We start from the raw sequence: 72089 nt of genomic DNA on the forward strand, positions 1-72089 counted from the left end.
CACACACACACACACACACACACATACACACACACACACACACACACACACACACACACACACACACACACACACACACACACACACACACACGCACACACAAATACATTGTGCACAACATCACCCGTCAGGACTTCAGCAGACCATTATTGAAAACTCGTCCCCCGGGTTTGGAGCGTCTCCTGCTCCCAAGAGGCTCAGCAGGAAGCACAACAGCCCGAGTCTCCCTCCTCCTGCAGGAGCTCGCCGCCTCCCCTTGTCGCTCATGCTCTTTCACTCGAGGGAGCTCTGCTACATCGATAATGCAGAAATGTGTTTAATCATGATGCTTGATTATTATGTAAGAGGAGCTTTCATTTAAAACTCTGCTCATCGCAGACATCAGCCAGAAGCTTTCATTGTTTGTGTCTTTCTATTGACGCTCATTAAACTTTGTGAAAAGCATCAAAATTTTACAGATAAGTCTTTCTTTTGGCTCTAAGTGCCTTAAATAAAGTGGAACTAAAGGAGGATGAATCAAAATATGGAAAAAAAATAAGGAGTTTAAAGTCATTTGGAGTCTCGTCCTGATTCTGTGCATGTCTGCAAACCTGTTTTCTGCACAACACAACAACAGACATGTTGATCGTCAGCTTGTTTTTCATCTCTCTCTCTCTCTCTCTCTCTCTCTCTCTCTCTCTCTCTCTCTCTCTCTCTGTCCTGCAGCGATGATCGGCCTGCTCTACCCGTGCATCGACAGCTGTCTGGGTGAACCACACAAGTTCAAGCGGGAGTGGTCGAGCGTAATGCGATGCGTTGCCGTGTTCGTGGGGATCAACCACGCCAGCGCTGTATCCTTAAAGCTCTGGAGCTCATGCAGCAGTCATCGTACCTTCCAGTATTTAAATATCTGTTAGAAAGACTTTGATCGGTTGCAGTGTTTTGCTTTCACTCCTTGACCTTTGACCTCTATCAGAAAGTGGACTTTGCCAACAACGTCCAGCTGTCTCTGACTCTGGCGGCGCTCTCCATCGGCCTGTGGTGGACGTTCGATCGCTCCCGCAGCGGCTTCGGCCTCGGCGTCACCATCGCCCTGCTGGCAACGCTGGCGACGCAGCTCCTGGTTTATAACGGAGTGTTTCAGTAAGTCATCGCACAGTCAGAGAAACGAGGACAGTGGATCCTGTGTGTTAGTTTTACGTCAGGTGTCTTCTTCTCTACACAGGTATACATCTCCAGACTTCCTCTACATCCGCTCCTGGTTGCCTTGCATCTTCTTCGCCGGGGTGATAACGATGGGAAACATCGGGCGGCAGCTTGCCTTGGTAGGAAGATGAGACTCACTTTAAAACATTTAAATCATTGCTATAGCTTTCACCCTGTGCGCTGACGTCATCCCTCCTGTTTGTTTCTGCAGTACGAGTATAAGTTCAATCAAGAGAAGACCCATCAGGACTAAGAGAACTCCGTCAGGACTCTTCTCATTAAGACTTTGCACCAACCTGAAGCAGGTAATCACAGGTAACTAAGCGGGACCTGCTGGCCCTGATGAGCGTGCAGGAGGTGGACCCATCTCCTGACTGACTGACTGACTGATTGATTGATTGGTGCTTTCTGCTGGAGGACAGTATTTTTGATCGCTTCGAGAGCGACGGTGAGCGACAGGAGCCGAGTTTGTGGTGTTTTCCTCTCGGCTGGGGTTTATCTCCGCTCACCTGGAGGGAAGGGATTAACGGCGGAGCGTCTATCGTTCTGCACATCAGCTCAAATGTTTGAAACCTTTGGCTCCTTTGTGCCAAACACAGACACACGCGGGATCAGTCTGAACGTCTGCTCTTATCTCCGGATTCTTTCACGTATCAGTGGAGAACACACACAGACACACAGGAACTTATACCTCCACAGATATGCATCCATATACCAGACTCTATGTATGTTATTAGCTCCTGTATCTAGAGTTGGATGTTCTTGATAAAGGAATGATGATGTGGCTGTTCACCTGTCTGTTTCCGGCTGCGAGGACTCAGTGTTCACCTGCAGTAAGTGTCTGCTCACAGGTACAGTATCATCGGATCCAAAGAGAGCTGTAGTTTGGATTTTAAAGGTGCAGTTTAAAGTTTGGGTATAGTATTTAAACATCCTGACAAAGTGCTCAAAGAGGAGTCCCAGGAGTCACACTCAGCATTGTTGCACCTCTCTAGCTCCACAAAAGCATCACCACAAAGACACGACACCTCTTCTGTGCTAAAAAAAAGCCATGCATCTTATACAAAAATTGTTTCATGCATGCAAAGGTTAACCCTGCAGACATGTTCTCACTCTCAGCTCTTCAGATCCAGCAACTTTGCATCAAATCTAATGATCCAGGTACACGTGAGTCATCACCAGCAGGATGCAGAGCTGCAGCTGGAGACACAAACGTCAAATCTCTGTTTTTATTTCCAGATATTTGCAGAGATTTTGTATCTTTCATGATACTCAGCTGCAAGAAGTAAATACTGACTGTAGTTTGAACATAAACAGGTGTAAGTTTGAGCCTTACATCATCATGCATCAGAGATTCATACACTTCTTATTAAGTCACTTTGTTTTAAAAGACACCAAATATCCCCTGTAAGTTGATGAATCCATCTGAACATGTATTAATGCATCAAATATTGAAGCATAGTCTTCAGAAATCCATAAACGCATCTTTATCCTTTGTCACAAGGAGAGTCAGTGAGCCCCCTGACTGAACACAAACTGCTCCTGTGTTTTCATTTGAGTATAGATAAAGTTTAAAATACTTTCCACCTTTTTCAAACATTATTTTTCAGTGTTTTGGTGAAAAATGGTCAAAAAGAACATTTTCTTTTCCTCAAACATCCCAGATTCAAAGTTAAGTGAAGTTAATAAGTTGAGTCTACATATTTAAGACTGCATCACATGAAATTAAAGCTGTGTTAGCTCAACACATATAAACATCTAACCGACTGATTTTCCCTGTGTTATAAAATACTAACCGTGTTTGAGAGTGAGGTGTCGTCTGGATCTAGCTTGTGTCTTTTGGCGAGTTTTTACAAAAATGAAAATACTCTTAAGGCTGATATTTATATTCCTAAAACAGAGATGTTCCTGCAAACATATTCAAAATAAAATCACACACCTGCAGTGTTTAACGTGTTGAGGATCCTCTCTGTGTGTTTGCGGAGAGGATGGATTTAAGACTCTCCTGTAGAAACTAGAAGATAAAACATGGAGAGTAGAAACAGGGAGTGTGTTCATACTCCACTGGGACTGTTTTTATGATCATTTGTGGTAAACTTTGTAATTAGAGTAAAAGGTGTTTTGGTTGGAGTCATTGACTTCTGCTGAAAAATGTGAAAACAAATGAAGGAGACATTTTTAATCTGTTCCTGAGGCTGGCATGTTTTCTAAGAGCTCTGTAGAAATTTTTTCAAACATGAGAAACTGTCAGTTTCGGATGAACTGTATCAAAACAGAGATTATTACAAATAAAAACTCCATGTTATGATAAATATTACAGCCTGCTGGTATCTGTGTTCTCCTGACGGGTCACTCATGATCACATGGTCAGCTTTGTACAACTTCCACAGAGGCTTCAATCTGACTTCCTTCAGCGGTATGAACCTGAAACAGAAACTGATGTTTTTGTAATTAACGGGTCTTAAGTTTGCTGAAATAACAACATCATGATGCAGATTAGTCAAAAGTCAAAAGTCAAGCTTTGTCAGGTCTGTCCTCAAGAGGAGAAGAAAACTACTTTTACAATGTTTGTTTGTTGAATGGAGGTCTATGAAAGAGGATTAGAAATGCTTTTTTTTTTAGCTCTGACCTTCTTCACGGAATGTTCCATTTGTTCTCAGAATTCTAGAACACCTGATGTTGCTCTCCACACAGACTGATACCTAATTGGCGGATACTACTCAGACTACAGACAGAGACCAGAACCCTTCTCAGACTAGAATCCAGACCTTGAGATCCAGATTCAACATGTTTCTGAATCAGAATCTGTAATTACAGGTTAGTTGTAGCTGAAAGTAAAAAGGTTTGTCCTCAAGAGGACAGACCTGACAATCATTTCTGATGCTGCGTTCCAGGAAGTCAGGAAATCTAAACGCTGGTTGTCTTTAGTGACACAGCATCAAGCAGATTTGTGTCTCAGTGTAAATGTTTGATCTAGAACAGATTGTTAGCTGCTCTTCATGCAGATATCTGTTTATAGAGAGAAAGAAATCCTCCAGATTAACAACCAAGGGAGCCGGGATTACGCTGGGTTGTGTTCCTCCTGCTTTTGCTCTCCATATAGAATGTTTTTCCTACAGACACCGTGTGTAAAAGAGTATGTTTTAAAGCTATAACTATCAACAACATAAAGTTTTGTAATGCGACTAGTAAATAAGAGCACATGAGTTTGAAGTGTGCATTAGAAACAGAATGATGAATGTGACGGGTCAGTTTATGTTCATGCTGTTTGTGGTTTTGGCATCATATACACACAGTAGATGTAAAGCCGGAGATGCAGCACACAGTTAGCTGTCTGCGATGCATAAAATAAAAGGTCTTAAATCTATTAAAAGCTGCCGCTAATTAAGTGGAGAGACAACATATCTGGCACAAACACTGAAACACAAGCTGCAGAACTGCACACATCATCCGGTACAGTGTTCAGTGCTAATGTGGATTAATGTGTGCTGTCTGTCTGCAGCTCCCACAGACACACACTCCTATAGACAAAAGTAATTAAGATGAATAATCAGGACTTAAAGAGCCTTTGTTTGCATTCTTGCTAAACTCCAGGATAAGGACGCCGTTTCTCCGAGCTTTACGCCGCCGTGTGAGCCAATTTGCTGTGTGAATGTTATTGTTCAAGGCTAACTAGCTAGTAAAACAATAGGCGTGATGTGTCATAGCAGTAAGTGCTGCTCCGAAGAGCTAAACTCCCCACCACTAATGAATTCATTAATCTCTCTATTTATTCCTGACAAGCAATTATCTCCTGCTGCAGAATGAGGGTCAGGAGGCAAGGTTGAAAGCTCTCACACACCCACCGAGGAGGAAACATTAAACACTGCTGTCCTCACACACCTGCTGCCAAAAGTTATTTTTATTTCCCCTTAAAAAATCTGGTGTTTCTCTGGAGGTCCAACTCTTACTGTAACAGGATGAAATCAGTGAAGGTCTGGACCCGCAAGAATTAATAAACCAATGATAGGTCATTATTTTAAGAGTCATATAAATGAGATTAAAGTTTGTATCTTGAGAAACATGCCAGATACATGAGACATAATCCTGATTATTAAATACAAAGCAATGAGAGTATGAGATTTATGAGATAATATCATCTTGTAAATTTGAATTTTCTCTGAATTTCAACTTTAATTCCATGATCATGAGTTTATATCATATAATTTTGCCTTTTTGTGTTGTGTTTATGACAATCTTTTTATTTTGACCTTATATGACATAGTTATTACACTTGGACCCTCATAATTTCAACTTTGATGATTTTAGCTCATGACTTTGGATATTATCTCAGTATTAAGACATTTAATGTCCTAATTATGACTTTTGATCCTATTATTTTCAAAATTTCATGTATATTTTTGACTTTTTTATATCACAATTATGAATCTTTATTCCATACAAATAAAACAGTTTTTTTTTGTACCAATGCCAAGTCTCAATCATTTTATTTTTATTCACATATATTTTTTATTTTGTTTAATTTGATTTAATTTAATTCATTTTTTTAAATTTCTTCTATTTATTTCTAGGTGTTGGGTTTCAAGTCAATTTAATTTTTATGTATTTAATTAATGAATGAATTGATTAATTTACTGATCCAGGTGTTAGTTTTCAGTTTTAATCTGCTTGAAGGTTTAAGCTTGAGATAATGTCATTGGTTGCATCATATTTTATTTTATCTCATTAAAGGGATATTCTCTTATAGTCATAATTATTGAATCCACTAGCATCTGGGCCTCTTAATGAGGTGGTCAAAATAAAATAATATTTAAAAAACAAAAAAAATGCAAGTGAAGACAACTTTATCCTCACCCACCTTCACTGTGACACTTCAACAAATGAGACTTATGTTGGGTGTTCGCCCAACATTCAGTGTCTGTTATATCTCTACCTCTCCTGGTTTCAGTGTCTTTGTAGAGATCAGCAGTTTAGAGATGCTCTCTCCAGCTCTGGATCACAGGACATGATGTTGCTCCACCTTTCCCTCTCAGAGATGGTTGGGGTCCAGTAGCTCCTCAGGCTGCTCTCACATCTGTGCCCGCTAACTGTCATTATTACACCAAGACCAGCCTGAGACCACACTAACGCTTTTACCAGTGTCAACAGACAGAGGGTGATCAGGTCGTCCCTGATGTCTCTTCAGCATTCTAGAATTTATCAGTGTTCTATTTGGCTTCGATACATCTGAACATTCCATTCTATTGACCTCTGATGTGTTCCGTTCCATTCTTTTCTCTTTTCTGTAGATTGATTTGATTGGACGTGTGTGATCAGGTTGTTCCTATCATCGCTTTTAATATTGACAACTGATCCCTGTTATGTGATTTTGACCAATCAGAATTAAGTATTTAACAGCCTGACGATAAGCTCTTTAGAAGTGTGTTTCCTGTAACCTTGCAGACTAACTATGCTTTTCTAATCTGCCACATGTAGTTAGAGATTTCAGCCCTTTTTTACTAGTTACAATGAAACTGAGACTCAGTGGAGATGCATAAAACAGAACACTCAGAGTTGAATTAACAACAGCTCTGGTTGTAGGAGGTAGGGAGGTGAGATTGCGGTCCCATGATGCATTTTCCCGCTGTAGGCCGTAGATTTCCTGTGGTGGTTCAGACTTTGTTATAATCGAATAAAAGCAGCATTCAGAGGCGTTAACATGAATAATACACCTTCCTGCTTTACACCCTACACTCATTAATCATCAACCTCTACAATAAAACTGAATTCTAACCAGCTTCAGGTGCAGCTTCTCTTCAGCTGCATGTGGAACCGATCACAGCAGATTCATTTTAACGCTCTGATTTACATTTTTACAAGCTAATCTCCAAGACCTCCTGCCACATCTCTGACCCTCTGTGTTAAACTTACCCCATCCTGCACTGGAGCTAGAACTCATAAAGTTTGACCTTGCACCCACTTATGTGTTTTTCACACATAGCAGAGCACAAAACCTATAAAAGGCGTGCAGTAATGGCAGAGGACAGGCTGAACACGATGAAATAGGTGTTAGCGGGGAACCACGGCGCTCCATCTCGCGCTCGTCTCTGAGGGATGACCGTCTAAACTGGAATAAAACCCTGTTAAACGGTGTCACAACATGAATCACTGCCCCGGGGGACATCCATCACTGCTTAAAAGGTGACCACAAATGATCTGTGAGCCAGTAGATATTGATTACTCATGTGCTGCAGGTGTCAGGTTTAATGTTGCAGCGGCTTGATAGCGTCGCCTCTGACAGCCACTGCCCTAACTCTCCTCTGATAGATTTTAATGGTGAAATATTGATTTCTTTCTGGCCAAGGTCTGCCAGCAAGGGCCAGATCATTTGTTGGGGTAATGCAGGACACTCTGAGCCCTGGTCCCAATCAATCATTCTGACAGGGAGCACCAAAGAGAGGAAAAAGGCTGGTGAAGCTGCAGCACATTCATCCAGAATCAGGAGTCACAGAAAGCCGAGAAACAGAGGAGTGTGTGCAGTTAATATGAATACTAATGATGTGTTTATTGAGTGGGAATGCTCAGCAAATCACAGCTGACGGGATAACAGTCAGAGAGGCTCGAGCAGGGAATGAGGATCTCGGAGAGAGGGTCTATATTTTATTTAAGCGTCTCTTTAAGCGGGGCCAGGGAGAGAGACTCAGGTAATGTGTTGTGTTACAACTCAGTGCTCGTTCCCCCCAGCCGGAGCGATAACACACCCGCTAATGGGAAGCCATCAATCACAATCAGCCTCCTATTCCACCAGTGTCTGCGCTCTCCTCGGCTCTGTGAGAGGGAGCTGGAATCGAGGTAATAATGGAGTTTTGTGGCTTAGCAGCAGATCCAGGAGTCATATTTCCAGCAGAGCTTTGCCGTGTCAGCACGTCGTTTAATAAGAGAGCCACAAAAACGGCCGTGAGGAGCAGTTAGAGCCCGGACGAGGCCTTCACAGAGGGGAGGGCAGATTTAATGCACAGCGGGTCTCAGGTGGGACGAGTGTGTTGGATGTTTGGTGCCAAAAGCAGCTAATTGGTTTTTCATTACACTGTGTTCAGTCTGCTGTTACATACACACAGAGAGCGGCGAGCAGACAAAGGCCGAGAGAAAGAACCGAGGAAAGAACAAGCAAGAGAGAAATCACAAAGATACATGCGTCAAAGAAACAAGAGATTTAGACGTTTCACAAACTTATGAAGAAACCTGAGATATAACCAGTGGTGTCTGCGTTTAGTTCTCTAAATGAATAAACATTGTCACTCTCGCTCGTCCGCACCACAACTAATAGTCAGTTTAACAAATTATCAACATTTCTGTCTATTGTAGGGCTTAAATGTCATCACGTCATGTCTAAGCAGCTCTACTACCTAGATGTAAAGGAGCACAGGTGATGATGTCATCTGGCAGTGGGCGTGGTTTGTCAGTATGTTGATCTAGTAAATGGAGATAAAGTTGTATGTAGGCTGTGTCTGGTTAAACTGACATGTAACCACTCCACCAGCGCAATGAGGAACCAGCACAGGCATGGGGACGCTAACCTCAAAGCTGGTGGTGCTAGCTCTGCTAGGGTTAGCCATACTATGTAAACCAATTTGACCTTGTTTACCTGCAGACTATGATCCTGTGTTTAATTTATTGCGCTTAATTTTATTTTCTGATTTGTTTAGAAAACCTCTAAGACATTAGTTGCGTTAGGATCTGCATTATGGCTCAATTAGCTTTATGTTTCTTTTGCAACTGTTTTCTGCATTTGTGACTTTGCATTTTTTTTTGTCTTTTTGCATGCATGTTCTTTACACTTCTGTTTCATTCATTTTGAACTTTTGCATGCATTTTTGACTCTACATAATTTATAAATCTGCAGCATGTTTCTCCTAATCAGTATTATTTGAGTCTTTAAAGTACAGTCACCTTGTCTGCCGTGATACAAACATGTCAACATAAGCAGGCTAAGAAAAACAAACGAAGTAATAGCTAGTTAGTTAACCAATTACCCTGCAGGCGCCCTCAGCAAGGCCTGTGTTTATGTTTACATATTCTTACCATGTGTAACACTGCACAAGTCAGCTCTCAGAAATGCAATAACATACCAGAAAATATCGCTAAAACAGGCAAATATACCATGCAGATATCTTTCAACAAGCTCCACCAAAAGATAAATACAAAACAGTTTCCCTAAATACTGAAAAACACAACTAAATACTATACAACAAATGACTGCACACTCAAATCAGCCCTGCTCACCACCAGACTCCATGTTTTATCTCTACCTACAAATAAAGACACAAAGAAAACAGTCATATGTTTTCATCTTAAAAAAAGAAGAAACATGAAACTGCTGCCAACGTTCACTACCCGTCAAAAGTTTGGACACACTTTCTCATTCAAGGGTTTGTATTTATTTTAATTATTTTCCACATTGTAGATTAATACTGAAGACATCAAAACTATGAAATAATCTGGTTTTGCCATAATATACAACAGTAGTCAAATAGGGCTATCCATTGTGTACTAACCCTACCTCTGAACAACACAACTGATGGTCTCAAACAGATTAAGAAGGCAAGTCATTCTACAAATGAACTCTTGACAAGGCTCATGTTAATTAGAAACCATTCCAGGAGACCACTTCATGAAGCAGACTGAGAGAATAGCAAGAGTGTGCAAAGCTGTCATGAAGGAAAAAGGGGGCTACTTTACAGAACCTAAAATATAAAACATATTCTGCTTTGTTTAACACTATTTTGTTCAATCAATAATTCCATATATGTTCTTTCATAGTTTTGATGTCTTTGGTATTAATCTACAGTGTTTCAAATAATTACAATAAATACAAAGCCATGAATGAGAAGTTGTTTCCAAACTTTTGACTGGTAGTGTACGTCAAAAGTAGTGTGTGCCTTTCGCCAGGTCGTCACTGGAAATAAGAATTTGTTCTTAATGACTTACCTGGTTAAATAAAGGTTAAATAAAAAAAAACAAATGTATATTGCCTTTGTTTCAAAATTTTAAGATACCATTTTTTCAGTTTATGGAAACTTAAGAACACCTTTTCTCAAAATTTGAGGGACCTTTTCCTTCAAAATTGCATATTTACACAAAATTCACATGTGAGACTTTTTTAGATAAACATGTTAATGAAGATAAATTAAACATTTTATAAACATGTAAACAGACTGAATAAAAGAAGCAGTAATCACAATGTAAACTGATTTTCTGTCCCACATGTATGCATGTAGAAATGTTACATGGATGACCAGAAGGGGGCGCACTACTACACATCTCAACCAGCCTCACTGATTTGTGAACACATCAACACAACAAGAGCCTGACTGCAGGGTGAAGAGACACTGCTGAACAGTTATAATATGGTCCAGGTAGAAAAAACTGTGAAATCTGACAGTTACAGTGTTTACGAACTGATTTAAACTTTGCCTTTCTCTTACAATAATATCCCAAACTGGAACATTATGTGTTTGTATTAAAATATAAAACAACATTATACCCTCAGCTGCTCATGGTCCCCCTTAAATGACAATCTGCTGTTAAATAAGTCAATACGGAAGCAAGCAAAAGTGCAGTTCCTCAAGTGTCCACTCTGTTACATGATACAACTGTAGTATGAGGAAGAACCACAAGACTGGTACTTTTAACGGGACGAATGGGATCGTCTCTCTCACACACACACACACACACACACACACACACACACACACACACACACACACACACACACACACACACACACACAGCTCAGGAGGTTAAAGATTTGTAAGCAGACTAATGGCCGACTTCCTCCTCGTATTGTTCGCCGGTCGTCTTCGGGCTGTCTGCCTGATACGTGTCTGTCAATCACAGGGGGGTCTGCATGTGGCTCCATGTTACCATCGCAACCTGGTAGCTTCACAGCAAATGTCAGGGCCCCGACTGAGCGACCCACACACCCCTGACACCCAAATACAGCAGGGGCCCCCGGAAAGGTGTCTTCCTTCATAACACAGGGACCTCACCAGAAAAACTCACACCCTAACTTTCCTTTATGTATTTTATTTAACAGTTTGTCGTGATTTTGTATTTTATCGTATTATACAGACTTAAATACCAAATAATCTGTAACCTGACGCTGCTGTGGTGTGACTTAGACAAAGTTTGGCTTCACTTTTGCAGGATTGTAGTTAATATCCACAGTCGGCAGGAGTCACACACATCAAAGTGAGGACTTTGTGTTTGGAGGAACAATGGACGGTCACACATGAAGGGCCCTGCTTTGTGCCGAATGTTCAAGTCCCTGAATCTCCAAAGACGTCCAGCCGGTGGGGATCCAACGGGCTGGGGCGCCGCTGCACAGACGGGTCAAGACCAATGTCAACAGACTGGGAGTAAAGTCAGACTGATGAAAACCTACAAGATTGGTCCCAAATTTACAGATGCAACAGCTTGATCTGAGGCCCTGAGCTTAAAAATAACAATCACTTAATTTTTATGAATACCAATTTGTGTTGAGTCTCAGTTTCACTGTAATCAGTTCTACAGAGGCTTCACTCTGGCTTCCTTCAGTGGTATGAACCTGAAACAGAAAACTGATGTTCTTGTGATGTTCCTGTGATGTTCTTGTAAATAACGGGTCTTAAGTTTGGTGAAATAACAACATCATGATGCAGATTAGTCAAAAGTCAAAAGTCAAGCTTTGTCAGGTCTGTCCTCAAGAGGAGAAGAAAACTACTTTTACAATGTTTGTTTGTTAAATGGAGGTCTATGAAAGAGGATTAGAGATGCTTTTTTTTAGCTGATTGGTGGATACTACAAATTGAAACCATGATACTTTGAGTTCAGTCTCTTGAGCACAGATTCTGGATGTAGAATCTAAAAGTAGAGATCACAAAAGTTGCCGTTAGCTTTTTCCGACACCATGAACTCGACCGCGGTCTGCTGGATGAAAGCTCGATCTTTGTTTGAACCGTCCGTCGTTCTCGACTTTTCTTTTCCTTCCTTTACATCACCTAACTTCTACACCACATCAGACATTAACACAGACAATGTCTGGAAAGTACAGAGTCATATTTGATGAGTAAAGCCTCTGACTAAGCTGCTGCGTTTGTTGATGTGGGAGTGACAATGGGATGCAAAACCATCCATAAAATCTTGACAATAATATTTGATGTGATAAAATATCTGCAGGATGAAAAAGCTGCGACAGAAACTCCCAGGACAACCGAGAAAGACGACAGATCTAAATCATGTCTTAGAGATTTCCAAAAGGTGTCGGGGGAGCAGTGAAGGTCTTTCATCAGGACGCTCATCACCACTGCAGCCACGAAAAAACCCCTCCTCCCAGCCGAACAAAGAGCGACTGTACTCGTCCTCTCACACACACCACACACACGAACACACACACAGTCAGTTTGTGTCTAATCACACATGGCGTTGTCATCATACAGTGATTTCCTGCCCTGACACAAACTCCACAGTCACTCGGTCATGGAGGTCAAACCGAATTTTCTCAGAGAGGGTCTAAAGACACAAAGGCACTGTCACGGTCCCCGCTGTGATTTGGACTCCACTGGGAGGTACGGAGACAAATATCGAGCAGAGATGAAGTTTGTCACTGTTGGGATGGAAACAAAGAAAGAGTTTGAGAAGTTGCTGTCGGGAGAAAAGGTCAACATTTTGGGAGAATGAACACCCAGGATAAAACAAATACTCTGTCTCATGATTACTTTTTTGTTTTGGTGTCTGTGGTTCTCGTTTATTTACACTGACACGGATTTGGGGCGGATGTTTATGTCTAATTGTGTTAAATAGTGTTTCTATCCCAGAATAAACCAACATCTAAACGTCAAAGTTAACTAATTAAAAAGTAGATGAAAAGTCACGTTTCTTTATGCCAAGGGAAGACCAAAGGCTTCTACTGCACCTTTAAATACTACACACTGTACCTTTAAATACCACGAACTGTACCTTTAAATACAATACACTGCACCTTAAATAATACACAATATACCTTTAAATACCACACACTGCACCTTTAAATAATACACACTGTACATTTAAATACTACGCAATGTACCCTTAAATAAAAAAACACTGTACCTTTGATTACTACACACTGCACCTTTAAATACTACACACTGTACCTTTTAATACTCACGGTACTGGGATTAGCTACTGAAGTTCTTTCGATACAGCAGGCATTTTTTCTGCACCAGAATTCACCAAAACAGTTTTTTTTATCTGAACATTTTAGCATAAAAACATTCAGTTTTTGATTTAAGCGTTTACAAATTGACAATGCTTTAAAGAAATTGTGTCTCACTAAGAAACCACTAAGAGGGCAACATGGCGGCTTGGCATCAGGCCACAAAAGATGCCGGTGTTTCTCTTCACGTGGAAATCTGAAACCTGAAGTACAAACTCAGTCTTCTCCCTCTCATCGATGCTGTTTCATCCTCTAACTTTCCCTCTCCTTCAGTCCTCTCTTCTACTCCGTCCCAACCTGTTAGCTTGAACGCTGACAGACACATGTGACATGCTAAATCACTGACGCCATTGGACATGCTCGCTGACCAAACGGATGACATGCTCGGCTCCTAATCCTCAGTTTGAATCGCACTGCGCGCCGTGACTAAATGCTTTTGGTCAAACACAAATCATCAGTGTGTAATCCACTTAGCTTTATGTGTGTGTGTGTGTGTGTGTGTGTGTGTGTGTGTGTGTGTGTGTGAGTGAGAGAGAGAGAGAAAGAGAAAGAAAGAAAAGTGTGTGTGTGTGTGGTCCAAAACAAACTGTAACATAGCTGCTTTTAAGTTGAACATGTCCTGTAGGTCATGAAGGAGCCAACAGCTAACAGATGCAGCTAACTGTTGACAGATTAGCTAAATGCTAAAGATACTGTCCTGTACATGTTATGTGATGTTTTCCTGACTAATAACACATCTACCTGTATATTAAAGAGTCATGTCTGTTTTAATTCAGTGATTTCCACTAGTGTCTGTTTTTAATGCAGTGATTTCCACTACAGAGTCATGTCTGTTTTTAATGCAGGGATTTCCACTACAGAGTCATGTCTGTTTTTAATGCAGTGACTTCCACTACAGAGTCATGTCTGTTATTAATGCAGTGACTTCCACTACAGAGTCATGTCTGTTTTTAATGCAGTGATTTCCACTACAGAGTGTCTGTTTTTAATGCAGTGATTTCCACTACAGAGTCATGTCTGTTTTTAATGCAGTGATTTCCACTCCAGAGTCATGTCTGTTATTAATGCAGTGACTTCCACTACAGAGTCACGTCTGTTTTTAATGCAGTGACTTCCACTACAGAGTCATGTCTGTTATTAATGCAGTGACTTCCACTACAGAGTCATGTCTGTTTTTAATGCAGTGATTTCCACTACAGAGTGTCTGTTTTTAATGCAGTGACTTCCACTACAGAGTCACGTCTGTTTTTAATGCAGTGACTTCCACTACAGAGTCATGTCTGTTTTTAATGCAGTGATTTCCACTCCAGAGCCATGTCTGTTTTTTAATGCAGAGCAACCTAACCGTGTTCTCCTGTGTTGGTTTATTCCTTAAAAACATAAACGTGTGAGTGTTTGTGAGCATGTTCTCGTCCTCAGAGCGTCGGTCTGCGCTGTGTGACCATCCTTCATGAATATCAGGTATTCAGGGGCACTTAAAGGCTTTAACACTGTGCTTAATCCCTGCTACAAGTCCCCAGAAAAACCAATTTAGGTTCCATAAAGGGTCGGCGTCTCCTCCTCGGCTCTGCTGCTCTTCCTCTCTCCCAGTGATGGAGATTAGGCTTATTAAGAGGGCTTATTGTCTGCGGAGTCATGGATACCCAGTGATTACACACTCTGTGGCTGCTCCTCCTCTGTTCGCCCTCAAACCTCGCAGGGATTCGCTGCCTCCAAAGTCAAATCAATTATTCCCTCCACCTCCAGCCCCCCTCCACATTCACCTCTGATATCGTGCCAGACAGACTGCACACTTCATTGTCAACAAGCAGAGACGCTGAGGCGGAGGGAATAACTGAAAAGAGGCTGTGATTGGGATTACAAAGTGTGAGTTTCACAACCAGGATCATCCTCATCTTTAAAGACAGAAATCTTAACCGCTGCTGATTCATTCACAACTAGATTCACACCTGTCTCCACTGATACATGACCCACGTTACCTGTCAAAGAAATACATCTGTACGTTTCTTACATATGAAGTAAAACAGATACAAAGAGCCCACAGATACAAGGGAAGGAAATTGTCCAACAGCAGCCACACTTTGAATATGGTCAAATGCTTCGTATCACTGAAATCTGTTCAACCTTTACTTAACTTACTTTAAGTCTTTGATGGACTTTATATATATATATATATATATATATATATATATATATATATATATATATATATATATATATATATATATATATATATATTCTTGTTGAAATTCTTGTACTGTACACCTTTTTGTTTGCTGCTGTAACTCCATGAATTTCCCCATTGTGGGAGGAATAAAGGAGTATCTTATCTTATCTTACCCGTCATGTAAGTTAATCATTTGTAATAATTTATCAAAGTATTTAAGTTTTATAAATTAATAAAATAAAAAATCTGATTTGTTTTTCATCAGATTTTGCTTAACCACCGCAAAACTAAATTCAAGAAATTGATTCAAAGTTATTTCTACACATTAGAATAAATATATTTTTTTCCAACTCATCTTTAATTCTGAACATTTTTTAAATTTTTCAGATTTTTAACTTTTATTCGCAGTGTGCAGGCTTGTTTAAAGTTTAATCATGTAAAGCAATATACAGCATATATTGGTATTTTTTGAAAATTGTGATGGCGTCTCTTGGAGAATTTTAAAATGCTCTCTGTGATTTAAATTTAAAATCAAATAATGCAGACGATGCAATATAATTTGAAACAATACAGAACACTATGTTAAAATACATTACGATACAACAGGATATAAAACAGTACAATTTAACCAAGTATAATAAGATATGACACCAGACGACACGAAACGATAGGAAACAACACAACATGGAACAATACAAAACGGCACATAACAAAACAACACAACGCGACACGAAACAATAAAGAAAGACATGAACAATATGAACCGACACAAACAATACGAAACAACACAAACTAATACGACACGAAAGGATACGACACGACACAAAACAACAAGACATGACACAAAACAACATGAAACGATACAAAACGACACAACACGACATGAAACAATATGACATGACATAAAACGAAACAATACGAAACAACATGACACAAAACAATACGAAACAACACAAAACGATAGCAAGGTAAGAAAAGATACTTTGCAAAACAGCACAGTATATGACTACATATTTATCTTGGGCTCTCATCCTGCACAAGTTGTGTTGCCTCTACAGCAGCAGTAACAATAAAATGATAACAACCCATAAGTTAACAGAGAAGCACGCAACAATGGCAACCACAAACCATACGCTGTGAACTTTACCCACGTTACATAACTTCACCGACAAACTGCGCTCATAAAAATATGTGCTGTAAAATGAAAGTGTCGTCAACCCACAAACAACTTTCAGTACAAAAAGATGCAACACTTAGTTTTCTGTTACGAAAATGAAGAAGAATATCAAAATTTTCAGATTTATTTAATGAGCATTGTTTTAATTTTGAAACCATATTTAACCTGAAATAAGGTGGTCAGAAAAAAAACATACAAAGTGCTGACGTGAAAGAAGAGAGTCTTCCCTTCATAATGCACAAACAATCAATGCACCTGCTGTAACAAATAACCCATGAGGTGACTCGAACATATCAAGAATTTGCTTCCTGTTGCTGAAAGATTAAACGCTCCAGCTCTTTACCGAACACCAATTTTAACAGGATAATGTAAAATATCATTTTGCAGCTTTCTGTTTTATTTATTTATTCAAGTTTATTAAGAAAGGATAGGAGGGCAGATAAAGGAGGAAATCAGGAGAAAGAATGGGGAGCGACGTGTAGGAAAGGGGGCCACAGGTTGGAGTCAAACCCGGGGAAGCTAGCTTGAGGACCAATGACCTCTATACATGGGGCACAACTTAATCACAAGGCCAAACTGGAGCCTGGGCTTTCTAGTTTTTGTAACTCCATCATCATCAAAGCAGTAACATAACGACACATTAGATATTCTGTGGAAAAAGAATGAACTCTGATTTGTATTTAGATCCATTTTAACAGGATCGTGAACAAGTTGAGTGGATGTTTTGTTGTTTCTCATCTCTTTCTTTGAAATGAATAACAAATATCTCCTTGCTGAATCGGAAGAGATTTGACCTCTGACCTTGTAGTTGCCACCACGGTGCCGGGACAATGATTTGTGTTTTGCAGGAACCCCCTGCTGCTGCTGTGTGCTCTCAGACTGGATGTTAAGCTCCCAGGAGGTGTATGCGTGTATGTTTATGTGTGTGTTTGTAAAAGGGCAGTCAGGGGCCTACGTTGAGCCCCGGTGGACCCAGGCTAAAGGAGGGTGAAGGGGTGACGGGTTTAAATGTTCCCCTGCTGCTGAGGCACTTGACCCCGGCTGCCCCCTGACACCCTCGCTCATGTCTGATGTCATCCGGCTTTCCTCCGAGTGTTTCCACAAGGTTTTTTCAGAACACTTGGGTTAACTCCACCTGAACACAAATCATAGGAAACAGACCCTCAGGCTAAAATAAGGACTTTATAAATACCTGTTTGTTAGGTACAACAGCTGGTGATAATAACCATCCTGACGCCGGACTAAAGCTGGACCTGAGTCAGAACTCTAATCCGACCTGAGCTACAGTTAGACACCAGAGATGCTTTATTTGTGAACAAGACAGCACAAAGAGCTGGCTCCTTAACTCCCCCGTTAATCAATACAAGACCGTACACCAGGTTGATCCTTTAAGTACTTGTACGACCAGATCAACAAATGTTTTGTTTTAGTACAAACAGGAAGACCCAAGCACAATGAAACGTCCCTTCTTTCTGTGAACTCACATTTAAACTGCTTGGAAAAATACATTAAACGAATACTGCAATTTCAAACCAAAGCAGCCGCAGCAGAAGAAGACGACTCAATAACAAGCTAGCCAGCAAGTGTTTACATCAGTGTGTGGTTTCTACCGAAGCGCAAATACCTTCATAGGAGATGTCAGATGAAAGCCAGGTACTCTGCCCACACCCGACAAAACTTTCAGCACCAGTTTGTACATTTCTTGGAGTGTTTTCTTAAAAGACGGGTGTTTATGGACGACGTTTAACGCAGAATCACTCTCAGAAAAAGATGATGAGTTTTGGTTTAGTTAGACATTTCTGTCAAGAGGCTAGGGACATCGATAAAACATAACTTTGAGCATAATTAGAGATGGATGATGACGTCTTACCAAGCCAGTTGCATTTGTGAGTAGAGTTCATGAAATTATTTGTCATCCGCTTGTCTTGCCTTTCCTCAATTTTACTGAAAGCATTGTTTATCTTTCGTTATCATGAAATTGTTTGGCCACGATAATAATAAAAGATATTTTTTAAGTCACAACAAAATGAGGGTCAAGTTCAAATTGCTTTGGTTGAAATAGTAAAAATGCATTCATGGTAAAGTTGTCAGCTTAAGCCCTGCAGACCTGAGGGGTAGCAGCTTGGGATGCTTGGAGCCAAACCTCCATCTTTGGTCCCCAATTAGCCTCACAGCTAGCTAGCCAGTACAATCAGCTGACTCTGCCCGATGTCAGGTTGAGAACACAGGCATGTTAACTACAAAGCTACGTTAGCTGTGGAGTAACTACTAGCTCCAGGTACCTCCGAGCGGCCTCACTCCTCTCCAATTACCACCAATGTCTTCGCCATTAGAGGTGTCAGAGTCCAAGTCAGACCGTCCTTAAGTCTCTGAGCTACAGCATCAAACTAGCCTCCTTCTCATCGAAAGATTAAAATAAGCGTCTTCTCTTCTTCTCTGTCTTCTATGGTTATTATTGGTTCCTTGGATTCTAAACAAACAATTTCAAATTTCTAGGCTTGACCTTCTTAAATAAAAATATCGACAATTTGATTGAAACAAACCTTATAATTTTTACATGCTGTTGATTGTGTACAACACCTTGGATTGAACTGTTAGAAGTTTTTCGTGGATTAGGGTTTAAAACATCTCTCTGACCTTGCACTGTGACCCCTCTGCACGGTCTCGTTTGGACACAAGAGGAGGAGCGCTGCGGTTAAACAGAGAGGTGAACAGGTGAGGGAGACAGAGACAAGAAAAACCATTGAATGTATAATTGAGCGTGTGCAGGAGCGGGTTATCTCTCGTCACTAAACCCTGAACACAAAGGTCTCTGCTTTTTGTGTGAGGGAACAGAGGGAGGCTTGGCCCATGTGGGACTGAGGTGTGTGTGTGTGTGTGTGTGTGTGTGTGTGTGTGTGTGTGTGTGTGTGAGTGTGTGTGACCAGACAGCAGAAAGGTCTGGCTCACAGGAGACCCTGGTCACTGATAGGCACTCATGGAGCCTCTTCAGCAGGTTAGCGCCGACATAATTAAAAAGATAAACCTTATGAGCGGGGCACAGAGATAAGGAGTGTAATGAGAGCGAGCAGGGAAATCAGCCAATCAGAGGACAACAGGGGGGTTAGGGGGCGGTCCCAGGGGAAATAAACCCCGACCTGTCAATCATCTGACAGAGATAAGTGCGGATATGGAGCCCCGGAGCAGATCTAGGAGAGCATGATTTGTAGCTTAATGTAGTCAGGAGTCTCCTCCAATCAGAGTTTATCACCTGGAAGCACTTAGAACACAAACCTGGAGTCACTGAACACCTGTGTCATCTGTTACAGAGGTTGTTCCTCTGATTCAAGGTGTAGAAGTCTCATTTATATTAAAGCTTTATGTGCACGTATCCTCCAGATAATCTGAGCGTTCACTGCTTAATGCAAAGATTCCTGTGTACATGGTTAAATGAGTTAACATTCATCTGGTCCCTCTCTCAGTGCAGACCACAGACGCTTTATAAGAAGCAGCACTGACTGTAAATAGATGGACGACATGTCTTTACCTCCGCCTGTTGTCCAAAGGGGAAGGCCAAGTATCCCAGGACAGGTGCCGACTTCTTCCTCTTACCAAAACAAACATTAAACGTAATGATGAAACCTCAGAGTGTTGTCGGTTTGAAGCAAACAGGATTAAAGTCAAAGTAAAAAGAAAGTAGTATTTCATAATTTTGACTAAATCCCATTTTTTTAAACTTATTTATCAAATAATTACTTTTTAATCCCCTGAATACGACTAAGCATCACATTATTACAACTTTATTTCATTATTGTGTCATTATATCTGGGTTTAGCCTTGTTTTAATCTCAAAATTAGGATTAACTTTCTCATGACCGTGATTTATACTCCTAATGTGACTTTTTATCTTTTAGTTTCACCATTTTTAACATATCCATGATTTTTATCAGATTATTTCGACCATTTCACATATAATTCTGACTTTGTATCCTATTTTTGTCTCTTTTAATCTTAATTTGGATTTTTCCTCACGTAATTTAGATTTAATCTCAGAACTATGATTTGAAATCTCATTATATTGACTTCTAATCCGCATAATTATGATTTAGCAGAATGATTTTGACCTCATATCTAATCATTTCTATCTTTTCATCTCTTTATATGACCTACTGTTTGAAAATGTGGTCGTTTTATTTATTATTTATGACTTTTTAATCCAAAATTTTACTTTTTATCTCATTATCATGAGTTATATCATTATCTTTAGTGTGATTATGACCTCTTATTGTTCTCATAAAAATAGCTTAACATTTGGGTATTCATTTCAATCTCTTGTACTATTTACTGGTGGAAACAGGTGTCCATTCAACACACTACTTCTTACATATTTAAATTCTTTTTAATTCTCTGAGTGTTCCTAATATTTTGCACAGAACAAATATGACGCCTCACTTCTCTATTTTCCCCCACTTCCTGTTTTATTAAGACCTAAATGAACTCCAGTCTGTGGCATCTTTAAAGGGTCACCTCCACCCAAGCAGAGCGGCAGTGATCCGGCTCTGCAGAAGCCAGGATGTGTGTTATTGCCCAGAAAGAGCGGGCGCCTTCACGGCCCACAGTTCTGCAGCTCGACTCTCCCAGCTGCCTAAATAACAGACATGTATTCGTACAGCGAATAATTCCCAGCCTTCAAAACACACATATAACAATCTGTTCCAGTTGCAGACTTACGACTCTCTCCCACTCGGGTGTGTAAACGATGTGGGAGCACATTGTCTCTTCCTGCTACAGCCGAGCATGTGAGTGCTGCACAGGCGGCTGCCTCGTGATTGACAGTTAGCTCGTCTGTGCGACACTCGGCTGCTCATATGTAGAGTTCAGAGCCGTGAATGCAGGCGTCTCCTGTGAAATGCTCCCCTCTCTCCCTCCCCCTCCTCCTCTTCTTCTCTCCCTCCTCTGTCTTTGACACCCCCGATTAGAAGGGAAACCTGCGTGGAGAGAATGCATCTCTAACAGGAACAACGTGTGGTGCTGTGAGCTGGAAAGTGAGCTCTCTTGTTACCGGGCCTGCAGTCGAGGTTGTTTACATGAGCACCTGAGGAGGAACAGGGTGTACAGCCTGACAGCCGCTGCTGCTTCATCTCTAAGGAAGGCCCCCTGTGAAAGAGGAGCAGAGGAGACGGCCATGATGCCTCCCCCACGCCGTCCTGAGCCCTGCACCTGCAAACTCAGGAACAGGAGGGGTGTGTGTTTGCCATGAGAAACATCATCTCCAAACGTTACATCTGTGACACCCTGACACGTCAGAGGAGATAAAAACACACTGGTTTTAGAGGTTATAACAGGAATAATAATCACTTCTCCAATACCGCTACTGTCAGCTTCAGCTGGCTTCACCTTTCTTTATGCCGCCTTCAATGAAGACGATAAAGACTTTAAATTAAGTCTAAACATTCAACTGAGGCTGGGAGGCATCATTTTCTTAATGCACGGCAAATAACTCAAATCTTAGCATGTGTAGATGTAAAATATAAACCCAAATATCTCATTACGCTTCATATAAGCTACATTAAAATCGAATTTCAGGATATCACGAGCCTAAAATGAGGCCTGGGTTGGTTCAATAAACACCTGCCGATACAGGAAGCACGCATTTCTAGAAATGAGATATTATTTAAGCTGTTAATGTCTTTCAATAAGATGTTTTATTTGAGCTGGTCGATTGAATGTGGCGTTTATTAATGTTGAGGTCAGACTACGTAATCTTTTTGTCTGTTATTACACAAACCACTGACACGTTCTTCCATATTTAAAGCCTTTTGCGGTCACCATCTTGGTTTTGGAGCCAGACATGATCACATACATGTATCTGTGGCAGTGACCTGTCAGGTAGCTCCGCCCTGACTCCGCCCTCTCTCCCTGCTCTCTGTGACTCTAAATAGGACCATCATTTACTACACAACACTTGACCCTGCTGGTCATTTGAAAGAGTGCAGGCTAGCGGTAGTCCTCTCGAACACAGTCTATGATAAAGTCAGCGCCAGAACCACAATTTAAGGACTGCTGTAAGAGATCAATCATAAAAAAATTAAAGGTTTGCGTATACATTTTAACAATATGTGATAATATTTAAAGAACAGGTGGTAATGTAGATTAGAACCCCGACAGAGTGAGCAAGAATCGGCTTATTATGCAGCCACCAACTCGAGACATAAACAAATTGCAACCATTGGTCTACTTCAAACCTGATCCTCTTATTTGTCATAATCCACCTAAAAGTGAACATTTCCATTGAAGGTAACGTTGGACGAGGTGAACTGGACTTCTGCAGGAATATCTCTGTTGACATTTCTGTCCTCATTCAGCTATTCTTCTCTTGGACGTTGACTCATCTTTAAACAGAAATGAGTCAAATGTTATCTCTACCTCTCCTGGTTTCAGTGTCTTTGTAGAGATCAGCAGCTTAGAGATGCTCTCTCCAGCTCTGGATCACAGGACAGGATGTTGCTCCACTTTTCCCTCAGAGATGGTTGGGGCCCAGTAGCTCCTCAGGCTGCTCTCACATCTGTGCCTGCTAACTGTCATTATTTCCCCATGACCAAGACCAGCCTGAGACCACACTAACGTCTTTACCACAGTGTCAACAGGCAGGGGAAAGAGATGGACTACTTTCTGTGGAGTGATCTGATATGATGCGTGATCAGGTTGTTCCTGGTGTCTCTTTTGTTGTTCAGAACGAATCAGTGTTCAATTTGGCTTTGATCAACTGACAGCATTCCATTCTATTCTCCTTTGATGTGTTCCATTCCATTCTATTCTCCTTTATGCAGATAGATTTATGATGTGTGTGATCAGGTTATTCCTGGTGTTGCTTTGGGTTATGAGAATTAATCACTGTTGTCATGCAGTTTGGACCAATCAGAATCAAGTATTTAACAATGCTGGGAAGTAATGAAAAACATAAAAAATATTGTCCAGGTTTTTTCTTTTTAACGAATTCTAATTTATATTTTTACCTAGATTTTATACTTAAAACCCAAAACTATTATTTTCTTTCATTTGTTATAAGTTAAAACTGAGTTTTATAATTGACCTTATATTTAATTATTTAAACATATACTGTATATAATTACTGGTTTCGCCCCCTGCTGTTTATTAAATGAAATACAGGTCTAAGGTCATTTTGCAGAGTGCTTTCTGGAATATTTTATTTTAAATGTAAATGACAATAAATGCAGTAAAGTTTCAAATTAAATAGATAATAGATTTTTGGGAGAATAGCTGCTCAGTTTATGTGTATGAAACACACACTCTTGCATGCACGCACGCACGCACGCACACACACACACACACACACACACACACACACAGAAATGAATTTCAACCCTGATGGATTTTTGTGTATGATTAAGCTAATTGTGGAGTGAGATATAATGAAGTATCTTTGTGTGCAGTAAAGACCGTCCCTGTGCTCTCAGCGGGTACGATCACACTGACGTAATGGAGACAGTATTTAGCCAACAAGCTGCAGCTCCTGACAGATAATTAGCTTTGTTCATCAGGATAAAGAAGCCATAAAGATGTAGAAGAATCTCTCATCCTAATGAAACATGAGTCCTCTCTTAATCTACTGCTTCTTTATTCTCATTAGCATCATAAATAATCCTGGATACTTTCTCTCTTTGGTAAAATGACTGAACGAGGAAACATCAGGGCCTGTTTTCCCCGATCAACTGATCACTCTGTCAGGATTGAGAAGATGACATTGATGCTTTATTGATCAGCTCTGATTGATTTGTTGCAGTGGTATAAGGTTATCTGACACGGCCGTGTTAATGAGCTTTTGACTGAGCAGACGTAGCATTGAGAGCTAACACAGGTCCACGTTTCTGAAAACTCGTCTATCAGAGAAAAACCCTCAGCTCACTCAGTTGAACTCTTCGTCCTCTGGGAGCGAAGTTCATCGTCGCTGTCTGTTAGTGTTTACTTCACTGTTGCTCTCTGAATTACAAACACTTTTATTCCAGATCTAAATTTACAGCAGACAGGCCGCCATGTTGAATCCGTCATTTCTGGGAACTCGGAAGGATCTTCATTATCTTGTTTATTGTGGTTTGGCTTTTCTCTCCACGGGGCACCAACAGTTCAACGTGCAGGCTCGACTGGAGTCGATTCACGATGCATGGAAACAGAGAAAGGATTAAAAAGAGGAGAAACTTTAGGAATTTAAGATCCCACATTAAAAAATACTTTATTGAGACATTAACATATCAAAGTTGACTCTCTGAACTTTATCTGAGCTCCTTTGTATTTAAAATTAAACTGAATCAGGCAGAGAGAAGAGACAAAATATAAAGATGTTTTTCACAATTAAACCATGAAAATATTTTAATCCTTGATTTTAAACTGCCCACATTTTTTACCTACACCGTAACTTTTGTCAACTTTGACTTTGTTATTAGACAACATTTTCTGCTCAAATAACTTTCTGTCAGTTAAATATAAAATCTACATTTACATGAAATCATAGAAACTTTATTTGCACTCTGCCCAAACACAGCTTAGTAAAAAGTTTTACGTTCAGGATGACATTAAGCTAGGTTTAAAAGTACAGGCGAGGATTAAGGACAGTTTTTAAAAAAAAAAATCTTTTTTTTCGGTCTGATAGCTTTTTCAGAACTCTGAGACTAAATTCAGAATTCTCAAATCATAAATTTCACAATTCAATTAAAAAAAACAAACAAACAATAAAATAATCAAATTCGAATAATTCAATTTTTTTTCCCACTTGCCGTCATCCAAGAGGAAAAATATGCTAATAATTTAATTCAAAATAGAATTCTGACTTTAATCTCAGATATCTTTAAAGAAGATAAGTTGTTTTTTTAAGCACACTTAAAAAAAATAAAAGTCTTGCCTGCTTTTCAAAACTGCCACCTTTCTTCAGAATTACGAGTATAGTCAGAACTCTGAGATTAGAGTTGGAAATATGAGAGTTAAGTCAGATTAATAAAGGTTAGGCAAAAACAGAGATTAGAGAATTCTAAGGAAAAAAGAATAAAGTCAGACTTTAATCTAACAAGTCAGAACTCTGAAAAAGTTAAAATGTAATGCCTATTCTCAATTTTATTTATTGATGTTGGTGTAATCCAAGAGAAACACTGTCACTGATTTTTTATTTCCAATTCTGATAATTATGTATAAACTCCACTTTGAAAAGATGCTACAAAACTCAAAATTAACAAAAATACGACTCAACATGAAATCACTCTTACAAAAAAGAAAACATTTATCCATGAGTAAGTCTTCACCTCATGGAAATAATAATAAATAAAGCGTTTGTCAGAATCGCTGACATAAATGTTTCGTCTGTGACACGAAAATTATGCACATTCAAAACGTACATATAGCCAACACGGTTAAACCGCAACCCTACATGAGTAAGAGATTTCTAAATGATTCCAAAACTATTTTTCAGCTGATTGCAAAAAGATTTTATGCTGTCGCTGTTGTCATTGTTTTATATTTTTGTGTATCACAAAAGTTTTTTGACGGAAAAGTTTCATTATTTTGATGCTCAAAATGTATGTGTACAGAAAATTTCCGCAGTTTAGAAATATGTCAGAAAATAATATTAAATTAAAACCAGCATGAAAGCAGTCCAAAACAAACACAATATGTGAATATTAGTTTAAAGGTTTAGAAATACAGTATCAGCCACTGTAAAAAAGAAACCTGTTTATTATTTGTATTAAACAAATATTTGCAGATAAACAGATGAGTAAAACCAAAATAACCCTGCTGAAATTTTGTCCAAGTCAACAATTTTTTCCTCACAGTTTCAGCCACGGATGTTTTGCATCGTGTAATTTAACAGTGTTCAGATAATTACCAACAATGCAAAATATATTCTTACACTTCTTATTAACCACATTCTCCAAACATGTCCAGAATAACATCTTACTTCAAAAGATAAGAGCCAAAAATAACACTTCATTGGCTTCACTGAATAAAATGTCTGCAAAAGCAGAAAATACAATTTTCTTGACTTGATTCTTGAAATAAGACAAACACACATGTTGAGCTAAGAGTTTCTGCAGTGTATTTATATATTTTACACACAGCTACATGCAGTATAATATCATACCCCTCATCATAAAGTCCCTGTTCCTAACTCTGAGACCGACGTGGCTCTATCCCCGGAGCAGCAGACTGATCCTGTCACCACCTGCATGTCGCTTACGTACGAATCGTCTGAACCAGACAAGCTCACAGGCTGAGAGCTGAGGACGACACAGCTGCTCCTCTATGTGGCCTCTCACCGAGCTAAAGGCACCAGAACGACTGTGGGATTGATAATTTATCTTCTCTCTGCACCTCCTCACAGAGCGGAGGGGCGCACGGAGTGATGCATTATGGAGCCAGATCGATGTGAGAGATACTCCACACCGTCGCCACGTTAAAAGCAGAGGAGGGCGAGTTTGACGGAGCATGTTTGGGCTCTTGTGCATGTTAGCTAGCATCTACAATTACAGCCAAACTCCACATCAGTCTGTCTGATTTTATTGTGCACAATTATTCTTTAAAGGTAAATATGAAATATGCATCAATATTAAAACTGCTCTTAAAAGCAGTCGCTCTGCAGCCACGCCTTTAAGACGTATGCACATTTGGCTGTTATTGCACAGGCCCAATCCTAATTCTAACAGTCTGCAAACAGAAGCAGAAAGATAATCCACTGCGTGTGTTTGGGGTTACACCTTTAAGGCTGGTTTGAGTTGAATAAAGCAAAATTATTGAACGCTGTGCCTCGATCATTCCCGTCATACAGCCCTCATTTCTTCCCCTCCACCATATCTGAAATATTTCTTAGCAGAGTTGTTGTTGATGGACTCTCCAACACCTAACGTAGTTAACGCAGCTGCTTTACCTGCTTTGTTATGAGACAACAGACGTCAAACTGTGCAGAGATTAGTTTTGCATTAATTCAAATTCACCTCTCTGATATTGTGTTTTCGTTGGGTTAGGGTAACATTTAGATATTCAACGTGACTTGTGCAATTAATTCTTCTCCCTTTGTTAAAGCATCAGCAGCGTTTCACCACGCCTTGAAGAGTCATGCAAATTTAACCGCAATTGCACATCATATTTTTCTCCCCATCCAGCATCCAATAAAGTTTAATCTGCAACAGAGAGGATGTTGATGAAAACAAACAACATCCACTCAGTTTGTTTGAGGTCATACGTAGAAGGTTGTTGCATTAAGCATTAAAGAAAATGCTGGAGGCTATTTTACATAGTAAATAGTATAGTCGTATTTTTGTTGAAAGAATAAAAATATTTCGGCGTAAGGTAGTCATCGATAATCTCTCAAACACCCAGAAGAAGACGGTGTGATGGATTTATTTACTCTGGTTTTAAGACAGCAGTCCTCAAACTGTGCAGTTGAGCTCATGAGAAGCCGTGCAGAAGAATCAAAAGTTAGGTTTTGAATTTAAGAGGAAATTCGCCTCTTTGTTTCTGGGTTTTTGTTCAGCAAAAAATTAGCTTTAAACAGAATCACTGATTGAAAATACTTCTAACCTTACCAAGCTACGAGCACCAGTGTCACAAGCAAGGTAAAGCTTTCCAAAGGTTCAAGGGAGAGGTACAATGACAGGCTACGAACAACCTCAGCTGTCACATCATCACGCCTGAGTCAGGATCTCTTATCTTACCGCAGACATCTATTAAACAAACGGATTCAGAGTCTCTGTGCAGAAACAAATAATACTAAATAATCATAAATCTGTGTTTTCATGAAATATCTGACTATCTTTATGCAGTTACTGCAATAACCTGGTGTCTTCCTTTGACGTTAGCGTTACAGTTTTTTCTCATCAGGAAGGTCTTCGTGTGTTTATTGGTTTGTTGTGAAATGTTAATTTTAATACATTCAAAGACGAAAGTCAGACAAATTTCCACCTTTTGTATGCAAAACGTATGAAAAAATATTCAATTTTATCTTATTAATGATTATGTTTAACTATTTACTACAAATGATGCATATATTATCTTAAACCAGTCATAAAAACAGTGATACTGCAGATAGTTTTGGTTTGCACTAAGCCTAAAGGAGTTATGTATGTTGAATAATACTCAGGGTTGTGATGTTGCTTAACAAGACCCTCAACTTTGGTATTAAACATACATTTTACTATTGCAAGACTGATTTCAAGCAAAATACTGATAGAGGGATGACAAAATCCATCCATCAGATAATGTTGATTTTGTGCAGAATTGTTGATGTGGAGCGCCTCAATTTTAAAAAACAACACTCAAAGACTATAAAATGGAAAAGCTGTGTTCTGTCCTGTGCATAAATCAGCGTTTGAGGCCTCCTGGTTAGATTTCCTCGTCATAATCTCGCCAGAATAATTACCTCAGAGTCCTCCGAGGCGCTCTACTTTCTGGGGACGGCCTGTTTGTTTTGAAATCCAGCAGCAGAGGAGTGAGCGTCTCAGCTTGCTAGTCCTCCGTCGTGCCACTAGAAAGTGCTCTTCAGCAGCTTATCATTCATCTTACACCCTCCCTCCTCCTCCTCTGCCATCTCTCAGTCTTTCACATCCCCATCTGTCTCCCTCTCCTCTCCTGCTCCTCAGACAAAAGTTCTGCTTCTCATTTTGCAGCGAGCAGGCAGAGAGAATGTGATTTAAAGGTGTGAAGAAGACGACTACAGCCTGCACCGCCGGGCCTGCATACGGTCCCTGGAGTCTGCTTCTCCGTGTGGTCGACGAACACACAGGAAGAGGAGAAATGTGTCCGCTGGGAGCCTCTACAAGCTTCTTCTTCCAGTTGTATTCAGATCATGTGTGAGGGAGTCTGGCAGCAGGCTCAGAGGTCTTCAGCAGGTACAAGAGGGTGTACACGGGATCTTTCACTGCAGGAGTTCACAGAGCTCTTAAAGTCCAAAACAAAAGAGTCCAGTCCAGCATCTGCTACCCAGTAGCAGCTTTCAAAGAGGCTCCCAGAGATCTGAGTCTAAATCACAGAGAGCGGCCGTGTCAGAGGGGAAGACGGAGCTCTTCTACCGACCAAACACCTTGAACTGTTCATTCCTGCTTGTTGGACCATAAAGACGCCTGGGACGCATTAGCTGCCAATGTGAGAGCTGCGGACTACTTCTTTAATACAAACAGAAAATTAAAACATAAAAAAATACATCTCACAGTTCTATTCACCTGAAACTTTCTGACACAACTGTTTAGTGTGTGTGTGTTTTTAAAATAATAAAAACGGGTCTACAACTGCCTGGCTACTGCGCCGTAGAGGAAGTTGTTTAAGCCACGAGCGCCACGTTGTTCACACATTTCCTGTTCCTCCCTTTTGGCTTTTGCAGCCACCTCCAAGACTGTGTCGAGATGCAGTGCCATTTCCTCAACTGTTGATTTGTTAACAGTTGTGGCAATCCTTCGCCCAGCACGCACCCCCATCTCATAAATGCCAGCAATGGCAAGGTTCGCCGTGGTCAGCAACTGCGCCGCTTGTGGGCTGATTTCTGATGCAACTCACCTCATAAACTCTACCAGCCGCAAACAGTGGAGCCTCAGGAAGTTCAAGGAACTAGACGTATGGACCAAAGTCACCTAGGTCTGCGTGTGCAAAGCATGCCTCCTTGTATCGCCCCAGGTCACTTGTGAATACGTTTATTCATCATAATTAGGTCTCCAAGCAAGACGTATATGGCGATGCCGGCGTCCTGCAAGTAATGTGCAAAGTGTCCGATTACCTGCATCCAGGATTCTGAATGAGAGCGTTGGATGCTCAATGCCAGACACACCACTGTCCACCGTACGATCATTGATCGTCTGATAAGTCGAGCGATGACCTCCATAAGCTCCACACTAAACTGGAGCTCTGGTGGGATCATCGCTGATGCCCCCTGCAGCAAGTGGTGGACACGCGTCAGTGCATTTGTGATTGTCGCAACCTGACAAGACACAGCTTTCTGCGCGATTTGTATACGCACATATCCGTGTCAGTACATGTTCCTGTTTTATCAGGGTCATGTGGTACAGGTCAGGGCTACGTAAGGCTCTGGCTCTATGGTTTCCCAGGGCATGATCTGCCGCCATGGATTGCTGCACAAGTGGTGCCTCCAAAGGGTCAACATGATCACAGACCAGAAGCAGCCCCTGCACCATTTGCAGAGGGACCGGCTCTGATGGGCAGCGCATTGCATTACTCACTCGCTTAAGGAATTTGTTATCAACCTGTACATCTGCTGTAAGGGTGCAACATAGGATTGCCTCGCCAAGCTTATCAATGGGACCATCCTCGGGCAATTGCGCCAGGACCTCTAATCCTACTACCAGAGCATGTGGGAACCTCACATTAGTGTAGCAGTTCCAGTCGAATGACAGAAAGGTTCTCAACTTGACAACACCAGAGAACTCCCCGTCTGGTACCGACCGCCAATTTAAAGCGGAGACTTTGATTAACTCTCTCAGCGGTGTCATTGGATTAATCTTTGTGCGCTGTAAGACTAGTACCTATATTCTTATAAAAATGATCTGTTAGTGCTTGACACATCTGGTTTTAACGATAATGTAAATGGTACCTGACAAATACAAACAACATTTACAGAACACAACAAGCACACAAGCTAAAGCTATATAATGAGAAAATGTTCAGAAAAACTTGACAGCCTGAAATGTATGTTTCATGCATCTTCAATTTAATGTTCATGCTTTCATATAATTTGATGCAGTCAGAAGAAGCTAAGCTAGCTGCCAGCCAACCTCAGACTAAGCAGTCTTAATTTTGAAAGTGCTTCCTGATTTATTTTGTATTTCGGAGGGACAAATTGGAAATGAGATGTTGTCTCAAACATAAGAAACAGCAAATACAGAATATGTGACTTAATGCTAACATCTCTTTAATTCTTGTTCACACTTCCTCACATCGTTATCGTATATACACATATTTCTCTCGTACTGTGCTGACCTATTCAAAACTCTAACCCAGTGTAGTCTGCATCAGAGGAGTACGTTGTAGCTGCGTAACCTGTTTTGCTATTAGGCAACGTCTTTATTATATTCGCCTTCTGGGAATCATTCAAGGATTTCTCATAATTTCAGGCTGCCACGTCTCAGAGACAGGAGCAGATTTATGGACTCAATGTAGGAAACCAAGATTTCACTGAAAGACAGATTACTGAGGAAGAATGTGAACAACAGCAAAGCATGATTATATAAACAGCTGATAGTTCTCGGTTGTTTCAAATGAGTCTCTCTTTGGAAATGACCATAAGTAGAAATCAGAATCAGAAATACTTCATGTATCCCGTGGGGGAAATTCAGTCATTACAGTTACCATTTGTACGCTAGATGTCAGAAACTTTAAGATATATTAATAAAACTCAACACATGAATAACAAGATTCACATCACATGTCCGATCACGTAAAGACGATAACTGTCAGAAGCTATCATTATGAATTAGCGCCGGATAAATGCAGGCTGTCAGAAGAGTTTCAATAAAGGAAGTTTGGTTGATGTGCCAGAGCCTGGAGTGATAACTGTATTTACTGATCAGTGTGTGGAGGTGTGTATGAGTGTGTGTGTTAAAGCACTGACGTCATACAAAGATGGACAAAGCTGAAATGTCTGGTTGGCATAGCTGTTATATTGACACCCTGCCCTGTTAGCTCCTCCAACCAAAACACATATTTAGCTTTCTGATCACATTAAAAACAGGTTATCTTTTTCTCTTTTTTAAAAGAAAATCACACGACAACAAAGAAAGGTGGCTAAAATGTGTGATCTGTGTGTCACGTCAAACACTGTAGAAAAACGTGTGCATGTATGTTGAGTGTCTTTGTGAAAATTGTGTTGATGTGGAGGATTAAAAACTATTGTATTATGATGAAGGGACAACAAGGTTTCTAAACATGTAAATAAACCAAACAGTACCAAGTAAATGTAAACAAACATGTAGTACACCATCTTGCAGACACGGCCGTGTGTGGATCACATTAAACAACAATTACCATGCGCAAGAACATCAGGTCATTTTCAGCTAACTAAAACATTTACGTAGACAAAAGGCCAAAGTGTTGAGAAAAATAATATTTTTATAAATATCCACATGGACATGATTCAAGTTTGGAAACTGCACTTGAATGCATGCTCAAGTCGGAACAACATCTCGGAAACTTGGGCAAGAATTTGCTGCCACACTTGCTGCCATATTCGTCAACAGTAATGTGAAGAAACTTGTATTAGTTTGCGTATCGCACATCAACTTTATGCTCAAATGTAATTTGTAATGTGGTATCACCATTAGTTGTTATCCATATGGAGTGACCTAGACTTGTAAGAAAAGTTATTTATTATCATTAATATGATATTTAACCCTAAATAATAAGTCAGTTACGTTAGCTACAGAAATATTTTAATATTTATTTATGAGCATCCTACCTCCATTAAACAGTCAAATATAAACCAGAATTCAAGTTAAGATACCAAAGTCAGAGAACGATTTCTTAACTCTGAAGCACATAAATGCACTACAAGTCAACAATGGCATTTTTTTCCATGCCTCCATTTGTCTTTTCTTATTTTTAATAAAATATTGTATAAATAACGCTAAATTGTTATCAAGGTATTATTATCGCATCCTGACATTTTGATATATTTTCATCCCTTCAAATGATGAGATATATTTCAACGAAAATGAGTAACTTTTGTATATGTGTTATGGAAGACTTTTACCGTGTTTTATGTAATACATTTGACCTAAGGATAACAAAAGAAAACACCTCTATCCATGAAAACTCTGCACAACAAGTTTCTGTAAATTAAAAAGCATGACTAAAATGCCCCTAAAGATGGTCACTGTTTGTTGTCTCATCTACTCTATAATGAGGGACCAAAAATAGTCTGCAGTAATTTTATACAAATCATATAAACTGAGAAATGTACCTTTAAGTTATTGAGAGAAAATTCATTCACAAAAATTCATAGAAAATCAGGATTAAAGGTTTGCGGTGTAACATGAGGCAATATATCATTCAGCCTTTTAGACCCAGATGTAGGAGGTCCTACACCCATATTGATACATGCTGCCATGCCCTCTATCTCCTCCACAGTAATAAATGTTAATGGCACATCAAGGGGACATTATGGAGTCATGCTACAGCGAGTCTTCATTGAGAGCCTCGTACGAGCCGAACTAAAGGCCAACTGTTTCAGCCGCCCTGCCTGCTGACCTGTAAGGCCCAATCCAGGCTGATTAATTGGATCTTTTAACGAGGACCCTCTGACAATTGCGTGAGCTCCAGAGGGAGAGCTGCAGGATGTTAGGGTGGGTCCCCTGTGGAGTGCTGCTTCACTGGCCCCAGATCCTTTCCGGGGCCCCCTGAGAGTCCGGGGTCCCCCCCCCCCCTCCTTCATGGAGGAGGAGCAGCAGGCTGGGGTGAGATTAGCACAAAAGATGGCGGGGCCCGGTCCTCAGGGGAGAGGAGAGCAACACTGTGACTCATTCATATGATTAATGTTTATCATGCTGCTGGTGAAGGATGTTCAAACATTTTATTACACAGCACTTTCCTTACATCAATCAAACCTTCTTCAGTCTGAGTCTTTATGGGAATAATACAAGCCAATATATGTGTTTTACCATAGGATGATTTTTTGATGTTACGCTCCTTCGTTGTGAAACTTTGACTTTGTATTTTTATTATTTTACTCTATTGTTTGATAAAACTTAGCTGGATGCCTATATTTTTGGCTTTAGTGTACTTTATTTTTACTACCACTTAACAACCATTTAAATATTTTTTCAGATCACATTTAAAATGTTCTCCTATAAACCTAACCATGTATTTTGATTCCTTTCAAGAAAGCATCGAAATTTAACTTCAACTCTGTTATGACTTTAGATCATTGACTGTGTTCATTTGTACAGCTGCAGGAGCCTCATTGGTCCACAGAGCTGTCAATCATGGCGTTGATGATGTAATATAATTCTGCCTGTGACATCAAAGGCAGAGTTCTACAATTTGCTCTCAGAATTCCAAGAAAAAAGTCAAAATTCTGAAGAAAAGTTGGATCTAAAAAAGACATTTCATTACACCCTCCCCTCTTTCCTGCTTCATCCCTCTTTTATATCATGAATAACTAATTCAAAGTAAACTAGTCAGAAACATAAACACTGAGACATACATCAGCACGAGAAGAACTAACTATAATGACAGAAACCATGTTTGACATACATTTATTGGACTTGTGTTTGTGATTTTATAGTTAGACCCATGTCCTATCTGTTAACATGGAGGATGCGGTTTTACCTATACTCGGCCTCTCAAAGTTTTTGCTTCACTCAGGGTAGCTGTTTGTCCTGTCCATAGTTTTATACATTCTGTGGTATTAAATATATATATATATGATTGCTGATTTAAAATGTATTTGTTTTTAAAAATAATAATAATAATAATTGCAATACAATAAGAAAGAAAAGAGGCAAAAACAAAACAAAATGTAACAATTGAAAAAAATTAATTAAATTAAAAATTAAAATTAAAAAGGGGGGAAATAAATAAAAATGATCCCCAAACAAAGACAAAATATAATTGTGTTAAAACTGTGGTATTTAATGTTTAAGAAATACATTTTCTTTTGCTGTTCTTATCACAAAAGCAAAAAAATAAAGATAAATACAATATTTAATAATAATAATAATAATAATAATAATAATAATAATAATAATAATAATAATAATAATACATTTTATTTAGAAGCGCCTTTCAAAGCACTCAAGGTCGCTTTACAGACAGATTAAAACACAATAAATAAAACAACACGATAAAATAAATAAAAACAACAAGCAACGTAACAATGAAGCAGTGGAAATTAAGCAGGGAATGCAGTTAAAAATAATAATAATAATAAATAATACAATCAGGTTCCAATAAGTACAACACAAACAAGCATAAGATAACTACACTAGCTGATAAACACAATATATACTATAATACATTAAACATACTATAATATATACTTATCTATAATCTAGATACTATAATAATCCACAAAAAATTAAATACTTGAAAAGTTCCTATATTTTCATGTTACGTGACGTTCCTAAAAAAAGATATTTCATAATGTTTTTTAATTAAGTTATATTAATGGATGAGGATTTGAGGAGGATTTGAACATTTTTTTAAATAAGGAAATGTATTATAAAGTGCAGAGACAATTATACCATTTATATTGATCAACTATTAAGACAACTTCTGTGACCACTATCGCCAAAATTGGCAAAAAAAAATTAAGTGATATTTAAGCTATTAAGCAGTAACTTTTATTTCCAGGCAGCTATAATTAAACTGAAGAATTCAAAGGTCTCGAGTATTGAACCAGGCGGGACTCCAGATATAAAACAAACATGAGCTAAACAAACAACAGCAGTGTTTGAAAAGACAGAAAGTGAACATGAAGAATATAAGACTTCATATTTGACTCTTTTCAGCTCATTAACATTTCTAATAATGTTTCAAAGCTTTAAAAGTGTCAATATGTGAGAACAATCAATGGATGAGCAGACTGGTGGCATTATTGAAGCGTGCAGTTTAAGTCTCTGAGCAAGAGGAGAGAGCGGTGATGGATTCAATTACTCCTCCTTTGTCCATTCAACAAAGAACATAATTAGCACTAATGGTGATAGCAGCAGCCACAAACTCAGGCACCTCCTCCCTCTTTTCATTCTGCTCTTCCTCACACACAACACACACACACACACACACACCACACACACACCACACACACACACACACCACACACACACTAGGACACACAACACGTTACGAGGTACAAACTCAGCTGCTCACAAACATACGGTACATTTTTACGTCTGTTCGTTCGTGCACGTTGATGCAACACCCAGAGAGACTAATTACTATTTTTACATTTTTAGCAGGTGTTTCATCCCTGTAATAAAAGTAGGATGGTCACAAATGATGAGTGTGAGGTTCAGAAAGATGAACAAAAGAAAGTATTTATGCTATGAGACACCAATAAAAGGCATACTTGCTCCTTTGTCTCATATTAGTCGGAAACACTGAGTAGCTTCAACTCCGCAAAAACTTAAAAAATCGTATCATATACAAAGTAACTGAAACAAATAACTGTTCAAAATCTATCGGACTAAATTATGTGTCTGCCTTTAGCATATTGAAGAACCAAGCCTGTGAAGGACTTGACCTCCAGATGCTTCGTAGACGCTCAGGCCAAACAGAAATCAGACGTTATGAATTACAGTAGATTTTTCGTGCACGTCACTATGTGTTCCCAGCCTTATCCTCTCACTACTGAGGAGCTGCTCCAGTACAAGCTAACACAGCTAGTGTCACGTAACTTACCTATTGTTTTAAAAATAATTTGGTGTTCAGGTAATGCCAACAATTTGTTGAAACCAAATACCAACTAAAGTCAATTCCTCACTTGTTTATGGGTCTGCCATCATATTTCTATTTGCATGAAATGAATATCAAGATATATATGTGACACAAAGGATACATCGGATGCACCCTCATAGCCTGAGACTTTGTTAGTTGTACTTAAAGGAGCCTTTGAAGTAAGCCTTCGATCTATAAAGCCTCCGATACTCAAATGCACTCTGAAATTCTGAGAATGCAGTGCTCTGACACGGCCGAGGTGTAAATATGAGTTTAAAGCTGGGGTTGGTAGTCAGATTTAGATACACTATTTGTTATAATGGTTAAAATGATCTTTATGTCCTGATGGCAATCAATACATAATGTGTTCTTAAAAAAGAGCAAAAAAAAGCCTCTATCTACAGCCGGAGTAAACCTGGGAAAACACCAACCAATCCCTGCCATCAGGATCCAATTTAATGAAACCAAACAAATCACGGCCTGCCGTCTTCCCGCCTCCTGCGCGTACATTTCATGTTTGTTTGTGTTTTAACTTTCACTATGATAATGTTTTGGTGTTTTCTTACCACTCGGTGAGACATGAGTTGATGTGCAAAACACAAACGATGTGCTGAGGACCGGTTTTGAATCAGTCACGATCATATGGTCCAAATCAGCAGCGCTCGTTCGTTTGAGCGGGGGCGTTGTTTTGGATTAGCTCCGAGGAGAGGGGGGAGGGGTTAGACGAGTCCTGAGGAAATGCTACATTCAAATTCATGCTAGTTTTCCGTGGCTACCACCCCAGCTTTAATGTTAACCAAATATGGCTGCACCCGATACAGCTACAAGGTTTCGTGTGTGACATAGCAGGTGATGTTCTTGCACACACAATCTTATTCAAATTTTAAATATCTGCAATGGCACACAAACACTCCCAGCCACTCTTTACATGTTTGCAAGATTAACAGCAAAGTTATGATGTCTAACATCAACACAACTGAAAGATTGGGTGATATGCATAAATTAAAACATGAGTGAAACTTAAGTCTAAACATCTTATTCATATGACGGCCACAGTCAGAATTCAGCACAGTTTATCACCACGGCTAAACTCAGGATCACAGAGTGAGTCCACCACTAGCAGAGCTAGCTCCAGCAGCCTTAAACAGCCTACGTACAACTTTATCTCCATTTACTAGATCAACATACTGACAAACACGCCGTGCTACCAGATGACATCATCGCCTGTGCTCCTTTACATCCAGGTGGTGGAGCTATAGAGTGGGTACAATTAACTGGAAATACAGCCCTAGCTAGTGAGGGAGGCTGTGCTGCAGACACAACTCATGAGTGGAATTTCAGACCTACGATAAATAAGTATTGAGTGTTGAAAAGACTTCTTGTGCTGACTAGCGAGGTCCTTTAATGTAAACACAGTAAAATAAATACCTCTTCTTATTTAAGCTTGTGTAAAATAAATTATTTTATTACAATTTTATGGGTTTGTACAATCCTCATTAAATTAGTATCTTTTAAATCTCATCACTGAGTTTTGTTTTAATATAAACTATGAATTAATCATATTTAATCCTTTAACAGGCTTTAAGGGTATTGTCTTATATTCCAATGATGGATTAAAAGCACAGTCACCCTACAACCTTCACAAAGCTGCTAAAAACATGATGTTTAACTTCCTGAAAAACACTCATTCAGCGTTGAGCATCCAGAAGGAACAAAAGGATAATTTTAACAGTTGGCAGGCAAATATTTTGGCAAATTGGCTTTCATCAATCCAATGCTGCACTGTTGGCTGTCTCTGGCTGCAAAAGGTTGGCTAAATGAAACCTCTATGATTGGAATCAGCACCTAACAGATCCCAGTCCCGGCCTTTCATTTAGCCCGTGAATGATCCAGCCGATGCTTCAGTGTCTGGACAGCGATAGCAAACTCTTTTCATTGACGGGCATAATGGCGCTCCTGAAAGCCGTTAATTACTGTGATGGTAGATATGGATAGGGCACTATGCGGATGGTAATTGAAGAGATGTGTGTAACCCGCCCCCGCCATTATTAATCCACATAAGTTCCTCTTTCATTTCAAATTAATTGGAATAAAATGCTTGCTACATTAGCCTCATAATGAAATCTGAGAAAAATGAATAACAGCAAGACCTTCTTTGCAGGTTCAAACTAATTAAATTCCTTTTAAAGCCGTATTTCATTAGAATGCTCTCATTTCAGGGCAGCCGGTATCGTTGCCCTTCGTCATTCAGGAGGCTCTGACGAGAGGAAAAAAAAAGGTGAATTGTTAAGAGAACCCAACTGTCAGCGATTTAGCTCCAAATTAATTATTTCAGCCCGATAACCCTTTTCATCTCTTTGACTCACTTTATAGAAAGAGCCAATTAATTATGTCAAACATGCTCTCTCCTTTGGCTCCCCAGAGTGGGCAGGCAGGCTGATGGGGATGTTACTGTACGAGGACGGGATGATGGTGTGTGTGTGTGTGTGTGTGTGTGTGTGTGTTTGGTGTGTGTGTGTGTTGTGTGTGTGTGTTGTGTGTGTTGTTGGGGTGCAGCCCGCCCCTAATCTCGACACACCTGTCAGGCATACAGCTCGTTATTGAGGCCACTGAGGGCCCCGGCTGGTTTTGTCAGGAGCCGGGCTCTAACAACAATCCAGCAGAACGTGCTGGAGCTGAGCAGCTCGACAGCACACACACACACACACACACACACACACACACACACACACACACACAACACACTCTGTCCACTGTTAGACAATTCACTCAATTAACCCGGCCGCTCTCAGCCGCAGCGTAATGAGCTGGGGAGAGGAGAAGACGTCCTGGGTCAGTGGATGTTTGTTCCTCTCTGAGGACGTTCCTCCATGCAGCAGAGAGTTCTCATCATTGCGGTTTTGTTTGGTGAATCTCGCGGCATGTACATACGAAAACAGGTCACGCAAAGAGGGCCCGACTACGTAAAGGATCAGGGACCCACAGCATTTATCTCAGGTCTGACTTCTTTCTCAGATTTCCGTAAATCAGAAGTTTAAATGATAAAGTATGAGGAAAGAATTTTGACTTTTTCCCAGACTTCTGAGATTTATTTCAGAGTTTCGTATAATTTTAAAACTTTGGTATCGCCAATCCCTACCTGGGGATTGGCGTGTGTTCTTGTGTATCATGTTGTGTATTCAGCACAGGGCAGTCTACAGAATTGATTGATTGGTTATTTGAGAATATAAATGAAGCTTTTTAAACCCTCTCAGAGTTGTTTTCAGTTGGACTGATCTCAAACCTATGATGGGGAACAGCAGGCGGCCCTGAAGGAATTCTGTTAACCATTTACACATTAGTATCTCCGTACCTGAGGTCTTCCTGTGGTCCTGTTTACCTGACAGGCTGCTGAGAAGTTCACTGTCCCTCCTCTGGAGTTCGTATTCTTCAACTTCATCTGCAGTCAGCGCCTGAAGCTCTGCCTCCGTGTTCTTGTTTGTGGCAGCTGTGAGAGAGGTAGGTAAGTGCTGGCCTCTCACCTGGGTGCTGAGTGACTGACGTGGCGTGACATCAAATGAGAGCGTGACAACACGGAGGGGCGTGTCCTGTCCGAGCTCACGGCCACGGCTGTGACACCTGGAGCTCTGAAGAATTTTCGGAGCGCTGAGTCAGCCTGCGGCTCCGCTGAGGGCTCAGGAGTCAGAGCCGGAGCGCTCAGGTTTAAACATAAGGTGTGTAATTCTTTGAGAGGGGGTGAGTCACGCCCTCTCATCCCAGAGGCCTCTGCATACTTGTTCTGGCTGACTGCTCTTTGTCAGTCACTGAGGAAGGAATGGGCAGTATCAATACTCCAATCTGGGGACACAGAGGAGTGTCGAAACTGCTCTCCTCTGAGAGCTGATCTACTGTCACGTTACCTTGTTCCCTAAAAACAGCGTCATAAACCCATATATCACAGACTGTCATAGTACACCTTCAGTATAATCTTAAACAGCTTAACATTCAAGTGACTTCTCTCTGAAGCCTGGTTTTATACTTCCGAGTCGAATCAATGTAGTGGGTCTGCGTAGCTCTTTTTCAATGCAGAGGCCTGACATGATCCTCCTTCTCCAAAATGTAACGACGCTTTGAAACGACGCTATCTGCAGCCCTGGGATTGGCCCCTGGACGGCAATGTATTCCCGTACATTAAATCACCTATGATGTCTCCTCTCTATTTTCCCCTGTAATCATGTCTGTATGATAAACAGAAACATGTATCAGCTCTAATTATCATGATACTTCTGAATTGCGGTAAAAAAAGTAAATAAAAGTAGCAGGGCCAGATACAGGCGACCCAACTATCACAGAGACCACATTGCCCTCAAGTGTTTCGGCAAGATACTGCAAAGCGTTGCGGACACAGCGACACACAATGTAGTGCTCATGAAGAATAAACCAGCCTTAAAGCTGATCAAAAGTAGTCATAAACAAAATTTATGATACTTTTAAGTTAGCCTTTTGGGTCCATTTTGGTCTCCACCATCTCCGGAGAAAAAAATCTGACTCTTTACCTTATCTGAAAGCAACCACTTTGAAGCCTTAAATTTGATGTCTTGGCTTACGTCATAGTGTTTGTTGGAGGCCACGTGACCAGACTGAGATGTCGAAGTGGAGCGAAGGGTTACAAAAAGTTATGCAATTTTAAAAAAGTCCTTGGTCTGATTAATGGAGGCTCCACCTCACAACTTCTGGAATTAAAGGATCTGCTGCTAATGTCTTGGAGCCTCTTTAATCTCCAGCATCAGATCAGTGATTACGAAGGGTACAATGACCTAAACAGGACCGGTGTTGGAGTCGTGATAATATCATTTTGGAGGTGGGGTGTTGAAACAGTTCCTGTAAAAGTGATCCAGACCTCTGCTCCTCCTGTTTGGTGTTAGAGAGGTAGCTGTAGTACATGATGGAGCATGGAGGAGAGGGTGCAGGTGGTCGTGCACAGCGGCCTCTGCTCTCCTCCATTAGACTGAACACAGAGAACTTCATATGAAACGCAGGCTGACATCAAAGAGCTGCAGGGGCTGCTGGGAGCGCCTGAAGAGAACCAGGAGAGGGTTTATATATGAAACGGACTGAGGCCGACACACACGGCTCTGAACCCAGCGTGAGCCCGACACACACACACACACACACACAGAAACCCAGACGATCACTTTACCTCGCTGGTGTGTGAAAGCTGTGAGCTGGCAGATGATTCTCAGAGTCTCTGATGTGTGTGAGCCTGCAGCAGAATACCTCTGTCGCAGATGGATCAGTTAATTGATTCATTAAGATGTTAATTGATCGATTATTGATCTGCATGCCATCAGAGTCCAAGGCCTTTCAATCAGGAATCTTAACTTTCTGCTAGTTCTCTCCTTGGTGAACCAGGACTCCTTGAGAGCTGTCAGTACCCTCTCCTGTCCTCACTATATTTGAATTTTTCTTGGCTTTAGAAAATATGTTCATTTTTCACTTTAATACCACTGAACTAAGCTAGACTGAGGCCTCTGTGGAACTTGTGTTACAGTGAAACTGAGACTCATCAGAAATCTATGAATGAGATTTCTTTGTTATGATCCACGAAATGACAGCATTTATTTTGCAGACACATATAGAAGGGTAAGTTTCATGTCACTTGATCTGAACACTTGTTTGCTTCTTAAGTTGCTGACGACTGTAAACATGAAGTGCACGCAAAAGCAGGAATTCGTTTATCGCATCTCAGAGTCGATGGGTTCCTGGACTGTCGATGTTCACTGATGTGTTCTCTTTTCTATGAGGACACACTGTTAAAAGTCAGACTCTCTGCTTTCCCAGTTTGACACTCTGAACTTTATTTGGAGAGCAGACTCCAAAGAGCAAAGGTCACTAAAGTTCACAACCTTTAGTTTCGGAGTAAACCAAACCCTCTCCAAACCTTCGGCTTGGTGGTCGATTTCTCTTATAGTTCAATCCAATACCAGCTCCCAGTTATGAGAATTATTCCAACCATCTGATGCTAAATAACAAACCATCCAACGAGAGCTAATTATTCATGGCCCAGATGAACTCTAATGACCCCCCTCCCTCCACTGAACAGTCCAAAAGATGAGAAGATGAGAGAAAGAAGGAGAGAAAAGTTATCTTTGCCTGATGGAAGATCCTAAAAATCCATGACAGATGATGCTAAAATCACTCTTGCAGCACTCTGTGTTTATTTTGGTGGTGGTGTGTGTGTATACAGTTGTGCATGTGTGTGTGCGTGTGTGAGATAGCTTTTCGGCTGAGTAGAAGTAATTCTCCTTGATTCGTTCCCAGTCACACATCCAAATGAGTTTGGATGAGAAACACAGCAGGGGAGCGCGATGGCCTCCTGAAATCCAAGGCCCGTTTCTCTGCATGGAATCGCCGCCCTCCTCCGTTGAATGTGCGATGAGTTTATGCATCCGAGATGTGGGATTTGATATTCAGAAACACACATGACTGTACGCTGAAGGGGAAACAAAGAGGAGGGCCTGCAGGGTAATCTTTAGATTTGTCATGCTGCAGTGTGAGCACTTTGGTGTCTCATCACATCTGAATGAGTGGCATGTGGGGCGACCAGATCTGTAGAAAGAGGTCTCAGAGACAAAAGAGGGCGTTCCTTTGACCTTGAGTCTTCCCCGCTGAACCTTTACTGTGGTTAACAAAGTTGTGCACTTCAACGTGATGCATATTGACTGATTTAGAGTAATCATGATCATGATAACTTTTCTTTTTTCATCCATATTAAAATTTAAGAGGATAGATAACTTCAACAGACTCCAGTCTCATGTGCTCCTCTGTCCTTCCATGTGAGTGCAGCTATCTCTCTCTCTGTCTGCAGCACAGTTTTTGTGTAATTTAAAGGTGACATATTACACTCTTTTTCATCAAAATATATTTGTCTAAGAGGTCCCCAAAACACTTTGAAATCAGATTTTGGCATGCCTGTAACCCCTCTTTTTCAGCCCTGCTCAGAACAGGCTGTTTTCTGTGTCTTTGCCTTTAAATGAGAATGAGCTCTCTGACCACGCCCCTCAGGAAGTGGATGTGGCCTCGGCTCTCCTGCACGTTGATCTAATGTTTGCATGTTGGCTGAATATACAAGGCTGCTCACAGACCCGCGTTACTTCAACCCTCTGAATCTGATCCAGAATCTGATCCTGACGGAGAGGCACCGCAGCAGGACCTTTCTGAACGCTTGGTCACAGATTCTGTGTTTCCTGTTGTTTTATTTGTCAGTATGTCGACGTGTGTCTTGGTACACAGCTACGAACATGTAGCTATGTGGCTATGCTAACTAGCGCTAGCACTTATCCATGATAAATAAAAATCATCACTAGATCTTCAAATCTGCAGACGTGGGGAGTAAAACCGACATTATGTTTATTAAGACAGCCTACAACTAGCATGTCTCTCTCTCCTAAGCTCCTTGTTAGCATACACGTGTGCAGGTAAAGAAAAACGGAGGAGTTGAGTTGTATTTTATACAGTCTGTGGGCTGAACAAGCTCCAAGCTCTGGCTTCTGTTAAAGACCGGATATCGTTGTGACGTATGAAAAACTGTGAAAACTGAAACTGCTCGTTTCAGCACACATTTACAGAAAGGTGGAGAAATCAAAACAGGGGCAGAATGGATTTTTTTTCATTTTCGGCTCACATCAAAAATAGAAAGTTACAACTGAAGCATTTTGGAAAATAAATAAATCAGAGACAGCATCCAAGTATAACAATCCTGCACAGTACATCATCAACACACATACTACACTCTATAGCAGACATTTCTAACTGTGGTCTACCCAACCTTTCTTCACAATGGCTGCTAGTCTAGGACCTACATAATCTAAGAAAGGGACCATACATCATAGAATACTTTGATCATACACTTTGATCTGTATGTCAGATATTCCATAGGTATGATATAAAAAATAACTTTGTGCCACCGGGCAATCGTTGGAGGTTTGTGGTCTATCCACCTCAGCAATATGTTTTGCCTGGCACAGAAAGTGAGGACACATAAACGTCTCTTGGAATATGTGCTTTTGAGTTGTACATCTGGCAACCCAAACAGTAAACACAAAGGGTCCTTGCTCAGTCTGACATTAAGAATTAAGTAAAGTTTATCCACTACACTTGATCCGAGGGCTCAGACCTGCCGGATCAGAGATGCAGCCGGAACGCGATGGAGCGGATTCAGTAGAAGTTAACACATTGGGCCCGAAATACTAAAGGTTTGCGTGTATAAAAACACGTGCAAACTTGATAGTGCACGCAAAGCAGATCTACTAACCGGGGTAAACCAAGGATTGCGTCTGTCAAATGAGCAAAATAGCACTCGCTATCCATTTAGCGTGTTTGCCTTCATGAATATGCAGAATACATGTAGATCATCAGGACGCGCAAATACTGGGAGGAGGAGATGCAAATGTAATCAATTAGCACACGCAATGTGATCTATCAAACCTGAAGCAGATAGCGCGCGCTGTATTTGCGTCTATATTTAGCACGTTTGAAAGGCAGGTGCAAACTGGCACAGCGTTACGCACACATGGCTGCGGTCACTGTAAAGCTCATCATAACTTAACAACATGCCCGCCACAGAGAGGCTTACAAGCATTACTACAGTTTTTACACACAGTTATGTCATTTTGAAGTCAATCAAACGGACACGACGTCTAACAAACCAAGAGAACAACACAAATAAATAAATAAAACAACACAAATTCAAAGCAGTTCAGCACCACGGATAGCGACCGCATCATTCTGACACCCACTTTAACTTTTTCAACTAATGAGAGAAAAGTAGGTCACTGTATCAACAGCTATAAAGTTTAGTAAAATGGCACAGCGGCCAATGCTGGAGTTCACCGATGTGTTTATTTCTCTCCTCCACAAAGACCTCCAACTCCATGGCTTCAAATTTCATTTATCGCTTAGACCACTCTGTTCTCTCAAACTCTACATGGTGACAGCCGATAGCACACACAAAATACTCATTAAAGGGTGGTCCGCATCACTTTGCACTTTTATCATTTGCACATGCAGTCTTAGTAGATCACCCGCAACACGCCCAGAATAGCACGTGCAAAATTATTATTTACACACGCAAATTAGCACTCGTTATTTGGGATCTTAGTAGATCAGGCCTATTGACTACAATAGAAACCTATCAGATCTGATCAGATCGGAGACGGATCTGATCGAATTTGGCCGTGTGAATCCTCGTACTCAGTCGTCCACGCAGTAATTACAAGGCCTAAACAATCTCTTACTAAATAGTTAACCCAGAGCGTTAAAACTAAATCTAAAAAGTTTAAACTAACGTTTTGTTCACATTTTCCATCCTCAGCTCACAAACTGTCGGTGCTGCCGTCTCCTCAGAGTCGTGTCAGGCTGCAGGTAGTTTGAGTGCTTGTGTGGCTCCGTGACCTGCCCTTTTGCTCATCTCCTGCTTCCCAAGAGGTCAGGTGTCCAACGCCGCGTACACCACACACACACACACACAACACCACACACACACACACACACACACCACACACACACACACACACACACACACACACACACAGGCTTAATTCACTAACTCCAGAACAAACAGAGCTGCTGCGATGGTCAAAAAATGATCTGCATGACTGCACAAGTATAAAGTTTGAATCAGTTTACTGGCTGAGCTTAAAACATGTGACCAAAAAAAAACTAAAGAGTCTCCATGATTTTTTATATTTCTACTTTCACCAATTTCTGCTGCATTAAGGACTAGTTGTCAAGTAAACTCCAACACTGTGTTTTACAGTGTTATATTTCCTTGCAAAATGTTGGTTGTAGACCTCGAAGATCTCGTATGGAAACAATACCATTAAATGTATTTTTGCACGTTTGACTTCATGCAGAACATCTCTCGTCTACGTTTTAACGAAGCAGTCGTGTTTGTCTAATTTAAATCAAAAAGTTTGATCTTTGTTTTTGGTATTTGATGTGTTATCTCTTAGCATTTCAATCCGTTTACCTTTGAATCATGCGTCATGCTTTCATCTTCTGACTCAAACTAAAACTAAATATCTCTGAACGTGCAGAAATGATGTGTTTAAGGACATGGTGGAAAATAAAATTAGTTAAATGTTAGCATGTTGCTAAAAAGTTTGGTTTACCAATTTAAGGTAGACAATGGAGTAATGAACAAAATCTTCATTCTCTGAAAAAAACCCCCTTCATGTACAAAATTAGGAACCGCTAACAGACGCAAACAAGTAAATAGAAAATTGGTTTAGTTGTTTCTGTAACTACAGTAGATGAGACAAAAGAGAGAAGGACTTCATACTATAGAGAGGCTGGATCACTGGATCTCTTTTTGCATCAGTTTTTCATCAGTTCCAAATTTTATGGGGGTCTACCACAACTTTATTAAGAGATAGACATCGCACAGAGATGGAAACAGGGAGGAGAACACAGAGAATGAAACACGGTAAAGGCGGAGGGTGGGAGTCAATCGTGCACCTGCAGTCCCAATGCCTGCATGGGAAAGTGATTCTCGTGCATTTTTAAATCTCTGCAACATGATGCATAAGTTTGTGTTTGCAATGCAACGTGCAGCACAAACAATGACACAGATCAACCTTTTAGTCTACATTTTGTTTGCTGTCTTCATGTTCAGCTTCAAACATGAGGCGTCTGCAGTCAGCTCACGGCGTAAATCACTGCAGGTAACACAAAGGAAAGAAAGCATAAAATTTGTGACACAAAATAATCTCGATGTTTGTCTTGCTTTTTTTTTTGTAAAAGGTGACGCTGTAGCGTATACTCTAAGCAAGATACAGCCTGTAGCTGCAACATCTTCTCCTCGGATGATAAAGACGTCACCGAATCTTTGACTAAGTTTCTTCAACTTAAACTTCAAGCACGAACTTTCAGTTTCCACGAACTCGTCCCGGCATCAGACTCAACGGAGCGGGGAACAGGTTGTCCACATCTCACGGAGCAGCTTGTGCAGGTGCTTCAGAGGTTAGAGGGGGTCAAAGGGTCTGAAGTGGAGGGGTGAGAGGGGTCACATAGTCCGTTTTAAGCGGCCCCCTCATCCCCACTCTGCTCTTGACACCTGTCCTGTCTGTGGGAGGTTTGCACAGCGTCCTGAGCGAGGTCGGGGGGGGGGGGGGGGGGGTGGCAGCAACTCTCTGGACACTTCAGGATGGTGAGAGGTTATGTGTGGTATATCCAGACTGTGTGTGTGGTGTGTGTGTGTGGTGTGTGTATGTCTGTGTGTGTGTGTGTGTGTGTGTGTGTGTGTGTGTGTGTGGGGCAGAGCACCTTACCCTGTTGTTGCTTCGTACACCTGTGTGTGAGTCTGAGGTCTCAGGAGGAGGGGTCCATGAATCCTGAAGGACTTTAAAGTGACCGTTAAGATGTTGCGAATCAGAGATCACAAATAGACAAGATCATTCTCATCCAGATAATTCCAGTGTTAACCCATCTGTAGCAGTGACTGACTTAGACTCCTCAATGTGCACCAGGCGAGAATTCAGGTAAAGCAGGGATGAAGTCCAATAGACAGGAGCTTTAATGAGGACGTTTCCTAAAATAACAATCAGAGGAACCCTTTTTTTTGCTTACCAAACTACAACAGAGAAAAAAGTATGTGCTGGAGAGTATCGTTAACAAGGTATCTCAAAACAAGGGCTAAAGACCTTTAAAAGACTTGTAATGGTGTATAAAGAAGACACCATGGGGTACCTTAAAACAGCTGCAATAGAAAATGAAGAGTGCCTTAAAACTGGCACCAAATGGCTCCAATGAACCCCAAACCACTGTAAAGGGTACCTTGATATAGATGCAAAAAAGAATCCTTTAAATTCATGTGCAGCTATGGAAGATGCAAAAAGCTCCTTTAAGTCAACCTTCATGGATGTTTAGATTACAGCAGGTTACCTCAAAACAGACGCTAAAGACCTTTAAAAGAATTGTAATGGTGCATAAAGAAGGTCCCTAAGGGTACATTAAAACAGCTGCAACATGTGAAGCTATCATAAAATAGACGCATAAGAAGAAGCAAAAAACTCATTTAAGTCAGACCCACAGGGGAGTATGGGTACAGCAGGATACCTCCAAACAGACTAACTGGTACCTTAAAGCAGATAATTAATAGTATCTTACAACAGACAGTTAATGGTTTCTGAAAACAGGTACTTAAGGGTTACCTTAAAACATGAAATAAAGAAACCTTAGGAAAGACTAATGCAACAAGCTACAAAGAATGATTCACACTACTTTAGTTGCCTTTGTTTGATTACAATCTTTCCCTACAGGAATCGTCTAGCCCCGCCCCTTTTAAATTTATTGTAAATGCCTCTGATTGGTTGGGTATTTCTGTCATGTTCGTCAGTCAAGTGACAGCACAGAGTTATGGCTTTTTTAATCACTTAATCTGACAGTGACCATCATGGACCATGCAGTTTAAGCGTACCTAAAATCAGATCCACAATGGTACCCTGAAACAGACACTAATGGGTACCTGAAAACAGATGTTCAAAGCTACCACAAAACAAACATTCAACACTTAAAAACAGACACAATATGATACCTTAAAACAGATGCTGAGTGGTACCAAAAACAGACTCTGTGGGGTACTCTTGCGGAGAAGCAGAAAAGTCTTTGTGTTTGTTTTCGTACGCCTGATTGGCATGACAAAGTGAGATCATGTTGCAACAGTGGTGGAAGATTCCTGTGACCACAGACATGAAAAACCACGAATGAAGATGCCACATGGATTGTTGTGTCTCTTTAAATTGGGATGTTTTCACTTTAAATAATGTTTGTGAGCAAATCACGTGTCTGTACCCGGAGGCTCGATGTCCTGCAAAACGTCAGCGTGCCTTCACTCAGCTGCACGATGCTGGTTCCTGTGTGTTCATTTGATGCTGTTCACTCTGGATCTCTGATTTTATTCTGTGCAGTTTAGAGAATTTAACACACATTCACATTTATTAACGAGACTATCCCTATCGTAACCAGCGACACCAATCAGCTGTTGTCCAAAACTCCTCACACTGTCCTCATCCTCAGTCCAGTTAGTCCACCTAAAAGAGTCCAGCAAACAAACAAACACAGACATGCACACACACCCACACAGTATATATGGACACATGCGTGCATTCCTGTGGTAGGAATGTGTGTTTACTCTTTGCTGCCAGGCCACACCATCGCAGCACCAGCTGGACACCTGGCCTCTGGCCTGTCTTAAATTAGGCACCCTTCTCATAGACTCCCCCACAACCCAGTCCCTTCTCTCCTTCATCCCTCACTACTCTTGTTTTCTACCGCCAGACATCACGTTAAGGTGCTTTAACATAGCACCGACCTGTTGATGCAGTCACATTGCAGCACAGCGATGTTCTGGATCTTGAATATTTCCGTCAGCTGGCGTGAACAAAGTGTTTGGCACATCTGCAGCGTTTCTTCTTTATCCACTCTCTTCATCTCCGTGTTGTGTCCTGCTTCATTCTCTCCCACACCTGTCAACAAGATCAATTTCCTGCTGCGCCCGGCGTCTCGTCTCGTGTGCACATTCAAATGCTACGATCTGACAAGTGAAGCAGATTTTATGCACATTATTAAACTGGATCCTCTCAGTGGAGAAAAGAACATCAAGACTCTGTGTCAGCTGTTTGTGTTCACAAATAATATCACATGTAAAGAAATGAATTGTTCATAATGTGGAGGGTTATGAAGAAAACACAAAAGAGTCACAGAGCTCAGAGAGACGGTCTTTTGTTAGAGAGAGAGGGGGAGAGAGAGAGAGAGATGAATAACACGAGGTAAAGACTGCAGGTAGTAATTGAACCCTAGCACCCTGCTTTGAGGAGTATATCTTCAGTCTGTACATGGGACGCAGGATTTAACTTCTAGGCCAAACCTGCACTCCATGCATGTGTTATCCTTTACTAAAACAAATGTGCGTCTATGATATGAAACATTTGTGCATTGAAAGCCGGACAAGTAGAGATAATGTGGAGTGAACAGGTGCTTCTGGAAATCACTGAGTGGGTTTGCAGAATGGTGTCGGAGTGCAGTCTGTCACATAAACACTCACTAAACACACCTTCAGATTCAAAAGCAAAGCTAAGTGTGCGTGTAAGTGTGTGTGTGTGTGTGTGTGTGTGTGTGTGTGTGTGTGTGTGGTGTGTGTGTGTGTGGTGAGATGGAAGGAACAGAGAGAGTGAAGAATTCAGAGAGGGTCAAGGACTCTGTTGGAGCTCACACATTCTCTGAGTGTGGGTGGGCTGCAGAATGAAGAGGAACGTTCTCTGCAGCTCACCTGAACGAATCCTCCAAATATTATCCTGTTACAGCTTAACTACGAGAGATACGACATCAATCTTATCTAGAAATACTGCATTCACTGAGATACATCAGAAGAAATATTTGAAGCATGCACTACTCTTGAAAATTAATTAGATGTAAATGTGTCCTAAAGTGTTCAAGATGTGTGTTCAGAAGTCTTGTGTATCTGATCTGGAGGGCTCCGACCTGCTGGATCAGGGACGCAGCCGGAACGCAACAGAGCGGATCCAGTGGAAGTTAACACATTGACTAGAATAGAAACCTACCAGATCCGGTGCTGTGACGGATCAGAGACGGATCTCACAGAGTGAGGGAAACGTCATGAACTTCAATGTTCGGCGGTCCGCCGCTAACATTTTCATCTCATCATTGTATCATTAACAAACAAGCATACTTTCTTGAGAGTTTTTATCGTCAGTGATGTGTTCGTGTACATATTCGTGAAAGACCAAGCTAACACTGCGCCCCTCAATTGACTAACTCGGCCTGTCAAGGGACTATATTACTGATATTTTGACAGATTAGAAGCACAGCGAGAGAAATTACCAGAATTTTTAAGATCTGGCAATCAGCCTCTAATATTTTCATCTCCTCATTGTCCCGTTAAGGAAAAAAAAACATATGTATACATGTTATCAGTGATGTTAAGCTCATCATAGTACGCCTTCGTCGTGACAAAAAAATTTATCGTCATAATGTTCATGAACAAAATTAACACTGCGCCCCTCATCCACCCGACTCAGCCTGTCACAGGAATGCTCTGCTTGCATTCATGAGATTAAATACAAAGTGAGGAAAATATCATGACTTTTGAATATCCTGCAGTCCACCACTAACATTTTTGTCTCGTCATTGTGTCGTTCCCGAAACAAAAACATAAATATGTATATTAACACTTCTTCATTGTGGAAAAAAGGTTGTTGACATTGTCAGAATTTTTTTGAACGAAATCAACACATATAAGAGCTGTGAGGCTGAGGCGGGGTGCACACACACACTCCTGTGATTGTTACACAGATTTAGGTGAAGATTGCAAAGTTTACCTTTATTATGGTTGTCTCACGAACTGATCAGGAAAGATGGTTATTTTTGAACAATCAGAAAGCCTTTGATTAGTTAGAGTAATATTTTGAATCACCTGACATTACTGCTCTTATGGAGGTTGAGCGTACACACCTGTTTGGGAACACTTGGAGCAGGTGTGTGTGTGTGTGTGTGTGTGTGTGTGTGTGTGTGTGTGTGTGTGTGTGTGTGTGTGTGTGTGTAAAAGTTTGTGCCCGCTGAAGTTGACTACTGAGGTCTGTTGTTGTGGACGGCTCATCTCAACGACTAAATAAACACTCTGCCACAGTTATGAATGCAAAACAATAACTGATTAACAGTCCTCATAAATAACTTATTAATTTGCTCTCGGGCAGATTCCTCTCAGTCCTCCAACAATTTACAGGAAGTGTCTCTCAAATATTTATAAGCCGGGGTAAGTGGGCAATTTATGTCTGCCTAATGACAGGAGCGTCCCTCTAATTACTCCAGTTGAGATGGGATTAGACACTTCTTATTTCTTAAAGGCCACTGACGGGCAGAACCGGCAGCCTCAGCGAGAGGCATCCATCGCTGACAGGAACGCACACCGCCATTACACGCAGTGCTAATAAAAGTGTGTCGTTTAATTAAGGCTAACGTTTCCTCTCGTAATAAAGCAGCGCGTTTGAAGAGCGAGGACGACCTATCAGGAGATTTGTACTTACGCCCCCGCACGTAATTAATAAGACAACAATATTGCAGAGCGCCTGTGGTTCTACATTCGAATGGCGGCGCTGGCAAACACACAAAGCTGCCAATAAACAATATGGAAATGGGGTTCCCTGATGACCTCCGCAGGGCGTGAGGATCTGCTCAAGCTTGTGCCGAACGCAGAGAGCACAGAGGACAGAAGAAACCCTCGCTGATAGTTCCACATTTATTTCAGTCCCCAAGCAGCGCAACACGGCGGAGCTACAGTACCCGCTCCCATCCCTCCACCCCACGCCGCACAGACAGAAGGTTATTGCTGATACGGCGAGGCTTTGAGGGCCATTATCAGACAGCACAAACAATTAAGGGTGTCAATAATGAGAGAATAAGAGGGCTCTTTTGTGGACGGCCTTTTGTGACGGAGGCCCCTCTGGCATGAAAAGAGCGAGACACACTGTTGGACCTCCCCCTCGCTGGTGTGCCGATGTAGTCATTAGCTGGCGATAAGCTCGGGGAGGCGGCGCTACGAGATAGAGAGCGGGATCCAATTTTAGAGGAAGAAAGATGTGAGAGCTGCAAACCTGTGGCGTAGATTCTGCTGTGGAATCAAGATCAGACGTATTATTCCACGTTTCAAAGGAACCGTGGAGCAGAGATCTCTCAGTCTCATGTCTGCAGTCCAGATAAATATTCAGCCTACAGTCGTTTCTTTCCCACTGTCCTCCTCTCCCGCAATGATTGACACCTGCATCCGCCCGGCCTTGGAGAGCAGCCAGCCGTTCTCTTGTGTCGCGGCTCCGCATGGTCGATCACGGGGGTCCCGCCCTCGGACCCTGGCTGCCGGGGGCCCGACGGGGAATCGCTCAGCCCCCCGATGACATGTTTAGGAAGTAGCGCTGGCCGGTAATTGTCCCGAGCCAGTGGGGAAGATGGAGGGACACAGGGAGGAGACAAAAGGAGGAGAGGATGAGCGTGAGGGACGAGGCCCCCGGCCTTTCAGGAAGAGGAGACGTCTAGACATCAACGCTTCACAGGAGAGAGCAAGCGTCTTTAATGTGACTTTGAGAGGCTGTTCCTCCTTTAAGACGAGAAGGTTTGTTTCCAGGGGGAGGTGGAGGTCAGATAGATCCACCAGAGGAGACAAAACTAGAGCTTGACCTTCTGAAAGACCTTGATGTCAGAGATTTGAGTTTACACGGCAGGTCAAAACACCCACTCGGAAATAATCATAGATCAGCTGACGAGGTTCTGCAGAAAATAGTTTCAATCAAGATCAGATTTTTGCCACTGCAGGCATAAACACATAAACATTTAACTTGCAGAATATCATAAGTGTATGTGCATGAATTTAGATGAGATATATCATACTTTGTCTACGACTCAGACTGTAGTACAACTTGAATCCTGATTTTCAGGACTCGGTCTTGAGCATTGACTGCATCCTGACACATAGGACAGAGTGGAGCACTTATTTATGGATTAGGACTGTTTATCTGTTTACTGTTTTTTGTATAAGGCCATAATCTTTAGTCAGTTTTGAGTAAGACCCGGCACATGTCTGCACCTGCATGCTTCTTCAGGAAAATGCAGTGAGACCAGAGCGACGTGTATTTAAAAGAAACAACTGAGTAGCAAACATCCAGTGAGCACTAAACAACTCGGGTGTAATCATTCAAGACCAAATTAAAAAGATTTTGTCCGGATTAAATGGTTATACATCAGCGTGTAAGAAAAACACACTTGCTTGATGATTTCAATTAGACTTGTACTGCTGCGTAGATGAAATCATAGTTGTTGGTGCACGGTGTAATCTCAATGCATTTTATTTATCTCATCACTGGTTGCATGAAGTTACCAGGATAATAAACAACGTAAACGAAACAACATTCCCCTCGGAAGAAGAACAAGAAAGAAGATATGTTTTGAACGTAAAGACACCTGGACGGTAACAAGGTTGATTGATACCTGTTGGCACCGGTAGAGAGCATCAGGCCTGCATTCACTCGGTCGTGGGATAGATGTATGAGACGTGACTTGTTAATCGTGTGTGTGACAAATCTTTTGACTAAAGCAGATCTCTTCTGTTGACTCAGTGAACATTGATGCTTAATCTGTTTGTGTGTACAGACAGATGTTGAAAATAATAGACCCTCAGATCTGTGCAGGATGAGCTCAGAGAGAAAGAGAGAGGCTAAAGTTACATGGACTGTTAATTCTAAAGTGACTCGGAGTCCAAGATGTTTGTCATTGGTTGGGTTGGAGGTATTTTTGAGTTTGTTAGACACCTTCATTTACTGTACACACAGCACATGAAACTGTAACTTCACCGCTAATTTAAAATCTGCAAACAATTTGACAGCCACAGATCAATATTCAGACAGAGAAGACTTGGGTATGGGGACTTAATCAGACTTGAACGCTGGAGACTCGAGGTTTGATGACTCACCTGCTGTATTTCCACTTCCTGTTACCTTTAATCAATCAGATTTTTAAGTAAAGCTACGATCAAGAACGAGAACATTGTCCTCTCTCTACATGCTTATTACTGTAACACAATATATAAGTTATATGTCAAATAACTTTACAACCTAATCCATATCAATCTTTTGTTCTCATTCTTCTGCAGGTTTTGCAGGTTCTTTATTTACATGTTAGCACATGTTGTTGTGCTGAATCAGTGTGCATTTCTTTATTCTCATTGCTCTGATGTTTGCAGCTCTGATTAATGTAACATTACAGCACCACCAATCAAGGATCTAAAATCAAGCTCATGATAAAATTAAAGTGCAACTATGTCAGCTTAAAAAAAACCTTGCAGTGAGATGACCCTTTAATATTTTATTGTGACGTTAACAGAGCGTCTCAAAGTGTGATTTCCTGAAAGCTGCACAGCTGTGAGTTTATTTAGTGGCCTGGCTAAACCACAACATGCAGAGCCCTCTTGAACAGGTGCACTGAGCCTGTGAGGGTGTGTTTGTGTGTGTGCTGTGGTTGTGTATGCATAGGGTGGTGTGTGTGTGTGGGTGTGTGTGTGGTGTGTGTGTGTGTGTGTGTGTGTGTGTGTGTGTGTGTGTGTGTGAGGAGCAGGTGGGGGGTGGGGAGAGAGGGTAATGGGTCAGAGCTCTATTTTGAACAAGTACTTACTGGTTCTTTAATAAACCTTTGACCCCCCCATGGGGTCATATATCCCCAAACAACTGTGCAGGCTGCCACCCACAGTGACGAGGATCTGAGGGGGGGTCTCTAAAGACACTACAGCGTCCACATTTACCCTTCAAACAGCCCTGTAACACCAGAGAGTGAGCGGCACGCTGTCGTGTGTTTGTTTCCTGTATTCACAGACTAATCCAATTATTCTTATTTTAGAGCATGAGCTGGAGTCCCTCAGGGCTCAGTCTGAGGCTCATTACTATTCTGTACACAATTAATGGATCCTGATGTCTCTTTAAGACACTTTACTGTGGCTCTAAACATCACTGTCATTTTATAAATATGCTAATTAGTCAATGCACAGACTCATTGATGATGAAACAGAACAATTATTAAGGATTATTAACAGATATGAAGGATATGCTATGTAGTCAATATTATATGGTTAATGTCTGCTGCCATAACGCTCCGCAGCTTTACTACCTGGATGTAAAGGAGCACAGGTGATGATGTCATCTGGTAGCATAGCATGGTTTATCAGTATGTAAATCTAGTAAATGGAGATAAAGTTGTATGTACACTATCAGTCAACAGTTTTGAAACATTCTCATTCAAGGGTTTGTATTTATTGTAATTATTTGAAACACTGTAGATTAATAGTGAAGGCATTAAAGCTATAAGAACATATGGAATTATTGAATGAACAACAAAGTGTTAAACACATTAGAATATGTTTTAGATTTTAGATTCTGTAAAGTAGCCCTCTTTGCCTTCATGACAGCTTTGCACACTCTTGGTATTCTCTCAGTCTGCTTCATGAAGTGGTCTCCTGGAATGGTTTCTAATTAACATGATCCTTGTCAAGAGTTCATTTGTAGAATGACTTGCCTTCTTAATGTGTTTGAGACCATCAGTTGTGTTGTTCAGAGGTAGGGTTAGTACACAATGGATAGCCCCATTTGACTCCTGTTGTTGTCTATATTATGGCAAAACCAGATTATTTAATAGTTTTGATGTCTTCAGTATTAATCTACAATGTCGAAAATAATAAAAATAAATGAAAACCATTGAACGAGAAGGTGTGTCCAAACTTTTGACTAATAGTGTAGGCTGTGTCTGGTTAAACTGACATAACCACTCCACCAGAGCAATGAGCAACCAGCACAGGCATGAGGACGCTAACCTGCAAGGAGGACTGAAGGCTGCTGGAGCTAGCTCTGATAGCGGTAGACATACTCTGTGAACCAATTTGACATCGTTTACCTGCTGACTTTCATCTTGTTTTTAGTTGTACTGATTAAATTGTGATCAGTTTTGACTATCCTCTGAGTGTTTTCGGGTGGTTGGAATTACATTTTCCGTTCACAGGGATAAATTAGCAATACTATGTGGGTAACGGGTTTAAAAAATTGTTCCTAAAACGCAAGTGTTTACACAACATGATCAATAAAGTGTACCACAAGTAGAAGAGCAGAACAGAAATAGCTACTGTAATGGATTTACCAAGTAGCTACGCAGCTAGCAACATTTACCTCTACAAACATCCAGTCGTCCGCCATGTTTTTTACTCTACATTCACGTTGGACTGATGGAGAGTTTGGTAGATTTCCAGTTTAGAGAGTGTGGACTCTCAGCTTTAAATCAATCAAATTAAATCTTAACCCGTTAGTCAACACATTGGTTTATTATTCAAGTCAAAGCTACAAATTGGTTTGCATCTTTAAGCATAATCGTCCATGTAAATACTGGGCACAGTTGTTGCATTAAGAAGAACATAAAATGTTCAGTATTCCTAATTAAGAGGAGTAGAAGCACCAGAAGCAGACCTCTCTCCCATTGAATCATTTGTTTGTAGTTCTTTCAGCAGACTCTGTTCAGGGCCTTCAGACCACTCCCCTCAGCTCTGTGACCCCTCTCTGAGGCAGGCCGGGGTCAGGGGTTCAGCCCAGGACAACACCTCCTATCACTATAATGTCACTCTCATGCTGTCACATTAGCCCTCAGCCACAAGGGCGATGGCACCCTGAACAATAATCTAATTAAGTATCAATGAGCTCCGCTGCTTTGAGTGTAATTGGCTTTTTATGGGCGGGTGTGAAGGGGGGAGGTGGAGGAGGGGTGAGAGGAGGGTGGTGGGCGTGCAGATGGTGGTAGTAAATGAGACAACATACATCCTCTTTTTAGCATTAGTGTGTGCCTCACAGAGCGTGCTCAGAAACATTTTATAGGTGTAGTCCAATTAGCAGTTTGAATTTATACTCCAGGGATCAGGTCTTTTTTTATCCCAGTTATTTATCAGTCAGTTATATTATTAATATGCAATAAACAACCAACCCAACGTAAAATAAGCTAAATATTCTAAATTATACTGGAAGTATAAATGGACAAAATCCTCATCAATAGCTATAGGTTGATGGAGATGTGTTGAAACCAAATGTTAAATTTTGGTGTTGGAATATGAAGCCAGAGCATAAGTCTGAAAAGCTGCAGTTCCTTGACTGTCCACTTGAGGCAGACTGCAAAGTGAGTCCGTCCCCATAGAGCCAAATGTTTCAGCATAAATAACCATGTTTACAGCCTGGTACAAAAACAGTTTGGGTCTCTATAGCTCACTTCTCTCTTCATGACAACTGTACGGCTGTTTACCGCAGGTTATTACCCGGTTGTGTTCAATACTTGAATCTGATTGGCTGAAACCCCATATCAAAAGAAATAAACACCAAGGACAACCTGATCACACACATCATATCAAATCAATCTGCAGAGAGGAGAATTGAACGGAATGTTCTGATGTGTCAAAGCCAAATAGAACAGCGGTTAATTAAACACCAAAAGAGACACCAGGAACAACCATGACATCTGTACAGGCTAAATTTATAAACAACTCACCTTTACATTAGATTAACCCCGAGAAGTGGGCATGGCTTCTTTGAGAGACAGGCGGAGTATCTGATGATCAACATAAAGAAAATAAATCTGAATGAAGGATTGTAAACCCAGCTGTACTTCACATCAAACACTTCTATCATGATTGTGCATTTCTGGTTTGTACGATGATGATGATGATGGTGATGATGATGATGATGATGATGATGATGATGATGATGATGATGGTATTAGTGTGTAAAGACCGTCTTCAATTAGCTCCTCAGATAGGTCACTCTCCTTCTCTCTCTCTCTCCACTCCCTCCATGTTATCTCCCCTCGCTCACCCCACTCCATTTTCCCCCTTAGCTGGTCACACGGTGGGCCGCAGCCTCGACGCGCTACATTAGCTCAAAGAGCAAGCCGTGCTAATGAGACACGGGCCTGGGCTCTGTAGCTCATTCATCATCCTGCTCTCTCCAATCCCAGGGCCCTTTTATCAGGCCCCGGCCGGGCCCCGTGTCCTCTCCTCTGACATTAATCAGCTGTCCGGCCAGGCGGGGGCCCTGATAATGCCCTATTAGCCACACAGCTCCGGAATCATTACAGGCCAATGAAAAGGCCAAGGATTACACTCCCACCTTCCCCCTCAACACACCCACCCCTCAGATACCCGCTTAAGGAGAGAGAGAGAGAGAGAGAGAGAGAGAGAGAGAGAGAGAGAGAGAGAGAGAGAGAGAGAGAGAGAGAGAGAGAGAGAGAGAGTTTCCTGGAATCAACATTGCCTGAACAGGAGGCGGAAATTAGCAAAATAGCTCGATGTCTCGTTCTCAGGAAGGGTTTGTTTGGTTTGTTTACCTCACTCCCTCCTTTTAACTCTCTGTCCTTTAAGAGAAATATATTTTATTTATTCCATAGCAACGTTTCTCTCATGGGAGCAATCCTTCACCGAGGTGGGCCTTTGAGATCTGGGAGGTAGTTGATGTTCTTACTAAAATGTTCTTTAAAAAAGTTTATAATTCATCAGATTGTTTAACAGTTCTAAGTTAGATAAAAATTTTAATGCATGTTTATTAAATCACCGGCTGTGTTAAATACTTGATCCTGATTGGTTAAAACCCATAACAATGGTGATAAACCCATCAGAACATGCCACGTACAACCTGATCTCACGTCATATCAAATCAATCCACAGTAAGTAGTCCATCACAAATCCCCTCTGCCTGTTGACACTGTGGTGAAAACTTTAGAATGGAATGTGATAGAATGGAACACATCAAAGGAGAATAGAATGGAATGCTGTCAGTGGATCAAAGACAAATAGAACACTGATTCATTCTAAACAGCAAAACCGACACCCCGAACAACCTGATCACCCATCATATCAAATCAGTCCGCAGAAAGTAGTCCATCTCATTCCCCTCTGCCTGTTGACACTGTAGTAAAATCGTTAGTGTTGTTTCAGGCTGGTCTTGAGAGTGCGGAAATAATGACAGTTAGTGACCAATGTTTTGGTTTGTTAGTGGATCATTTCTGAATCATTTTATGTTGACTTCTTAGTGTCCATACTTGAGAGATAATAAGCCTGATCGAATCGAGGTTTTGTCTCACCCTATCAGGGTTTCTAATTTGCATAACCACCTACTCACTGTGCATTATCCCTTAAATAAATAATGTTTGATATCCCTACTTTGTAAATGATTATTATGTAGTAAACTTTCAAACGTTGCAACAAACTTTCAGCATGTTTTTATGATGCTTGGACGTTCAACAATAAAAATTATGTTAAACAAAGACAAGCAGCTGTAGGTTGGTTAAGTTTTTGGAAAGAGATCATAGATTAAACATGTGTTTATCAAATTAATTCTGAAACTAATAAGATGTTAATATTGTGTACACTACCATTCAAAAGTTTGGACATACCTTCTCATTCAATGGTTTTTATTATTTTAATTATTGTCCACATTGTAGTTTAATACTGAAGACATCAAAACTATGAAATAATCTGGTTTTGCCATAATATGGATTACAACAGTAGTCAAATAGGGCTATCCATTGTGTACGAACCCTCCCTCTGAACAACACAACTGATGGTCTCAAACACATTAAGAAGGCAAGTCATTCTACAAATGAACTCATGACAAGGCTCATGTTAATTAGAAACCATTACAGGAGACCACTTCATGAGAGAATACCAAGAGTGTGCAATACTGTCATGAAGGAAAAAGGGGGCTACTTTACAGAATCTAAAATATAAAACATATTCTAATTTGTTGAACACTTTTTGTTCATTAAATAATTCCATATATGTTATTTCATAATTTTGATGGATTTGGTCTGAATCTACAGTGTTTCAAATAATTAAAATAAATACAAACCATTGAATGAGAAGGTGTTTCCACACTTTTGACTGGTAGTGTATACTGTATGTAATATGACTGACTAATGTTGGATGCATAATGACAGGGATAGTTCAGAGTGTGGTCGTATGAGGTCAGGTACGTGTACACTCTATGTAGGTTGAACTCGATGCTGTATCCTCCCCCGCTCTCTCTGTAAAGGTTGTTGACACCAGCCTCTGCTCGTCTATTCATAAAGGTTTTATTCTTCCATGATACTCTGCCATCATCAGGGGAACTGGATTAAAAATATGACACATCATTGAAAAAGTTGAAGTTCTGTTCTTTCTTAAGAAGCTTTCTTAGAAGCTTTCTTAAATTTGACTGTAAAGCTTATCTTTAGCATCTCCAACGCATGATCGAGCCAGATTTCCCCAAACACAGTGCTCTGATACAGCCTGTGTGTGTCTGTTGGCTCACAGAGGGATGAATCTGATCTTTGGGGAAACCTGTGCTCCCACAACAGCTTCAGTTTAACCCATATATCCTCCCATTCCCATACCCAGGCAGACACCTGCCATCAATCTTCAGGCCTTTTGCCATAACTCATTTATTATCACCGCTGGGATCTCCACAGTGATCAATGATTATGAATGTCATCAGAGAGCCGGCCGCAGAGCTCCAAAACCCCTCTGCAGTAATTTGACGGTATGGATCATAATGGTAATTATGAGATATGCTTTCACTTCCCTTTCTGATTATGTGTCTGCATGCAAGAGCGCGTTGGCATTAGAGGCAGAAAAACATCCATCATGTGCAGACGCAGGCAGACGAGCGGGGCCAGCCCGGTGATAGATCGGCTCTGAAAGGGTAATGATTAGCTCCTTTAGTGTCCGTGGAGCCGGGCCTGCTGGTGTCACACACTGCCCTCCACCAGCCATGCAAAGTGGAGCAGATGAGGAGCCATTTGTATTCATTAGAGCGTGGAGTGAGCTCGTAAAAAAAGGTACTCCTCTTCCTCTCTTCTGTGTCTGCTCCCATCTCTCTCCGTCCGTCTTGCACTCAGCCTCGGAACCGAAAGAATCAATTCTGAATCAAAACATTTGTACAAGGTGACACGACACAGAGCGACAAAACATGCACAGGTGAGGCGTGTGCGCTCCCTTTGTGCAGAGATAGAGGCTGTGGGGGAGTGCAGGATGTACATGCAGACATGGGAAGCTGCAGAGATCTGGCTGACATGCGTTAAATAAAAACATAATCCAAACATGTAATCTGATTTCACAACATGAATCCACACGGCTGGCTGCTTACTGCTGTATGCTTTAGTCTGCTGCATGCAGTGCTTTTCTAAACTCTCATTTATGCCAACAAGAACTTCACAATTCAAATTTCAGCTTTTCAAGTATTCCCAGTAATACTAATATCCGACTTTTACACCTAATTTTGTTGGGTTGTCTGTGCAACACTTCTTCTATTTGCTGTCTAGCAGCCAGGAAAGAACCAATGTTGGCTCTTTTAATTTTTAAATGTTAAGACTTTTTGTGTTTTTGCATGAATGATTGTTTTGGTGAAACTCCTGAATATCTTTTAATCAAGTAAAATATTTTCAAATCAAGAATATGTTTACCTTAAAAACACAACACTAAAATAGAGCTCATTCTGAAAAGTTCAACATTAACACAAAGTCTCAGAAATTAACTAACCTTGTTATGAAAACAGTTTTTGCTTACGCAAAATTTGATCTTTACGCTCTTTCCACACTCAAATTATTTAGCCATCTGTATTTTATAAATACAACTAATAATATTTATCATATAGCACTTTTCAAAACAGGGTTCAAAGTGCTTTAAGAATACGAAAGAAGAAACTAAAAGACACTAAAAGAGAAATCTGAGAAGACAATGACTATGAAGAGCTGGCTTGTAGTCACATTCAGACTTCATCCAAGCAACAATCACTTGACAGGTCTATGATAATGCATTAATAACTAAACAGTTATGATATCATCGTCATTGCCTAATTCACACAAATGATTGCACGGCTTTTGGGCACGCCAAATCTTTGAAAATGAGACAAGACATCATCCAAATCAAAAGCTCATGCAAAGGGTTAGTTGCATCGTAGAGTGCGTTGCGGAGCAAATTGGATCATTGTGTGTTGGTGTTGTTTGCATATATTTGAATGAGTCTTTATGCATACATCTGGGGAAAAAAGTTCTCTGTCTATGCAGATGAACCTCCTTACAAAAAACACTTAATTCTGAACACAGGTGCTACAGCAACCGCAAAAAAGGGGGTGACATTTTTGTCGTTCTCGGAGTTTGTGTTAACAGCACCACATTATTTATTAGAGATGTAATGCTCACACTTCCCCTGGATGACCTTGATATTGTGCATTTAGTGCGTAAAGGTTAACATTGCTTTTGCATTTCATTTAAAAAATAACCAGCAATCGAATTTGTCGAGAGTTGTGTGCGGTTCAACTCCTGCACAAAAGCGTTAATCTGAACAAGCTGCACTTTGCTAGCTTGCTCCAGGACGTAACAGGAAATGAACATTGAAATTTGGTCACATCTGTCAAGAATATTGGTGAAAAGTGTCCCCTCCTCATTCAGCTCACCGTCTGTCTTTGGAAAGATTTAAGCACACAGCAGAGGGTGGAGATGCTGACAGCTTATCTCCTCAATCAGACGCTAAACAGGAGCACACAGCACAGAGCTGTAGAGCTGCCAAGCTTTAAGGGCCTGTTAGGCTTGAAGATCATCAGCGCAGTATGTTTGTGAGCTGGACCTCGGGACAGAGCAGGTAGCGAGGGCACATGATGTAATTTCCCTCTCATACTGCAGTGTGTGTTTATACAGCATGTAATCCTGTTATGTGCACACACATGAAGTTGCTGCTTTGCTTCTTTGTTCACCTTCACGTTGTTGTTGAGGTGAGACGAGAAAACATGTCGTCCAATTAAAACCCTCCGTGTCGACGTGATGGAGGTTAGACGACAGGTTTGATGTTCTAATTAGTCCGGCGGGGTATTTTACAACATGTTGGTTCCAAACAGATGACTCTGACGACACATGCATCACAAACACAAACAGCTTCAAAGAAGCAATGCAGTGTTTTAATCAGCCTCACTGTTACACAGAGAGACATTAACACAGAGTCAAAGACATGTTTGAGATCAGCAGGACTATGTTCACAGTAACAACTGTGTGATTTTACAATGAACAATGTACACAATGAACAGATCTGGATCTTTTTCACGTGTTAAAACATGCTTTTATTTGACAGAGAGAGACGGAAATGTGGGGAGAGAGAGAATGACATGACCAGTGGGCTGTTTCTTTTTTACCATGAGCTTGGATCCAACTTCAACCTTTGGTCTTAAAATATGAAGCCCATGTGAAGTGCTAAAAACTGCTGTTCCTTGAGCATCCACTTGAGGCTGGCTGCAGAAACACCAGAAACCACATACACACCCATTCAAAGAGCCGATCTTTACAGCCGAAATAAACATGTTTACAGCCTGGTTCAAAACAACCAAACCTACGGTAACCTGCTTCTGTAACACTCACTAGCATCCCCATTTCTCCAGGCTAGCTCCACACACACATACGTAATCACCCAATCACAAACGTGCTATCTTGCTCAGATCACTGCCTTAGGTATCAGTCTCTCTGAAAATTATCAGTCTAACATCTAGGACAACTCACTGCTGTAACGAAAGTCTATTTCAACTTTAACTTTCTGAAACACAGAAGCTTGTGTCTCATAGTAAACCAGTCAAACTGATGGAAACCGTCTCTGCATCTGAACCTGTGACCTTTTTGTCATCTGACACTCCTGCCACCAGTTTCCTTTTTTAAGGCTCATTTAGACACTGACAGCCCAGTTTGTGGTTCAAGATAAAGGATGAGACTCGACTTTGAACACCTCTGACATCCGCTCAGTTTCTTCCTTCAGATTGGTGATAACATGTGACTGTAAATGCGTCTGTTCAGTCTCAGCGGGGGAAAGTAAAAGCAGCCTGAGGCCACTGTGGCTCCCTGCTTGCCTCTGCATCGACAGTGTGATGATGGTGTCGTTATAAATCAGTGCGGCTGCAGTGTGTCAGAGAAGTGGCACAGAGCTACATGAAGACGGAGCGCTGTAATGAACGAGGGCCTCTTAAAATAAATACTTGTTTGACGTGCAGATAAGAAAAGATCAGAGTCAGGTAGCGCTGCAGCCGAGTGGACAGCCGTCTCCACACACATACATTATATTGGCAGCATCTTTATAATGCACTAAATTACTCTGACAGTCGTGGCTATTATTCCTTCACTGCCTGTCTCTGTGTTGAATGGGTGTGTCTAATTGTGAGCCGCTGTCATAAAGCGGGGTCACTGTGCGTACTCGGTGTCACGTCATCACTTGTACAGAGCGAGCCCTCAGATAGGATCAGCGTCCGACACGCCGGCTCTCTCTGCAGTGATTTATGGGACACAGAGGATGTGGCGTCGCCTGCGTACAGACGGCAACAGGCGTTTGCTGGAGTCAGGATGGGAAGAGGAGGACATGGAGACGTGCTGTGACTGTCCGTTGTGACGCCCTTTAATCCCTCCTGACTGTCTGATAAGAGGTTAGGTGTGTCCTTAAGGGCTGCTCTGATTTAGATCAGACTTGACTGTCCTGAAATGTTGAGGTAAGTGCAAAAAACTGCAGTTCCTCAGGCGTCCACTAGAGGCTGTCCTCAAAAGTGAGTCAGTTCCCATCTGAGCTCATGTTTAAAAATTCAATTTTTACAGCAGAATTTAAAAAAAAAAAGATTTTGGTCTTCTTTATTTGATACGACTGCACAGGGGATGTTTTTTCATGACCCTTCTGTTTTGGCTGGGTCCGGTAAAGAGACTTCAGGTGAGGAGAGAGAAAGAGAGAGGACAGGATGAGGTAAAGAAATAGGACAGGCCCATTAAAGCTATGAGCTGTGTCATACAGTATTGTATTTTAGTACCCGGCTGTCTCAGTGATCTCCTGTTGTATTAGATGCTTGATTCTGATTGGTCCAAACCCCTTGACCACGATTATTAACGATCACTGACATGAGCAACACCAGAGACAAACTGATCACACGTTATGTCAAATCAATACAAGGAAAAGAGTTCCAGCACATTAAGCTTCTGCTTGTTGACACTATAGACCGTAAGGTGAGCTAAAACCGTTAGCTTACGTTAGCATGAAAACAATGTAGCTACGGATATTTTCATATTGGATCCTGTCCAGCAATATGATCAACGAGCGGAGCAGGTGAGAGAAACTTTAGGTTAGCGATCTCTACAAAGAAACTTAAACCATGAGCGGTGGTGATGATAGCAGCAGGGTTCAAAGTTGTGACATTTGTTTATTTTTAAAGGTGTGTGAACCGCAGAGCTCAGAGAAGAAGGAGAGCTGAATGAGGACAGTTTAATGTTAAATCCGCTGCAACAGGCAGAGAAGAATCCATCATCATGGAACGATAACTGCAGTGGATTCACTGGGACTATTTTTAAAATCTGTATACATAAATCATTTGAATCAATCAAATAATCTTTAATCAATGTTTTTACCAACATGTTTTAAGTTAGAAGCTGGGTAATAAGCAGGATCATGTATGGATAGCAGGTAGTTATGGGAAAAAGAATCCCGTTTCATATTGGGGTGTATCACCATGTTATTAAGTGTTAGCTAATGCTAAGATAAACAGTAATAATTCTGTAATCTTCCTCTCTCACTATGTTTTCCCTACATTAAACTTCGTCCCATGAAAAGGTCAGACACACCGCCTCACTCTCCGACGCTCACAGAGATAGAGAGGAGAGATTTGGAGATCGGTGAAGTCTGGTGAGGTATTAAGCACTGTACCTGAGCACCCACCTGTGTGGAAGCTGGTCTGTTAGTGGTGACCTTTGCAGCAAAACACCTGAAGCTCCTTCTTTAATTAGCCGTGTTTTGGCTGCGGCTCTGCAGTAATCCGTTTAAACTCGGCATTAATCCCGCAGCTCGTCCTCGTAAAGTTTCTGAGTTTCATATCTGGCTGCTTTATGGCCTCTTTTCGCCTGCACTGTGTCAGGGTGTCTGATGGAGGGAATTAGTCCTGACCTTTAAGGAGGAGGGGGGAAGGCCTGTCATTAGCCAGGTACCAGGAAGACATTACCCCGTCTCGGTGACCTACACAGATACTGCTCAGATAAGAGATGAAGAATCACCGCTCTGTCCCTGGAAGCCCCGGCAGGAAAACGAATGTTTGCTCTGACCTGCAGCGTGTTTCTGCTCCTCAGGATCTGAACCAGATTCCTCTGGGAGAGACTGATGTTTGCTCATGAGCAGGGAGAAGTGTGCTTGGTATCCGTTTCTACATTAAAAAGTGATGTTTATTTGTTTTATGGTGTCTTGCATCGACATATTTACATGTAAGAAAGGTTGTTTGGATTTTAAAAGTACAGTAAATACTGTCATAGAAATAACTCCACAGGGGATCACTGAGATTAGATTGCAGCTGCTAATACTGTGCTAACAAAATCAAGCACAAAAATGGTCATGAAGTTTTGCAGCTCTGTGCAGTTTGCTCTTGTTTTGCGTCAGTAGTGGAGAACAGCTGTCCACATCCTCTCTCTGTTGCTTTTCAGTCTATTTACAGATGATGAGCTGAATGTGGAGGACACTTCTTACCATTACATTCAGGTTTCAGCAGACGGTAGAAAAATTTGCTCAGCTTGAAGCTGTAAGCATTGCTGTTCTGCTATGAATTTGCATCGAAAGAGGGCAACTTTTCCTCCTGGCATATTAGAACTTGTGCAAACAACACAGGAACACTATTTCCTCTGCAGTGCATTTTGTGGTGCATATATCCCTTTGTGTATGTGAATTAGAAAAGATCTTGTTGTCTCGCTTGCACAGGTTTGGCGTGCCCAAAAGCTGCACAAACCTTTAGTGAATCGCAGCATTTACAAATGTGCAGCCTCTTAAGTATCCTTTTAGGCTGTTTTTGTGAGACAGTGACATAAAAAACTTTTTGGGGTCTTTAATAAGGCAGGTTTTGGTGACGTCATTGTGACTTGGTAGCTACAGTGAAACTGAGACTGATATTGCTCTCCAGCTGTGTTTTCAGAATGCAGCACGGAGCAGGACTGTCGGACAGCTGGAGTCATGTGACCGAGGTTTTCCCGCGGTAATCACTGAATCAAGGATTCCTCCTCCTCTCCTCATCCATGTTGTCTTTATGGTCCTCTGAAAACCTCTGACCTGTTGACTCCAGGCCTGGCTCCGCTCATCATGACGGTTTGTTGTTGTAGTTAAGTGAAACACGATCTGGTGATAACACAGAGTGTTTTATTCTGAAAATTAACTGCATGTTTTCATTTTGTTTTGGTGCCTGACTTCCTGTCCCACTCCATCTGCTCTGTTGAGTTTGATGCACGTTCTCCGGCATATGGCAAAAATAGAAGTCTTGTGTTTCTGATACGGAGGGCTCTGACCTGCCGGATCAGAGACCCAGCCGGAAAGCAACGGAGCGGATCCAGTAGAAGTTAACACATTGACTAGAATAAAAACCTGTCAGATCCAGTGCTGTGACAGATCAGACAACCGATCTGGTGGAATTTGGCGTGTAAGGGCTGACAAAGTGGCACACTTGCTGGTAGTTGGTGTCCGTCAGAGAAATCCTGTACTGATCTGAGCTAACAGTTAATCAACTGGACTCTGGTCAGACTCAGGTAGCTGGAAGCATCAGGAGAGTTCATCCAGACACAGTAGGCCTACAGTACATAGAGGAGGGAAGGGACGTTCACTGAAATTTAGCCAAAACATTGCTTCTCGTTTGGTCCCACCACTGCTCTTAAGCCAGGATATCTTAGCCCCCTGGGCTTCATTTTGATCTTCCTTTGATTCAACTTAATTTGTACTTAAATTAGTATGAAAGAACAACACTGAAACACCTTAAATCATGATACAATACCCTAAATAATCATCTCCATTAATATCTCCAGGACTTCTCCCCCTCAGCGTTGGTTCAGTTCAGTCCTGCTGGGGTTAGTCTCAGTGAGCTCTGCATCAGCGGCTCACACAGCGAGTTAGTCACATTCGCAGGCGACAGATGTAATCGACATGCATCAGGAAGGTGATGCAGAGCAACCAGGCCAACATGGAGGGTTGGCGCGAGGGAGGGGGGGGGCGCCGTAATCATCCCATCCAATGGCTCCTAACAATTGCCGTGTGAGCGCCTCCTCGCTGCGAGGAGAGTCGCTGTGAGCATCCAGGCGACGGTGCCTCATCACGCCCAGGGAGGAGACGACACCCACCGCTGCCTCCTCTCTCTGTCTGAACGCTTCCGTTCGCCCGTCCCCCCCCCCTCCTCCATCCTGATGAGGCTTCCTGAGATAATAGTCATTAGTCAGGTGAGAGAGGGACGGAGGAGAGACTTCAGAGGGAGCTTTGTACTGGAGTGCAGCCTCACCTGATGCTCCCAATATTTAAAGAACTCTCACGCAACGAGAAGGAAAAGTACGTTTCTTTATTGGTAGAGTGCCAAATCCCAACAAATGTTATCCTCAGACTCTTTCCAAACAGAGCAGGGGTCCGTTTCACAAAGCAAGTTTAGTGAATACTCTGAGTTTGTTAACCCTGAAATGAGGGAAACTCTGTGTTGTCCGTTTCACAAAGGGAGGTACGTCAAACCAGAGAAAGAGGGGTAAACTTCTAGCCTGTTTCACAGAGGGAGGTAACTTAAACTCTCGGTCAGTTACCGTAGGTACCAGACTCTATGAAACCGAATCTGGTCGGGACAAGGTTTTTCTCAATGAACCTCAAGTTTCTCTCAGTCTCCGCCCCCTTCAGCCAAACACGGTATTAGATTTCCTCCTCATTCATTCAGTCGCAGCGAGTTTTGGCGTAGCGTATTTCTGCCGTCTGTTAGTTAAATAATAATTCAAAATCAATCAGTAGGCCTATATTAGGTGCCAACTTTTTTCACTAAAATGGCATGTCCTTTGTTAATGATCCCGTGGATGAAGGTGCAAGCATTATTGCGCAGAGAATTAAATATTCGTCGGGAGATGATAATCAGACCCGCGCATAGATGGTTTAGCATTTCTGGACAATATCTTTTTGAAGCGGTACCGTTTCACTTGCACAGTTTTATCATCTACATACACAACCTAATCCGTCCGTACATTGCAACATTACCCACCATAGTCGTGCTCTTACATCCCAGTCAGATAGTGTGTGTTGCTCTGCGTTTTTTTGCAAAGGGGAGTTTTTTGTATAATGTTGGAGATGCAGGGCACTTACGTAAGGCCACTGTATGCAGGACGGCAGAGCAGTCAGAGACAGCATATCCCGCATCCACTTCAGAGATATAGACAATATCATCACCACTACCACCACCAACACAGCAGCAGTCAAATAAAAACATAATACAAATTCATTTGGTCTTCTTTATTTCCTACAAATACAAGAGATAGTTTAGTTAATGTTCGTGTAGTTACCATAAGTAACATAATTCACCTGTGACCATGCACCCACCTCTAACTTGTGCTCTAGTAATTCAATTTCGAGATCTGCCTTCTCATCTGGCGGTCCAGAACTGCATTTCTTTTTTGGTTTTTTTTCAATTTTTTTCAGAAGAAATATTTTGTAGATACTTAACTGGAATACATAAGGAGGACATTAAATTATACAGTTGCACATGAATTCCACAGAATGAACCTCTGGTGTTTACTGAACATCCCTCTCACTGTGTCAATCTGTGCAGTTGAAGTTGAGGGACCCTCCTGCTGCTGCCCAGCCATGCCCTGTTAAAAAGGATGAGAATGTGTTAATACTTCAGTGTAGGCTAAATGTCACCCTCTATTTTACACCATAATGTTAAGAAATGTGAATGGAAGAGAACTAGCAATAACATATCAAATGTTACCTCTACAGGCCTTTCTGGTTCCCCCTCTGTGAAGGCAGCAGACAAAGTCTCCTCGCACTCTTCATCCTAGATGAGTGATATGTCTCAGTATACTTAAACCACCATTTGGCAAAATCTTTGGAGTATTGCCTACTTACAGTTACAAGGTCTGTTGTGGCGTGAGGGGGCTCCACCAGGCAGAATCGCACCATCAGAATATGTTGGAGAAAAAAAAAAAAAAAAAATGAAAGGGAAATAAATATTTGTATGAATAGGCTTAAAAAAGATATATAGGTCTAGGAATCTTACATGTTATGAAGGCACTTGTGTCTTGGGGGGTGGGCTCAGAGGATGAGCTCCCTCCAGGGATTCCCTCAGTCGCTGGCCTTCCAAAATTCTGTCTCAGGGCCAGCGCCTCTGCCTCCGTTAGAGGTGGCGGTGCTCGGCCGCCACCCGTTTACGGGCAATCTGCTTTCTTTCGGTTGGCTGAGTAGAGTCTGTGTTAGTTTAAATAGGCTTATTATTTAACAGAACATGATATAGATGAAAATACATGCATGTGTGTGAAAACAGCATTATGTTGGGGATAAACAACTGCACATT

The 72089-nt window shown here is 41.2% G+C and overlaps 1 protein-coding gene and 2 long non-coding RNA genes across 3 annotated transcripts in view; 1 reads left to right on the forward strand and 2 right to left on the reverse strand.

Annotated features, from left to right (window-relative positions):
- Positions 1-3499, forward strand: part of insig2 (insulin induced gene 2) — a 7636-nt gene extending 4137 nt beyond the window's left edge. Inside the window, exons 4-7 of the mRNA XM_034694228.1 lie at positions 706-830; positions 956-1122; positions 1205-1304; positions 1397-3499. Coding sequence (XP_034550119.1) covers positions 706-830; positions 956-1122; positions 1205-1304; positions 1397-1438 — 434 coding nt within the window. The 3' untranslated portion in view covers positions 1439-3499. The remainder of the gene's footprint in view (positions 1-705; positions 831-955; positions 1123-1204; positions 1305-1396) is intronic.
- A 20983-nt stretch (positions 3500-24482) lies between these two features.
- LOC117819862 lies at positions 24483-29926 on the reverse strand. Its single transcript, XR_004632648.1, has 2 exons — positions 29144-29926; positions 24483-24884 (listed from the first exon to the last, which is right to left on the reverse strand). It is a non-coding gene; the product is annotated as an uncharacterized LOC117819862 (long non-coding RNA).
- A 41396-nt stretch (positions 29927-71322) lies between these two features.
- On the reverse strand, positions 71323-71688 carry LOC117820697. The gene is made up of 3 exons (XR_004632825.1): positions 71645-71688; positions 71508-71573; positions 71323-71385 (listed from the first exon to the last, which is right to left on the reverse strand). It is a non-coding gene; the product is annotated as an uncharacterized LOC117820697 (long non-coding RNA).
- Between the last annotated feature and the right edge of the window lie 401 nt (positions 71689-72089).

This window comes from Notolabrus celidotus, chromosome 10 (assembly GCF_009762535.1).
Source record: "Notolabrus celidotus isolate fNotCel1 chromosome 10, fNotCel1.pri, whole genome shotgun sequence".
Taxonomy (NCBI): domain Eukaryota; kingdom Metazoa; phylum Chordata; class Actinopteri; order Labriformes; family Labridae; genus Notolabrus; species Notolabrus celidotus.